This window comes from Quercus robur, chromosome 1 (assembly GCF_932294415.1).
Source record: "Quercus robur chromosome 1, dhQueRobu3.1, whole genome shotgun sequence".
NCBI classification, from domain to species: Eukaryota; Viridiplantae; Streptophyta; class Magnoliopsida; order Fagales; family Fagaceae; genus Quercus; species Quercus robur.
The window spans coordinates 41,359,194-41,431,282 of NC_065534.1; the positions used below are offsets into that span (position 1 = coordinate 41,359,194).

General features: G+C 38.7%; 2 protein-coding genes across 4 annotated transcripts; one reads left to right on the top strand and one right to left on the bottom strand.

Moving 5' to 3' along the window:
* The first annotated feature begins 26,636 nt into the window (after positions 1–26,636).
* Positions 26,637–29,816, top strand: LOC126689963 (protein FLX-like 3). Of its 3 annotated transcripts, none has more exons than XM_050385117.1 (5): positions 26,647–26,790; positions 28,179–28,274; positions 28,364–28,900; positions 29,094–29,239; positions 29,367–29,816. In XM_050385117.1, the coding sequence occupies exons 3-5, from the start codon at positions 28,374–28,376 to the stop codon at positions 29,486–29,488; spliced, it is 795 nt and encodes a 264-aa protein (XP_050241074.1). In that variant the 5' UTR covers positions 26,647–26,790; positions 28,179–28,274; positions 28,364–28,373; the 3' UTR covers positions 29,489–29,816. The 3 variants fall into 3 exon arrangements, with proteins under 3 accessions (XP_050241070.1, XP_050241074.1, XP_050241079.1); XM_050385122.1 differs by having other exon boundaries at positions 26,665–26,790; positions 28,156–28,274; XM_050385113.1 differs by lacking the exon at positions 28,179–28,274 and having other exon boundaries at positions 26,637–26,790.
* A 28,735-nt stretch (positions 29,817–58,551) lies between these two features.
* On the bottom strand, positions 58,552–68,182 carry LOC126689977 (homocysteine S-methyltransferase 1). Its single transcript, XM_050385129.1, has 7 exons — positions 67,836–68,182; positions 67,673–67,729; positions 66,705–66,910; positions 60,477–60,606; positions 59,372–59,575; positions 59,209–59,280; positions 58,552–59,018 (listed from the first exon to the last, which is right to left on the bottom strand). Exons 1-7 carry the CDS (start codon positions 67,998–68,000, stop codon positions 58,875–58,877), a joined length of 978 nt encoding a protein of 325 aa, XP_050241086.1. The 5' UTR covers positions 68,001–68,182; the 3' UTR covers positions 58,552–58,874.
* Positions 68,183–72,089: the final 3,907 nt, after the last annotated feature.

The following is a 72,089-nucleotide window of genomic DNA, read 5'->3' on the forward strand; positions in this document are numbered from 1 at the left end:
TTTTGGCGACTCGTTTCAGTCGCGAAAATCGCATGCTTTAGACATAAAGGGGCAGTTTTTAAACTTTTTGTTTTTCCCTCGATCTTTTTGTGACTGTTCATTGTCTTTCTCATCTGCTCTTACCCATTCACACCGTGCCTCCATTTTCGATCTTCATTATTTGCCTCTTTTCAGCTCAAAATCGTCGACTAACAGATATGGTTTTTCTGTCTTGAACTCTATTTTACTTGTTGTTATGGTTTTCCCTCTGGATTATTCACATTTGATTGTGATTTTGTGATGGGTTTTTAGCTCAACTATTACTCTTTGTCCATGCTTAGCTTATGGAAGATTGTGTTTCTGTTTTTGAGCTAGTTTATTTTGGTGGTTGTGTTCTTCATCATGTGCTTAGCTAAGGTTAGCTATTTTTGTCTGATCTGCTGTTGATGTCGTGTTTCACTATGATCCTGTGTGGTATCCTGTTGATGTGTTGTTGAATGTGGGTCCTTTTTCAGCTGATTATGTGGTTCTATTTGGACTCCCTCTACTGTGTAGTTCAATTTGGGCCATTTGTGTCCCTCATTGCTATTTTCTGACCATTTTCATCTAGCTACTAGGGTTTCTTCATTGTCCCTAAATTTCCACTAACCCACTGCTAATATAGTCTGTTGGATTGTGTACTATCATTTCCCTTGTTCATAATGCAAACTGGTCATGTCACCATTCAAGAAAGCTGCTGTGAAAGGAGGTAGTTCCAAAGGGAAGGAACCAGTAATTGATGTTGATGATTACCCACCTCAACCAAAAGGGACTCGCTCTTCATCAAAGAGATTCGATCCCAACAAGTTCAGATCATATGCAGCCTATCAGTCTTATGAGAATTTCTTTCTACATGCCAAACCATTACTAGAAAGAACTTTGGATCAGTCCTCACTTCATGACACTGACATTCTGAAATGGTTTGCTCACAAGGATTGGAATTACCTTCTATCTGATCCGGATGACGCGTATGAAGAGTTGGTAAAAGAATTTTATGCTAACGCAATTGTGGAAGGAGATGAACTTAAGTGCTGGGTTCGGAAAAAGAGCTTTTCTGTCTCTCCTACATATCTGGCAGAAATTCTTCACATCAACAGATCCATTTTCTGACATTCACCGGTTTATGATGATCTCTGTCCTGATGAGGAGCTTCTCAAAGAAAGTCTTGGTCAAGACTTGGAGTTCTCACCCAATGGCAAATCCATCAGTGTTTCCTCTCTTTCTCCAAAACTGAGAGTGCTTACAATTGTGATGTTTCACAATTTGTACCCTTTATCAAGCACTGGGTATATGAACCTCGGACGTGCTTTGTTTCTTCATGATCTAATCTCTGATGTGGAAATAGACATCTGTGCTCATATCTTTCATGTTCTGCGCAAAACGGTTCTTCGAACTGAGTCTCGGATATGCGTTCCTTTCTGCAGTCTCATTTCACGGATCTTGAAGCTCAAGGGAATTTATCCAACGGCTGATGAATCTCCTATCTCCAAACCAAGTCCAATCAACATGCGTACATTCAATGCAAGCATTGGACATAGTCGGAGGAGAGCCAAACCAGAAACTTCTGCATCTCACAGTGACTCTCAGTTTAGCACTCTCTCCCTAGATGAAAAACTTGATCGCATTGTATCCTCTGTCCACGAGTTGAATACAAAGATGTCTGGGATATGAGATTCATTAGGAACGTGGCCCAATCAAAGAGGAGGAAAAACTAAAAGGGTACAAGGAAAGCGGGAACCCTAATACACGCTATAGAGAAAGAGGCTTAGAGAGAGTGAGAGAGAGAAAGAGAGAACCACTCTAAAGGGGGCTAGGCCCCCCTAATTTACTAAACATTTCCCTTTGTCAGCTTGCATCTTCTTGCTTGCATCTTAGCCCTTTTTGCTTGCGTCTAGGAGGTCGCACCCTTGCTAAAAGTCTCCATGCTTCATGTTGAAAGTTCAAAAACGTGTACAAAACACCTTTGAACGTTTAGACCCCCAAATTACAATTTAACCAATACAAGCAATATGTCAAACAACTAGTGTGCGGAAACTTAACACATGCTATACTACGAAATTGGTTAAAGACTATCTAAGCCATAACAAAATAAAACCACAGCAGATAATAAAAAGGCAAAGATAGAGAGGAAGGAAGATGCAAACACAAAGACAACACGCGATGTGTTATCGAAGAGGAAACCGAAGTCCTCGGCGAAAAACCTCTCCGCCGCCCTCCAAGCGGTAAACAATCCACTAGAAAATACAGTTGGGATACAAGGACAGCAATAGACCCTCCAAGCCTAATCTACCCAGTGCACCTAAGCCCTCCAAGCTTCTTGCTCCAACGAGGTTGCGCCGAACCTTTTTCTTTTCTAGCTTCCCGGATTCCGCTACTAGACCGTAGCATCAACCAATGAAGATTGGTTCCTTCCTAACTGCTTCCCAGAAATCCAAACAACTGACTCACAGTGATGATATGGTGAGAACCAGGTTTGGTATAATGCCTCTCAAGGATTTGACAATGGAGAGGAAGAGAGTAAGGGAATTTCAAGAGACTCTAAGGTATAGATTGTGGGTGAAACAATCTTGTTTTTCTTTAGGGTTTCTCCCTCAAAATCCTCTCTGGAAGCTCTCTTTCAATCGTGGGTAAAAGGGGTATTTATACTGGAGTGGGAGAGGAATGTGAAACGTCAGGTTTTACAAAACAGGGGTGGCTCGCGGCTTGACCTCGCGGCTTGACTAAGTCGCGAGATCCAGTCGCGAGTTAACCGTATGGCCAGTTGTCATGTTTTGTCCTGTAGTGCTCCAGCTAGCATGACTGTTCATCTTCCAGCATGCTTGGCACGTGTGCTGCTTCTGGCGGCTTGCAGCCGCGAGTCACCCGCGAGTCCCAGCCGCGAGTCTCTGTTTTCTTGCACACTCTTAAGCAATCTTCACTCTATCTCACTCACTACCCTTACAACAAACCCACCTAAATACAGGGTTACTAAATGCTGAATTACAAACAAATTTGGCACGGAATAAAGCCAATTAGATGGTTGAATAAATTCAACCTTACACTCTCCATTGTCAAAACCTTGAGAGGCATTATACCAAACCTGGTTCTCACCATCATCATCACTGTGAGACAGTTGTTTGGATTTCTGGGAAGCAGTTAGGAAGGAACCAATCTTCATTGGTTGATGCTACGGTCTAGTAGCGGAATCCGGGAAGCTAGAAAAGAAAAAGGTTCGGCGCAACCTCGTTGGAGCAAGAAGCTTGGAGGGCTTAGGTGCACTGGGTAGATTAGGCTTGGAGGGTCTATTGCTGTCCTTGTATCCCAACTGTATTTTCTAGTGGATTGTTTACCGCTTGGAGGGCGGCGGAGAGGTTTTTCGCCGAGGACTTCGGTTTCCTCTTCGATAACACATCGCGTGTTGTCTTTGTGTTTGCATCTTCCTTCCTCTCTATCTTTGCCTTTTTATTATCTGCTGTGGTTTTATTTTGTTATGGCTTAGATAGTCTTTAACCAATTTCGTAGTATAGCATGTGTTAAGTTTCCGCACACTAGTTGTTTGACATATTGCTTGTATTGGTTAAATTGTAATTTGGGGGTCTAAACGTTCAAAGGTGTTTTGTACACGTTTTTGAACTTTCAACATGGAGCATGGAGACTTTTAGCAAGGGTACGACCTCCTAGACGCAAGCAAAAAGGGCTAAGATGCAAGCAAGAAGATGCAAGCTGACAAAGGGAAATGTTTAGTAAATTAGGGGGGCCTAGCCCCCTTTAGAGTGGTTCTCTCTTTCTCTCTCTCACTCTCTCTAAGCCTCTTTCTCTATAGCGTGTATTAGGGTTCCCCCTTTCCTTGTACCCTTTTAGTTTTTCCTCCTCTTTGATTGGGCCACGCTCCCTAGGTATGGTAATGTCTTTTTTACATTTCCTGTACCTTGTTGGGCCATACCCTTGGAACATTGGCAATGTCTGTTTTACTTTTTTACTCTATGTGGTTGCATTGTGCATGACATATGTGTATCTATATCTATCTGTATATGGTGATTGTGCACTTTGTATGATGGACTCTCGTGACTAAGTGACCAACCCTCTCTAGTCATGGGAGCTCCTAACCTTGTAATGTGGGTATATGCTCAATGCAATTTCCGTAAGTGCATATTCATGATATATTGTGTGCACGATCATTGTGGTATGATTGTCCCGATCCATGTCACCTAGTGACATTGGTTTCCCCGTGTATGCGACACGCATCAACACCCTTGATACTTTGAAGGGCTTTAGCTTGTCTCACAACGAGCATGTTGATATGTGCCATACACACAAACGTGAAACCCTGCGGATGCACCATAGTGCACTAAACGCGAAACTTTGCTGGATTTTTGCCATGAAAATAGGGCATCCCCATTGCTATATTCTCACATCAAAAGCTTGGTGAAAATAGCATTTTGTGTGCTGTAATGCACCTAAGGCGAAGCATTGCAGGATTTCTGCCACGAAAGTAAGGCGAAATGCTACCGAATTTTCACTGTGGGAATTTGGCACCAATTCCAAAGGCACTGAGAAAGCATCGATTGGGACCATGCCCATTCCAAAATTAAACCTCAAAGCCCAACATGTTTAAAGCCCCATAAGCTAATGCCAATAGCTTGTTTTCAATTGCTAATGTCTGAAAATTATGATTTTACCAAAACGAAGGACTTGGACAGGCGCTGTAGGGGTGCCTAACACCTTCCCCATACATAACCAGAATTTCGAATTCAAGAATCAAGATTTTTTTACCCATCCACATTAGATTAGGAAAAATGACCTTTTTCTTAGCCTAGGATTAGTAATAAAATCAAATAGATTCAAGTGACCAATCACACACCTAAGGTATGACACACCTCCATATTTTCTCACCCCGAGACTAAGAAAGGCGTACGAGCGTTGCCACGATGGGTGGTCAAGTAGCCGCAAGGCATCGACAGACTCGCGACTTCATTGGGGACATTTAGAGAGTTTAGCCTTTAAAGCTTTTGATAAAACCATAATCTTTGGAAATTGGCTTTCATAATTTGTTGTGCGTAGAAAGTTTCCCTTTTCATTTCAAAATACATGATGCCACCCCTCAAGTCAAGGGGAGAGTGTCCTGTTTCCGTTTGCAAGTTTGCCCTTTTTGCTTACATCAAAGAGACATACTCTACTCTAGGTTTTGTTGACGCCTCGTGGTTGCTCAACCACCTATCGCGGCAATACTCGCACACCTATCCATCCCTTGGTCTCAAGAGTTGTTATGGAGGTGGAGGTGTATTGTACCTCAAGTGTATGACTAGAATCTGAGTCGATTTAAAGGAAATTTACCAAGGTATGTGAAGTTGCCATTAATTCTAAGGTGTGATTGGTCACTTGACTCTATTTAATTTTATTACCAATCCTAGGTTAAGAAAAAAGATCGTTTTTCCTAATCTAATACAGATGGTTAAAAAATCTTGATTCTTGAGTTTAGAAGTCTAGTTATGTGTGGGAAAGGTGTTAGGCACCCCACAACGCCTGTCCATCGACAGTCCTTTGTTTTGGTAAAACCATAATTTAAGGACATTGGCAATCGAAAACAATCTATTGACATTAGCTTTTGGGGCTTTAAACATATTGGGCTTTGAGGTTTGACTTTCGAATGGGTGTGGTCTTGATCGGTGCTTTCCAAGTATGTTTGGAATTGTTGCCAAATTTCCACGGCAAATATTTGGCAGCATTTCGCTTTATTTTTATGGCGGAAATCCGATAACGCTTCGGCTCAAATGCGTCATAGCGCACAAAACACTATTCTCACCATGCTTTTGTTGAGAGAATATGGCAATGGGGATGCCCCATTTTCACGGTGAAAATCCGGCATGGTTTGCTTAAAAGAAAAATATGCAAAGAAAAATAAAAAGCAAAAAGAATCAAAATGCTTTATATATGATTGCAAACATGTATTCTAGGAGATGCGGTAGTTATAGGATGTACCTCGAAGGTGATAGTCTCCATCAAACAATTATGATTGTGTGTGAGTTAAAGTAATTTTCTCATATCTCAAATCGTCATAACATTTAGACATTTATGCAATCTTGTGATGTTTTTCAAACACAACGTGCAATATTCTCTGCTACTTTTGATACATGTGCAAGTATAATGTGATTTGGCCATCACAAGGAATACTTGTGTTAATGTATGCTCACTAAACTGTCTTAACTTGTTTTTGAAATATAAAATTGGTTCGACTTGTTTGGTGTGTGTGTGTGTGTTTTGGGATCTTTGCGCTTAACATTTTTTGTGTTGAGAGATGTTTTTGAGAGCTTAAAATGTTGTTTGGATTTTTGGTTGGGTAGCATGCTTAATTGCATTCATATCTGTGTTTTTCTCTCTCTTGAAAAATGGTTTTTAAGCAATCTCGATAGCTCTCAACAGATAAGCTATCTATCGAGACCTTTCAGCTTCTTTTTATCGCATTCTCAATAGCCCTCGATAGCTAATTCGATCAATCGAGAAACTTTCTATCTCCTCGATAGTTGCTTGATAGCTACCTTGATCCATTGAGCTTCTTTGTTGAGAAAACCTCTCTTTTGATCCTCGTTAGCTCTTTGATTGCTAAAAGGCACGTTTTAAACCTCGATAGCTCTCGATCGATCGAGGTTTATTATTTTCCTATAAATAGGATTCTCGCGATTTCTATCTCAATTCTCTTCGATCTTTCTTGATAGAAAAACTTCTCTCCTTCTCTCAATCACCCAAAACTCAAGCTTTTCATCTTCCTCCATTTTCGGTCTCAAGATCATTGTTCCTCATCTGGAATGATCTTTTCTTCATCTTTATCATGCATTTTCATGATCTTTGACCTAGCATTTTCACTATCTCCTCAATAGTTGCTATCCTCTCTTTTGAGTTTGTGTTAAAATTTTGGGATGAGTTTTTGTTAAAATGATCTTTAAACTTCATGCATTGCATCATATGTACATTATAACAATGTTTCATGCATTTTAGATGTGTGTTTACTTTGTTGCTATGTTGTGTGCTGGTAGGTTTAGATTTGGCTAAGCCCATGACGAATTTATATTTGCATGTCACATATTCATGCATTCTCATGCATACATACCTTTAATTCTATATATTTTGATATATTTGTTGTTTAGTACTTTTTTTATTGTCTCCCTCTCTTTCTCTCTTTCTCTCCCTCTTACGTTAGTTGCCTCATGGCACCTAAACATAAATTCATTCCGTCCTGGAACCCTCTTCGTTTTAGGGTATCTTCTTCTTCTTCTCTTTCTGACCCCACTCCCTCTCATGTCTGGTTCCGTGATGAGAAGGCCAAATCGGACTTCTTGGAGAACTTTTCACGACATGGCATTCATTCGAAACACTAAGTCATTCTGTTAGACTTCTCTGACACTTACCTACCCATTGTCATCCATAGTAGGGGTTGGGAGTCATTTTGTGGCGCCCCTGTCACGTGCCTTTCCATGATCATACAGGAGTTCTACTTCAATATGCACAGATTTGATTACTCTATACCTCAATTTTCTACTCGCGTTCGAGTTATACACATGGTAGTTACTTCGGATATTGTATCCAAGGTACTACACGTCCCTAAGGTAGCGCATCCTGACTACCCTGGTTGTCACCGTCTAAGGACAGTGTCCAAAGATGAACTCTCGTCTCTATTTTGTGAGACACCTTCTTCATGGCGTGACCATCAAAACACCTCATACTCAGCCTTTGCTAAAGGTCTGAGAATCCTAAACATGGTGATGACATTTGTTCTTCATCCATTGTCTCACTATAACACTATCACAGAGCCTTGTGCTCGGTTCTTGTTATCCCTCATTGAGGATCTCTCTATTGACTTCCCTTCACACTTTATACACTCCCTTATAAATGTCTATAAGGACATGACAACTCATGATGAGCTCATTTTTCCTTCTGCTATCACGAGACTCCTTCACCACTTTTTTGTCTCCTATCCTGAGTCTCCCTACTTTTCGTATATGTGTGTCATTGACGCCGCTATCGTTAAGCGCAATTTTGCACAGCTTTGCTCGTGGCAGCCCCGGATAGAGACAGCAACTCCTCCAACTTCTATCGCTTCATCCACCTCCGCTACTTCTTCTTCAGCAGGTGGAGTGACACTTGAGGCCATCATGGCATAAATTTTGCACATGAATGCTCACCTTGACACTTTCAGCGATGAGTTGTGTCAGGTAAACACCTATGTCGATCGTATCATGCGATGACAGGCTCTGATGGGTTGTTACACAGTGGCTTCCACTCCCGAGGCATCTAAGGATGAGAGTGACGATGGCTCCGGTAGTGCTGATGATGGTGAGAATGATGATGATGGCTCGCTTAGTGATGATGAGATGTCTACTTGATTTACTTGCCCTTTGTCACTCATGACAAAAAGGGGGAGTAGTTTTAAGATGAGAGTAGTCATACTCATAGGGAGAGGGTTAGTTTAGGAGATAGGGAGAGTGATTTTGAGGGATGTAGTGAGGATTTTTGTATCTTTTCTTTTCTTTCTATTTTAGATACATTATCTCTTATACATGGGTCTTATGACCATTTTGACATACATTGTACTTATATTTGATTTTTATATATATTGAAAGTTCAAATATGTGTATAAACACCCTTGAACGTTTAGACCCTCAAATTACAACTTAACCAATTCAAGCATTATGTCAAACAACTAGTGTGCGGAAACTTAACATAAGCTATCATATGGAATTAAAAAAAAAAAAAAAAACTATCTAAGCCAAATTAAAAACACAACCCACAGCAGTTAATAAAAGACAAAGATAAAAGGGAAGGAAGATGCAAACACAAAGACAACACGCGATGTGTTATCGAAGAGGAAACCGAAACTCTGGGTGAAAAACCTCTCCGCCACCCTCCAAGCGGTAAACAATCCACTAGAAAATATAGTTGGGATACATGGACAGCAATATGTGCATAAACACCCTTGAACGTTTAGACCCCCAAATTACAACTTAACCAATTCAAGCATTATGTCAAACAACTAGTGTGCAGAAACTTAACATAAGCTATCATATGGAATTGAAAAAAAAAAACTATCTAAGCCAAATTAAAAACACAACCCACAGCAGTTAATAAAAGGCAAAGATAAAAGGGAAGGAAGATGCAAACACAAAGACAACACGCGATGTATTATCGAAGAGGAAACCGAAGCCCTAGGCGAAAAACCTCTCCGCCGCCCTCCAAGCGGTAAACAATCCACTAGAAAATATAGTTGGGATACATGGACAGCAAAAGACCCTCCAAGCCTAATCTACCCAATGCACCTAAGCCCTCCAAGTTTCTTGTTCCAACGAAGTTGCGCCGAACCTTTTTCTTTTCTAGCTTCCCGGATTCCGCTACTAGACCGTAGCATCAACCAATGAAGATTGATTCCTTCCTAACTGCTTCCCAAAAATCCAAACAGCTCTCTCACAGTGATGAATATGGTGAGAACAAGGTTTGGTAAAATGCCTCTCAAGGTTTTGACAATGGAAAGGAAGAGAGTTGAGGAATTTGAAGAGACTCTAATGTATAGATTGTGGGTGAATCAATCTTGTTTTTCTTTAGGGTTTCTCTCTCAAAATTCTCTCTGGAAGCTCTCTTACATTTGTGGGTAAAAGGGGTATTTATACTGGAGTGAGAGAGGAATGTGAAACGTCAGGTTTTACAAAATAGAGGTGGCTCGCGGCTTGACTAAGTCGCGAGATCCAGTCGCGAGATAACCGTATGGCCAGTTGTCCTGTTTTGTCCTGTAGTGCTCCAGCTAGCATGACTGTTCAGCTTCCGGCATGCTTGGCACGTGTGCTGTGTCTGGCGGCTTGCAGACGCGAGTCACCCGCGAGGCCAAGCCGCGAGTCTCTGTTTTCTTGCATACTCTTGAGCAAACTTCACTCTATCTCACTCACTACCCTTACAACAAGCCCACCTAAATATAGGGTTACTAAATGCTGAAATACAAGCAAATTTGGCACGGAATAAAGCCAATTAGATGGTTGAATAAATTCAACCTTACAATCTCCCCCTTTAGCTATTTCGTGACAAAACCCTAAAACAGACTCTAGACTTAACATGTGAGTTGGGAACAGTTGAGCAAAACTCACTCACACCTAACTCTAGAAGCTGTGAAGCACTTGAATCATATGAACATAAGACTCCTGAAACACAACAATACACCATGATCATTGTAAGTAGAAAATCGTGAAATGCATATGAAACAGGCAATATGTGATCAAGCAAAGATGGAGTTAAGAAACAAACCATGGCTTGATCAACCAAGTAATCACTACAAGGTAGTGACCACAATGCTCATTCACACTTGGAATGAACACAAGGACATACAAGCTAACAAGCACAAGGCAAGATACTTATATGCTCAACACTCAACCAATGCATAATACACAAAGTATATGCATCTAAGAACAATCCTACAAGGGCATAAGAGTGACAGTACATAAATCAAAATGCAAGACATTTAGATAGAAGTACTGATTTCAACATAGCATAAAAGGCTGCATTAAGCAAGGTACAAACCATAAAGCTTATAGAATATGCATAAAACATTAACCCTAAAAGCTTACATAAGCACATAGGTACAAAAATAATATAACAGTTTACAAAACACAAAATATCAATTTAAACTGAAGAAGAATGCAAAGACACTCCCCCTTAGGTAATATCCTCCCCCTCTGATCAGGCCTATCACTCCCCCTTTTTGTCATGGAATAGGCTATGCATCCTCTTCCAGCTTTCTCTGAATTTGATCCAATTGAGTTTGAAGTGAGGTAAACTTCATATCCCATCGAGGGCTGTGATGATGTAGAGTAGATGTGAGTCCGGACATCTTTGTATTCAACTCGTGTACAGAGGATACAATGTGATCAAGTTTTTCATCAAGGGAGAGAGTGCTGAAATGAGAGCCACTGTGAGATGTAGAAGTTTCTGGTTTGGCTCTCTTCCAACTATGTCCAATGCTTGCATTGAATGTACGCATGTTGATTGGACTCGGTTTCGAGAGAGGAGATTCATCTGCCGTTGGATAAATTCCCTTGAGCTTCAAGATTCTTGAAATGAGACAGCAGAAAGGAATGCATGTTCGAGACTCAGTTCGTAGAACCGTTTTACGCAGAACATGAAAGATATGAGCACAGATGTCGATTTCTACATCAGAGATTAGATCATGAAGAAACAAAGCACGTCCGAGGTTCATATACCCAGTGCTTGATAAAGGGTACAATTTGTGAAACATCACAATTGTAAGCACTCTCAGTTTTGGAGGAAGAGAGGAACCATTGATGGATTTTCCATTGGGTGAGAACTCTAAGTCTTGTCCAAGACTTTCTTTGAGAAGCTCCTCATCAGGACAAAGATCATCATAAACCGGTGAGTGTCGGAATATTGGTCTATTGATGTGAAGGATTTCTGCCAGATATGCAGGAGAGATTGAAAAGCTCTTTTTCCTAACCCAGCACTTAAGTTCATCTTCTTCCACAATCGCGTTGGCATAAAATTCCTTTACCAAATCTTCATACGCGTCATCCAGATCAGAGAGAAGGTAATTCCAGTCCTTGTGAGCAAACCATTTCGGAATGTCAGTGTCATGAAGTGATGATTGATCCACAGTTCTTTCTAGTAATGGTGTAGCATTTTGAAAATAATTCTCATAAGATTGATAGGCTGCATAGGATCTGAACTTGTTGGGATCGAATCTCTTTGATGAAGAACGAGTCTCTTTTGTTTGAGGTGGGTAATCATCAACATCAATGACGGGTTCCTTCCCTTTGGAACTGCCTCCTTTCACAGCTGCTTTCTTGAATGGTGACATGTCTAGTCTGAATCATGAATAGAGGAAATGACAGAACACAATCCAACAGACATTATTAGCAGTGGGTTAGTGGTAAATTAGGGGTAATGAAGAAACCCTAATAGCTAGATGAAAATGACCATAAAATAGCAATGAGGGACAAAAATGGCCCAAATGTAGCTACACAGTCGAAAGGGTCAAATTACAACCACACAATCAGCTTAGAAAAACACACAGTCAACATAGGAACATTTTGAATCAACACATCAACAACGGATTAGGTAAGATGAGAAACCAACAAATAGCAAACCCTAGCTAAGCACATGATGAAGAACAAAACCAACAATTTAATAAGGCTCAAAACTGAAACAAAAGCTTCCATAGGCTAAGCATGGACAAAGAGTAATAGCCGAGCTAAAAACCCATCTCAAAATCACAAACAAATACGAATAATCTAGAGGGAAAAACACAAAAACAGGTAAAATAGAGTTCAAAACAGAAAACCCATACCTGTTACTTGAGGATTTTGAGCTGAAAAGAAGCAACAATGGAGATCGAAAATAGAGGCACGGTGTGAATGGGTAAGAGCAGTTGAGAGAGACAATGAACAGTCCCAAAAAGATCGAGGGAAAACAAAAAAAATTTAAAAACTGCCCCTATTTTTGCCAAACATGCATTTTTCGCGACTGAAGTGAGTCGCCACAAAGTCGCCAGTTCAAGCCGCCAAAACACTCAAAGACAAAAGTTTGAAAAAAATTTCTAAGTGTTTTTCGTGACTGGAAGGTCTACCCGCGAGTGAGTCGCGAGCTGAGCCGCGAAAATCTCTGAGTAACCCTCACGACTGGACCTTTCACTCGTGAACAAGTCGCCAAAAATGACCCGCGAAAATGCGACTGAGGCTCGCGACTTGACTTACCCACGACTGAGCCGCCAAAACAGGGCAAAACTGGATTTTTGAAATATTCAGATTTTTTAAACAAAATACTTTCCAAAAACACTCAAAAATCTTTTTGTGTTTGAATTAACAAAGATTGAGCATGTGAAAACACATTTCATCAAGTACAATCACACAAATGAATATGGCATTTATTGAACATAAACTTGTGTGTTGTGTGTGGATATCAACAATGAGATAGTCCTTAGTCTAATGGGAAGCTTCAATGATCAATTCAACCAAGGCATACACAATTAGCACTAGATCAAGTGATCCATCTCAATTATAGAAATATGTATATATGACCTCCCACAAAACTTGATAACATATCTTGGAGCTTTACATTTGACTCCACTTTCAAACATAACATTTGATCATTTTGATCTTTTGAGACAATCACCTCTCATTGTGAGAGTGATATTTGATATTTCACTTTAAAGAACAAGCCTTTGGCTTTTTGAATAAACATTCACTTTAATATAAGGTCGCTTACCCTTTTTCCTAGTCGAATACTAAAATGTGTGAGAGGCTTTTGCAGTTCAAAATCTCTTTTCATTTGGAGATTTACATTTGGTGAGCTCTTCTTAGCAAAAACAAAAATAAAGAGTGGGAAGATATATAGACACAAGTCTATGCAAGTCTCAAGATCATCATAACCATTCACTAATCATTCATGACAAGATTGAAGATCTATTTACAACAATCACATAGAATTCAAGATTTCTCCCACAGTGATATGAGTGCAAAGAAACAAGCAATGCTCGAAAATGCACAAAGCCATTAGCACAAAGGTACAAGGCAAAACAAGTTTTGAGACAAAAGCTCAACAATGTCAATCAAAACTTTTTGATTTTCTAATTTTTATGTGAATTTTGGATTTTTGACATAAAAGAAGAAAAAAAAATTGAACAAACATAGAAGGAGCAACAGTATTCACAAATAGACAAACAAACAATAATCATGCTGCACAAAGAATTAACAAAGTAGTGTGTGCCCTAACACAAACAAGCTTATCATATTATAAATATGTGAAGCACACATCACACAAGAGAGTCAAGGAATTGTACCAACACCAATGGTCTTACGGAGTGATTCAAACTGTGGACCATCGAGAGGCTTGGTGAAGATGTCCGCCTTTTGATTGTCGGTGTGTATGAACTCAAGACACACAACTCTTTCCTCTACCAGATCCCGAATGAAATGGTAACGTATCTCTATGTGTTTAGATTTTGAATGCTGGACAGGATTCTTGGAAAGATTGATGGCACTGGTGTTGTCACAAAAGACACACATCGTCTTTTGAGGAATTCCATAGTCATGAAGTAATTTCTTCATCCAAAGAAGCTGAGTGCAACAACTTCCAGCGGCGATGTATTCTGCTTCAGCAGTAGATAGAGACACGGAATTTTGTTTCTTGCTCATCCACGAGACAAGATTGTTACCAAGGTAGAAACAGCCGCCTGAAGTACTTTTCCGATCGTCTACACTGCTAGCCCAGTCAGCATCTGAATACCCAGCAAGACAAGCATTTGAGTCTTTTTAATACCACAAAACGTAGTTTGAAGTACCATTCACATATCGAATGATTCACTTAGCAGCAGTCAGGTGAGATTCCTTCGGATTAGCTTGGTATCTGGCACAAACGCCAACACTGAATGCAATGTCCGGTCTACTGGCTGTAAGATAGAGTAAACTCCCAATGATGCTCCTATATAAGGTAGGACTTACTTCTACTCCAGAAGAATCAACATTCAGTTTAGTGGATGAGCTCATGGGAGTGGAGGCATGTTTTTTGGAGTCTAGTCCAAACTTCTTGACAATGTTTCTAGCATACTTCTCTTGTGATACAAATATACCCTTCTTCTGTTGTTTGACTTGAAGACCCAAGAAAAATGTGAGTTCCCCCACCATACTCATCTCAAATTCCTTCTTCATCTCCTCAGAAAATTCAATAGCACGATCTTCAATGGTTGCCCCAAACACTAGGTCATCAACATAAACTTGTGCCACAAGGAGATAATCTTCATCATTTTTGACAAACAGAGTTCGATCGGCATACCCCCTTTTGAATCCTCTATCTAGAAGATAACCGATCATACCAGGCTCTAGGCGCTTGTTTTAAGCCATAAAGCGCTTTCTTCAATCTCAATACATGATCTGGAAAGTGAGGATCCTCAAATCCTTTTGGTTGCTCAACAAATACTTCTTCATTTAGATATCCATTCAGAAATGCACACTTTACATCCATTTGATAGAGTTTGAAATTCAAAGTGCATGCAATGGACTTGAGAATTCGAATGGATTCGAGTCTTGCCACAGGAGCGAAAGATTCATCAAAATCTACTCCTTCTACTTGAGTGTATCCTTGAGCTACTAACCGAGATTTGTTTCGAATTATCTCTCCATCTTCATCAATTTTGTTTTTGAAAATCCATTTTGTGCCTATAACATGAACGTTTTCAGGCCTTGGAGCAAGTTCCCACACATCATTCCTCACAAACTAATTTAGCTCTTCATGCATTGACTCAACCCAATTCTCATCTTGAAGGGCCTCTTCAACCCTTTTTGGTTCAAACTGTGCAAGATAGCAGTGATATGTTACATGATTAGCTAACAGGATGTTTCCTTTTCTGAGGCGAAGGCCTTCATCTAGAGACCCTATGATGTTGCTTTCCGGATGGTTCTTAATTACTCTTGAAGATGGCTTCTTTGATGTGGAGACTTCATCACTTCGAGAGATAGGAGGATGAACTTCCGGAGGAGTAAGAGGACTTGATGTTCTAGACATCGATCTCGTTTCCATTCTTGGGTTGATGGGAGTCGATTCTTCTTCTGGTGTAGGTTCTTCACCTTCTATATCAAGAGCTTCGACCTCAACATCGGGCTCTTTGGTGCTCGGCCCTTCTCCATCATCAATCATCTCCACCTTAGATAAGGCATCATCAATCTTGACATTTATGGACTCTATCACTGTCTTAGTTCTCTTGTTAAAAACTCTATACGCTCGACTCGTAGTAGAGTACCCAAGAAAAATACCCTCATCACTTCTCGCATCAAACTTCCCAAGATTCTCCCGATCATTTAGGATATAGCATTTACTTCCAAACACCCGGAAATACTTCACTCTAGGCTTCTTTCCATTCCAAATCTCATAGGCAGTCTTCTTTATTCCTACTCGGAAAAATATTCTATTGCCAATGTGACACGAGGTGTAGCAATCATCCACAATGACCATAATGTATCTTTTTCCCCCTAAGCTTTCAGTTCTGGTAGGCCCCATTAGATCAACATGAAGTAACTCCAAACACCGAGAAGTAGCAATCACATTCACCTTGTGATGACTTGCCTTTGTTTGCTTCCCCATTTGGCATGCACCACAAACAGTCTTCTTCACCTTTCCAAACTTAGGAAGTCCCTCAACTGCTTCAAGTTTGGACACTTTTGCTACTTGTTTGAAGTTGGCATGCCCAAATCTGTGATGCCACAGCTCCAACATATCCACACGAGCACTTCTACACGATATGGGTGCCTTGGGAACTATTCCATAACAGTTGTCCGTAGTCCGATTTCCTTCCAAAACTTGAATCCCATCTTCATTGATGATCAAGCATCCCTTCTTAGAGAATTGTACTAGGAAATTATCATCACAAATTTGAGTGATGCTCAGCAGATTTGCCTTCAGCCCTTTTATGTATAACACATCTTTCAACAGCGATAATCCAGGTATCTCAATGGTTCCTTTGCCTAGGACTTGAGCATGACTTCCATCACCAAAGGTCACATAGTCACCAACCTTTTCTTTTGAGTGTCTTAAACAATGACTTATCCCCTGTCATATGGCGAGAACACCCACTGTCAAGATACCACAAACATGCATTAAACACCTTCAATGAGGTATGCACAAATAAGCTCACATGAGACAAACATTCTTGACCTTCAAACAAACACTCATTATCAGTTTTCATGCTTCTTTCAGATTGACATTTCATTTTCAGGCTCTCAATCATCTCACACAACATTCTATTCTTTCTTTTATATTTCTTAATCAATGATTTAGATTCAGATATGCTACTGTGTAAGACATGATTCTGATTTTCAAAATATTCCAGCATGTGAACAAATATTCTAGCATGTTTCTTAGTTTTTAACAACTCTACAAAATCATTAGTAAAACACCCTTCAGACATATGCATAGAGTCATTTTCACAAACACTTAAGCTACAATTCAGCATGGTATTTTCCATAACAGCTACCACAACACAGGGGTCTAGGATCACACTTAGGTAATAAAACCACAACAAGTGTACCCGCTCTGATACCAAATGAAAGTTCAAATATGTGTATAAACACCCTTGAACGTTTAGACCCCCAAATTACAACTTAACCAATTCAAGCATTATGTCAAACAACTAGTGTGCGGAAACTTAACATAAGCTATCATATGGAATTGAAAAAAAAAACTATCTAAGCCAAATTAAAAACACAACCCACAGCAGTTAATAAAAGGCAAAGATAAAAGGGAAGGAAGATGCAAACACAAAGACAACACGCGATGTGTTATCGAAGAGGAAACCGAAACCCTCGGCGAAAAACCTCTCCGCCGCCCTCCAAGCGGTAAACAATCCACTAGAAAATATAGTTGGGATACATGGACAGCAAAAGACCCTCCAAGCCTAATCTACCCAGTGCACCTAGGCCCTCCAAGCTTCTTGCTCCAACGAGGTTGCGCCGAACCTTTTTCTTTTCTAGCTTCCCGGATTCCGCTACTAGACCGTAGCATCAACCAATGAAGATTAGTTCCTTCCTAACTACTTCCCAGAAATCCAAACAGCTCTCTCACAATGATGAATATGGTGAGAACAAGGTTTGGTAAAATGCCTCTCAAGGTTTTGACAATGGAGAGGAAGAGAGTTGAGGAATTTGAAGAGACTCTAATGTATAGATTGTGGGTGAATCAATCTTGTTTTTCTTTAGGGTTTCTCTCTCAAAATTCTCTCTGGAAGCTCTCTTACATTTGTGGGTAAAAGGGGTATTTATACTGGAGTGAGAGAGGAATGTGAAACGTCAAGTTTTACAAAACAGGGGTGGCTCACGGCTTGACCTCGCGACTTGACTAAGTCGCGAGATCCAGTCGCGAGATAACCGTATGGCCAGTTGTCCTGTTTTGTCCTATAGTGCTCTAGCTAGCATGACTGTTCACTTTCCGGCATGCTTGGCACGTGTGCTGCGTCTGGCGGCTTGCAGCCGCAAGTCACCCGCGAGGCCAAGCCGCGAGTCTCTGTTTTCTTGCACACTCTTGAGCAAACTTCACTCTATCTCACTCACTACCCTTACAACAAGCCCACCTAAATACAGGGTTACTAAATGCTGAAATACAAGCAAATTTGGCATGGAATAAAGCCAATTAGATGGTTGAATAAATTCAACCTTACATATATTGATGTATGTTATTCACCTATCTCCCCATGTGTTGTTTCTTTTCTTTCTTTATACACATGTTTCTTATTTATTGTATGCAATCTATTATTTCTATTTCACACTAAGATGCTGTGATGACTTTTGTTTAAAGTCTTTTAGAAATATTGGTTGTCAAAGTGTACTTGCCATGAAGTCTCTTCTTGCAAAATTTTTCAAGAGTTTGTGTTAGGATAGATTTTATTGTATTCAACAATTGAATATAAGTTGAGTGATTTATGACTTCTCTCATATCTCATTTGTTTGTTATGGTTTTGTCACGGATTGCTAAAGGGGGAGATTGTTAGGACATATGTGATTCAATGTTAGGAAGATATGTCAACATTTTATGTAATTGGCTAATTCTTTGACAAAACGCACTTTACTTGTAATTGGGTAGAGTTATGATGTGTTTAATGCTTCAAGAAATAAGATTTCAAGTTCAAGTGTTAAAGCCATGCAAGTCTGTCCAAGAATCAAGGAATGAAGTGCTAGATTTTAAAACTCAACAGCTAGCTCGATAGCTAGCATCTATCAAGATTTAAAAGTTATTGAAGCCCATGGCTCGACAGTTAGCTTGATAGATGGCTATCTATCGAGGTTTATGAAACTCAATTTTTCAGAGCTGTTTTTCATCCAATCCGTGGGTATATATTTGGGCTTTCTCCTGTCACAACCCTAAACATATATAAGGTTACACAAGTTGCACTAGAGCACAATTCCATAAATGTGAAGAAAAGTGTGACCGGAAACCTAGTTTGCCCTAGTTCATCTTTCTCTTAAAGAAGCTGCTGTGTTTGTACACCATAGGGTTTTGTAACCAAGGAGCTTCTTGATCTTCATCGTGTGATGAATTGAAGAACTTTACAACCAACATTCTTCTCAAGTTGGTGATTAAGTCACGTACTGGAATTCGTGCATTTATTGGTTAGTCACGTACTGGGAGCCGTGCATTGAAAGGAGGGATTGTCACTACAGAAGAAGTTCAATTGGGTATTGGGATAATGTGAATTTGTTCAAGAGAGAATTAGAGAGTGTTCAACACTCACATACACCATTTCATGTAAGTTGTTCATTTTAAAATTCTGTATGTTTCTCTCCTTATAACTGATTATCTAATTGGGCTCTAGTATGTGACTTGGAGTGGGACCAAAAGGGACAATAAGACACTAGCTCTAATGGGCCTTGGACTTTTCTGTTAACTCTAGACAAGTCCAAAGTTACCATTAACTATATTTAATACCACTATATAAATATAGTTGCACTCTAGGCCTTATCTATAAATTATATCCCAAAACTTTATTGTACATACAACCCCTTCATAAAATATTTGTAGTAATATAAAGTCATAAATGTAGACTGTCACTTTGTAGATTATTACATCTTAATCCTTAAGTACCCGGTTTAATTCTTTTAAGTTATTCACCATATATTTATGAAATCCAATTTCATAAATATATACTTTAGTAATTTCTTACTAAAGTGGTTAGGCCTAACTCTTTGAATAACTGAACTCATTAAACTTATCTCAAAGGAATATTTTATATCTCCGTTAAGAGACTATGAATTCTATCTTGAGAATATATGTTCCATCAACACTAAATGTGGCTGCCTAACATACTGAGGTTTTGACCATTACTTTAGATCTCACTCTTGATATATCAAAGCAACCTACATTCCATGATCATGTCCATTATTCTCTCAGGATTAAGAGTTTATGTTAATATAAGTCGTGAGATTTATTATTCAATTAACAGTCGTTACGAGAATAATAAATCTCACAGTGGTCCAGTTTAATATGTCTTAACTCTTAAAACATATCAACTAGAAGTCACCACTTCCATGATCAAGACAAATCATCTTAGTTGATATGTTATAGTCTTCCCAGATGAAACGTCCAATTTCATCACCGACTACGAACTATATTCTAAGTTTACAAAGAGCTTGTGATTTATATCTTCTATGACTTTTCACATAAACCACATACTATGCATCTCATGGACTATATGATAAGGTCCGAATATTCATGTTATCATTATTTCAAATAATAATAAAACAGCTTTATTAATTACAATATTAAGTCATACATAATATTACATATAGCATCAAACAATAGGATTTAAAGGGCACTAATCCTAACATTCTCAAGTATCCCAAAAGTATGAGTTTATTAGGTAATTTGATAATCCTCCCACTACAATATGGTACCATTGTACTAGCTATCTATAGAGTAGTGTCTTATGGTGTATCTAATACAATCATCTCATTTTATATGTATTTTATAGTTGTCCTACAACAGGTTCTGACATTTTTCTTCTAGAACAGTTCTACCCTTAAAAGAGACCTATTCCTCCTTCAAGGATGCACTGACTTAAAGAAGTCATTGGAACTATATTCCTTTACAATAAAGGAGCCCTAGGTCATATTATCCTCTAAATAAAATTCATAGACTAGGGATAAAACAAAAGTAATGTTTCTAAAAGCCCATCTTTCACCAGTCTTGAATATCATTTAGATTAATAAGACCTAGACTAAGTGACAAAACATACAATATTAAAGGATGGAAGCTTTCTCTTTAAAAATAAAACATGTAAATTTCCATTCAGATTACAATCATGGACAATGCTTAACTTTAATATAATGAAACACTTTCTTTTAGGTCATGCTTTTGAGTCTAATTTCCTTTTGGCAACTCCTAGGGCAACTACCTTGCCCAACTATTTGGTATTATCATTCTTCTTCTTACCCTTACCTTTCGGTTAAGGCTTAGAATTTGAATTAAGTCATATTGATCCTAGCCTTAGCTTTTAGGATGTCTTCCATTACGTAGAACTCATTTATCAACTCAAATAAAATAAAAAGAATTTATTTATTTTCAAAACAATCTGAATTATTCAAATGATTCTAACAAGGACTTGTAGATCATATCCATACGAGATTTATAATTAATCTCTACATCCAAGAATTCCAATTCATTTAAAATGAAAATATTTTCATAAAATGACATAGAATTGAAACTCCTTAAACCTTTCTTAGTACTCAATATGATTCATACCAAACATCTCATTTAGACTTAATATAAAGTCTAAACCTATTGCTAACTTTTGCATCTCATGCTGTAGCACATTGAGATAGAAGCCAATGTAACATTTTAGCATCTCAATAAGACTATCAGCACATCATAAGCTATCTTCCAAAAATGCAACATGTATAGGAAAATTATGATAATGTTGAATCGAAAATTTATGTAGCTAGAGGAAAAAAAAAAAAATTATGACAACTTTAACTTGAGACTATGACCATAATTACAAGTACATTATAATTTTGCATCCACAACCATATAATATGGAACCCATAAAAACATATTATATTAGGTGCAACGACAACCCAATCCCGCAATTAATATTCCTCGGTAGCGAGGTCATACCAATCACTATGATCAAGCGTGAACTATTCTCATTATTAATGCTATCATGGTAACTCTTACCAAACAAAAATAATTTGCTGCTCTTCCCTTAGCCTCTAAGTTATAATGACATATCTCCATTGGGAGGTTAACATCATACTTAGTCTAGTGTACACCATTGCCTAGACTCTATGTGAGTCACCAAGTTACTCCACAGTAGCGTGGTTGTTCTCAATGTAAAAACACACTCCATCCATCGTTAAGAAGTTTAACCTATAGTACCATGAATTAAACACCCTCCATAGTGTAACAAGTGGATTGTCTTAAAATCATTGTGATCTTATCACAATTTTAACCCTAAATATCAAATGTGTTTAATTGTTTAAATTCAATGTGATTTGACTAAGTCATGTCACAATAGCGTAACAAACATTCGCGTAATCACAAAAAAGTTTAATCATGTAATCCATGAAGTAAACACCCTCCACATAGAATGCAAAGCTCAAGGCCAAGACAAGGTACCTACTCACATCACAATAAACTTAACAAAAGGGTCATTTTGAATTAAATACTCCCACCTGTTATTTGGGTTTTCTTTAGATTATTGTGATCTCATCAAAATTTATAACCTTGCACTTGTTAAAGACTCTAATTTCATTAGAATCACTAACTAAAATGGAAGTCCTAAACTATTTAGGATTCCTTATAATCTAATTGATCAAAAATTAGTTATAAAGAATTCTATCCTTAACTTACTTGTGTAGACACTCGATTTTGCACCCATAATTTAATCAAAGAAGATGGCTAGAGTGACCATTCATATACCCGACATTTAGAGTTGCATTACATGCATTAATTCATTCATCGCATATCATAAAAATGATCTTAAGGTTCTAATGATCACAACGGTGTGTCTGATTTCCAAATCAGACTGTCGAATTAAAAGATATCGCATTATCAAGTTTGTACAGTCTGAATGTATTTTGTTTGGGTGGAAATGACCACGCATGATTAATTTAAATTAATTTTGATTGGCTAAACAATTAAAATCAATTAAAAATAGACTTGCTTGCATGGGAATAAAGTGGATAATCATATAACAAAGAAGTTGTGGATAATCAAGACTTTTTGGAATAATTATCTACAAGATAATTATCACTTTAAAGACCTGAATATCTGGAAAAGGGATTACTTTTTAGAATACAGATTAAAAATGCATCTAAGTACAATTCCCGGCTCAAAAATCCACAAAAATAGGAGTCCAAATTGGATCAAAACTCAAACGTAGACTCGGCACCCAAGAGGGCCATTCAGCACTCTTAGAGTGCCGATTGGCCCAAATTGTTGGCACGGCTATGGACTCCCTGATTGAGATAAGGCCTATCTTTTATGATTTTTTAGAGATAAGGACGCGTTCCAATTCGTATCTAATCTCATTTTTTTAGCATCCCAACCTTTATAAATCGAGGAAACAAATCAGAATTAGGGGCTTTTCTCTTCTGACTTTTCAATTCCCCTTACGTTAAAGACGTTTTGGAGGTTTTTGCTTTAGGAACTTCTTTTTTGTAAGTAAAGTATTTTAGGCTTCAAAGAGGTGAACAAATTTCTTTGAATCCTAAAATATTCTTTCATTGAAAGAGCACGCTCATGCAAGAGGTATTCTGTTTTTCTTCTTTCATTAATTTTGGTTATTGTTTAATGCATGAATATGTTTAGCATATTTTTACTGTCTTGTTCTTGATATGGTTAGCATGCTTAAATACATTGCTAGAATTTTCTTTAACATGTGCTTAGGTGATTGTTTATTGTAGCTCTTTTTCTTAAGTTTCAAAATCTGCAATGGCTAACAAAATTCTTTTATGAAAACTAAAAAATTGGCCTATTCAGATATGATTTTCTTTAAACATAAAAACTGATCTGTATTTTCAGATCTGATTTTCTCTAAACACAAAAACTGATTTGTATTTTTCAGATTTGATTTTCTCTAAACACAAAAACTAATCTTTACTTTTCAAATCTGTTTTTTTTAAAAAGACTTAAAAATTGATCTGTATTTTTCAGATCTAATTTTGTTTAGTGCAAAAGCTGATCTGTATTTTCATTAAATACAGATCTGATTTTTTTAGACAAAGTTTTCTTTGTTACAAAATTGCAGAGTTTGAAGTTTAAAAGAAGGAATTGAAAGTTAGGTTGAGGTCTTGTCTTTTTTTATTTTATTTATTTTTTTTTTTTAATATATGATGCATGTATAATAAATTTATCTCATGAATGAGGATCCTCTTTCAAAAAGTCTTTTTTTTTTTTTTTTTCTTTTACATAAAAACAGATATGATTTTCCTTACAAATCCAATTTTTTTTATTCACAAAATAGATCTGATACTTTTTTACAAAAATCTTATTCTTTCTTTTACATAAAAACATATCTGATTTTTTTACAAATCCAATTTTTTTATTCACAAAACAGATCTAAATTTTCTTTAAAAAGATGACACATCCATAAGGCAAATTTATTTAAATTAATTTTGTCAACTGTGTGTCATGTGTGTTCAACATATCATTCAAATTCATGTAAAAATGGTAAATTGGTCATTAGAGTCTAGAAGACCAGACTCTGTCTGGGTGAAATGGGTGCCTAATACCTTCCCATTCTGTAACCTAGCCCCAAAGCTTAGGATTTTTGGATAGTGACAGGCCAAAAACGTATTAAACCCTTGTGATTAAATTAATTGATTAATTAGCCAAGTTTATTAATTAATCAAAATAACATGCAAAACTCGTGGTAGCACAAACAAATCACCAATTAAACTAAGTGCAACGGAAATTAAATTGATATGGTGATTTGTTTACAAATGGGGAAAACCAACACGGCAAAAACCCCACTGGGTGATTTTAAGGTCACCACTTCCGAAATTCCACTATTATCACAACAAGCGGTTACAAGTAAAGGAATCCCAGTATCTTATACCAACCTACAGTTGAACCCTTACCCCAATACCCAATTGGACTTGTTCTGTAGTGACAATTTCTCCTTTTGATGCATGACTCCCAAGTACGTGATTAACTAGTTGCGCGGATCCCAGTACGCGACTTCAATCACCAACTAGAGAAGGTTGTTGGCTGCAAAGTTCTTCAGTTCATCCATACGATGAAGATCAAGAAGATGCTTGGTCACAAAACCCTACGGTGCACAAACACAACAACTTTTTCAAAAGAGATGAACTAGGGCAAAACTTTGTCTCCGGTCACAATTTGCTTGAATAGACTTTTCTCAAAGCTTGAATAGACTTTGTCCCCACTTCTATGATCAAGATAAACCATCTTAGTTGATATGTTATAGTCTTCGGAGATGAAACACCTAATTTCATCACCGACTACAAAATACATTTTGACTTTAGAAGGAACATGTGATTTATATATTTTGTAACTAAATCACATACAATGCATCTCAAGGACTATGATAATGTCCAATTAGTTCATTTACAAATAATCTCATATAATTAAAAATTTTAATTATTAATAACATGCCAATAAATTCGATTTTAGGGCACAAACCCTAACAATTAATTGAAAATATAATTATTTTTTATTTTTGTCATTATTGTTGTAAGTCTAATAAGCTAGAATGCCAAGAAAAAAAATATTATTAAAATAAAAGAACAATGAGAGATAGTAAATGCTGATGACGATGAAGAAATAAATTTTCAAAATGATGAATATAATGATAACATTGACTTAGATAAAATTGATTAGACAAGATGATGAATGTGATGAAAATAAATTTTTTTTTTTAGGGTCATTTTTCATATATTATTGTTTTAATTTTAATAAATTTGAATGTGTATGTTGTAATTACATGTTAATTTGATTTATTTAGTTAGTTTGTTAATTATTATTACATAATTAATGATTAAATTAGTTATTAGTAAATATATTCCAAATTTGTAATATATATACCCTTATATATGTATATTTATATATTTTTTAAAAATAGATTTTATTAAGTGTTCTTACAATACACTATATAGAAAAATTAAAAATAAAAAATCGATTCACAATATAATTCATTTTTAGAAAATTATGCCTACCACTATGTATAGTTAACCATAAAAATTGAAAATAAATTCTAATGGATTTGGACCTACCCCGCTTAAACATTTTGTCCTTAATAAATGCTTTGAGATGTCCAACTCAACTTAAATACTATAAAAACCTTTCCCAACACCATCCTCAAAGATATCAACATTGAGTATTTCAGAATGAGTAATACTATTGTCATAATAAAATTTTAATTGACAAGTTGTTATTGACTGTTATGAATGGACAAAAAAGTAATTTAAGTTTTAGATTCAAATTAGAACCAATAATAACTTATTACTTATAATTTGTCGTAAAAATGTTGTAAGCATAACACTTCTCTTTCGGAATAACATAATTAAATATTTCCCCAACTTTTTTTTTTAGAGAATTTCAACTTGTGGCGTTCACTCCTAATGATACTCTTTATCGTCAAACCAAGACACCAATCGATTTTCGGTGTAGGCATGGATTAAATCTCAGATCTCTTATTCAACCATCAAAAAGCAATCTAAAATTAAAAGCAATCATTTTAAATTTTAGAAAGGAAAAAATCACTACCTAAAGTTTAGGGAACAATTCTCAATTTGGCCATGTAATAAATCAAAGGTTATGTGCAGGTCAATTTGATTATAAATGACAAGGTGTTACTGATTATTATTATTAATGGACAAACAAGTAATTTCAGTGATGGGCTTAAATTAAAAAAGATGTGCTACTTTTACAATATTTCACAACAAATCATAAGTGGTAAGTTGTTATTGGTTCAAATTTACAACTAGTAAGTAGTAATTAGTAACAACTTGCTACCTAAAATTTGTTAGAAAATTTTCCTAAAAAATAAAATAAAATTGTTATGAAATTGTTATGAAATTTTCCTAAAAAATTTGTTATGAAATTGTCGTGAACTCAGCATTAATACTTGCAATATATTCATATAAAATAAAATAAAATAAAATAAAAATGAGAGAGAAAAATGAAAATACGAAAGGAGTAAATTGGTGATTGTGGAAATCGGCGATTAGGGTGTAGGGCGAAGTGAAACACAGACACAGACACTTCTCCCGTCCAAGAACTCTCAACTCTGATTCCTCCTTCCTTGTAAGTTCTATTCCTTCAATCAAACTCAAAACACACAAACACCATAAAACAGAGTCGTTCGTTCCTCGCTGTTTTCAAGAATTCCTTTGTTGTAATAAACCCATCTATCTTTTTTATTTTTATCAATTTTTAGCTTCATTTTTGTTCTCCTTTCAACTCTTATACTATCCTTAAAAAAAATATATATATATATATATATATAGGTCTTCCTCAATTAAATAAGTTTGTACTTTATGCCCTCCTTTATAAAAAAAAAATTTGCATTTTTTTTTTTAATTATTGTTAATTGAATCTATATGAAGGGGTATGATTTGTTATTGTTATTATTATTATTATGCAAGTTTTATAATGTCTTTTTATAACGCATTGGCTATGTTCTTGGGAAACAAATTAGAGGAAGGAAGCTCTTCAAAAAAAAATTAGAGGAAGGAAGCGCGAAATGTGGGTTGGAATCATGCTATAATTGTGATAAGCTTAGGGAATGAAATTGATTCGATAATTGTGTGATCAATTTGTAAATTGGAAATTTATAGATATGAATGTTGATGGATTTGAGGAGAGATGAACGTGTTCATGGAAATGCAATTCATGTTGGTCATATTGAAATTGTTGAGACAAGGGTTAGCAATTTGTTGTTTCACTTAAATTTGAGGCGTGTGAAGAGCTAAGATCATTGCTTAGAGTTGTATAGAAATAAAGCTCATTTTGTTCATTTGCCGAAGAGTCTAATCAGGTTGCTAGGTTTAGATATGTGCATATACCCAGTACCAGTTGAACGGGATGTATTCCATAATAATTGCTCTTTATCATTTGGCCAATATGCCAATTCTTTTTTTATGAAGGTGGGATTTGAACTCAGGCCCCTTATTCAACAATAAGAGACTACCTGTTTAGCTAACTAGGACTGTTTCAATGGTTCCCAAGCAAGAGTAGTTTGTAATTTCCCTTTTTGTTCTTGCCTTTTATTGTACACCATGACCATTTGGTGGAATTTACAGACCTTTCTTTTTATGTAAGTTGACGCAGGTTTGTTTGAATTGTTGTATCATCCTTGGTTACTATAAAGTATGTATCATCTTTAGTGAGGTGTTGAATGATAAATTAATCCTTTAGGTACTCAGTGGTGGAACATGCAAAATGATGAAAGATTGTATTTCTTCTATGTTAGTTGAAAGGTTAATTATCCTCTTTTATTTCTTCTATGTTAGTTGGAAGGTTAATTATCCTCTTTTGTGGACCTTATATTTGAATAGACTACAGATTTATGTTTTCTTTGGGGATAAAACGATAGTGATCCATTAATGTGATAATCTTATGAATCTGATGTTCTATGAAAATCGGAAGTCATTCTTATGTTTGCTGAAGATTGAATTACATTATGGGCATAGTCAAGTAAGCATGGAATAAAGTGACAAGAAAGGATGTGCTGAAACCTTCTATGTAGAATTGTATTTGAACAGCTTTGTTCCTGTGCATGGGACCAGGTTTCATCTTTTTGCTTTATTTGAAAATAGCTTGGACCTTGTGGAAAATATTCCTTGCCCTGTAGATGATGCTTATGTCATTTCTGCAGGAACTTGAGTATGTCAGGGAGAAACCGTATGCCTCGTCATCCTGAAAATTTCCGTGGTTTACGTGATGTCCCTCGGTCTGTTATGAACCACGGACCAGGACCGCTGCCAATTCACCCTGCTGCTTTGGAAGATGAACTTGAAATGCAACATAGGGAAATGCAGAGGATAATTGCAGAGAACCGGCTTGTTATTGATGACAATACACATCTTCAAAGGGAATTAACAGCTGCAAAAGATGAGATTCACAGATTGGGGCAGGTCATTCCCAAACTCCGGGTTGAGAAAGAGGTACAAGCCAGGGAGTTAATCGAGAGAGGATTAAAGCTAGAAGCTGATCTCCGTGCTTCTGAGCCTCTGAGATCAGAGGTTATGCAGTTAAGAGCTGAAGTTCAGAACTTGAATGCATTAAGACAGGATTTGTCTACCCAAGTCCAAAGACTCACACAAGATGTTAATCGTGCACAAGCTGAGAATCAGCAACTAATTGCCATGTCAGCTGATATGGATGGGATGCGCAAGGACCTTATTGAGGCCAGGTTTGAAATAGAATTTCTGATATTAATACTTTTCCTGTCTAGTCCATACCCTCTGTTTCAGCTCCCTTGTTATTCATTCTTATGAAGGGGACTGATAACAGATGCTAGGACCATTAAAAGATAAATTATCATATACAATGCCAAATGCTTTGCTTTTCAACATGGTTGAATTTATCATGCAACATATTTTTAGGAGGGCTTATGAGTATGAGAAAAAAGCCAAAGAAGAACAACTTGAAATGAAGCAATCAATGGAAAAAAACCTCATTTCCATGGCTCGTGAAATAGAGAAGCTAAAAATAGAGCAGCTAAATACAGAGAGAAGAGCACGAGAACTAGGTGAACTCTCTCTCTCTCTCTCTCTCTCTCTCTCTCTCTCTCTTATATTATCATTAGCTTGTGAGAGTATTTAGTGTGCTAAACTCTAGAAAGAAAGTTGGTTTTAAGCTCTCATAATTTTATATAGGTGGCGGGGGCTATGGAATGTTGAATGGAAGCCCTGAAATGAGATACCAAAGTGATGCGTTTGGCTATGGCTATGGCAGTGGTTGGGGACATTACGATAAGCGTGACCCTCCTCGTCGTTGATTTTTCCCAAAGACAACTTGAGATGCTTATTTTGGGTTTGCATGTAATGGTCTTAGCTTCTTGGTGATTGGACATTTAGAGGTCTTCTACGTGAGAGGAAGAAAACAATATTAGGTTCAAGTAGAATGATATCTTTCCACTCACTAGTTTAGATGGTCACTGCAGCCTTTTCGGTTTCAAGCAACATTTTTCTTTACTCCACTGGAATTGAGTTAACATGATACTTATTATTATGATTGCAGATTTGTACACAAATTTATTTTTAGAGATTGGTCCAAAAAAAAAAAACTTAAATTCGGATTATATAGACTGGATGAATATTTTGTTATCTTATACCTCTAACATCAATTTTCTTCCAAAAATGAGAAAGGTGAAAGTCATTTTTTAGAAGCATGTTAATTTTTTTTTGTAGTTAGTGGCAGATGTATACCTTATTCTGTGTAAATCGATTTAGGTTTATGTGAATGTCCAAAACACATCCATGGGTTTTAGCCATGTATTTGTTGGATTTATCACTACATGTCTTGTTCATTCCTGCCCTTTTTGCCCCTTGTTAAAGTTACCACCTTGTGGCATTACTGCCTGGTCTTCTAACATCTGTGCTGCTCAACAATTTGTAGAGGGTAAAAATAAAATAAAATAAATAGAGTTGCATGGGTGGTTAAAGTCCGGGAGTTAGCCTCTCCCAAAAAAAAGCGGGGGAGGGCGGGTAAGATTGTCTACCACAACCTCTCCCAAATCTCATGAAAGTGGGAACTTTATGCTCTAACTATAAGAAATGATTTTCAAGGCCATAATGAATGAGCAGTTTGTTCTACTTTTCGTTTCAGTTTGTCATAATCATTAGAAAGGTGGCACGTGGCCATTCCAGCTTCAATGTGCCAATTGAGGTCAGAGGTTTTCCACATGATAACAGTTGCTACAAATGTTGTGACCCGCTGGCACAGCCAGTTATCGAAGGAGTTTATATGAAGAATAAGTAGAAAATTTCTCCTATTACATTCCCATTGTAAGAGAGTCAATAAGGTCTAAACTCTAGCGGCTGGGATTTTAGGCTTAAATGTGTGGATCATATCCCTGTATAACCAGGGAAAATGGGCTTTTACCCTTATTTTTTAAAATATGTAGCACAATATCTCTATTTTGAAACTATTATGTATTGTGTCTCTGTTTTGAAACCCGATTTTCTAAAAATTGAGTTCTAAATAAGTTTCAATTATCTGACGGGTGCTCTTCCAGCGTGGCAAAAACTTACCTAGAACTTGATAATTATAAAATCAAGTTCTATGCGAAACTCGATTTTTTAAAAATCGAGTTTCAAAACAGGGACATGATACTTAATAGTTTCAAAGCAGGTGCAATTTACTAAATATTTCAAAAAATAAGGGCAAAAGCCCATTTTTCCTTTTTTAAAATATCTAGCACAATTAGAAGGGGAATTGAGATGGAATTTGTAGAATAACACATATTTTGGTGGAACTTGTAGACGGAAATTTTTGTTGTACAAATTCCTTCTAAGAAATCTAAAGAATTTTGGATTTCCACTCTCTGTCATTACCAAATTCAGAATTTACTCCGAATAGAATTTTACCTTTGACGCAAATCCTAGCTAGAAATTCCCCGTCCAAACAAACGATTAGAGCATTTGACATAATACACTGATAAAGTATTTTTAAGTCTTTACTTCTGTTTGCTTTCCAAAAAACAAGAAGTCTTTACTTCCGTTTAGTTTCAAATTGATAAAAGATTGTAGATAAAAGAAATGACCAAAGAGAACATAGGAAAAGTTATTTGTATATGCATGAAAAATAAGCATTAATACGTTTATCAATTCGTTATATATATATAAAAGATAAAGCATAGTATTTATTGTTATTATGTTCCTGTTAAGCCACATCAGCGGTCAGGTCATTGGTCCCACTAGCTTTTTTTCTCCCCTATCTTTTGCAATTAACATTTTCTCATTTATTACTCCATCACATAATATATATATATATATATATATATATATATATATATATATATGTGGTGGGCCTCTTTTGCGTCTTGGGCTAGATTACTCCCGCTGTACCATGGCCCTGTGATTCTGGGATAGGAGAGTCAGGACTGGCCTAACTGAGGCACATCTTAGGCTAGCTTGTGCGCAAGTTTGGGCCCTTCTTGTGTTGACGCATCCTGACAGGAATCTTGAGCATATTCACGTGCTCACGGTAGGAAAAACAGTTACAAGTGTTATAGCAGAAAAACACAATATGGCAAGATAACAAAAACACTTTAACTAAAATATTTTCTGCTAACAACTATAATACATTAACAGTTCCACAACGGAAAAAGTATCACAACATGATTACGGCAGGAATAGATTAATGACAAGAAGTCATGTTAGTCCTTAATCAACCAAGACAAAAAGAAAAGAAGATTAGTCTGCTAGAGGAATGAGCTTGGCTCTCTGGTAGATTCAAGTCAAAAAAAAGGAACCAATCTCCAATGTGGGTAACCTTAGAGGGGAATTCTGCTGTAGAAGTTACTCATTTTGGAAAATTGACCTAGATGACTTAATCTCAAACTCTTGACTTGTTAGAGAGTGGGCTGTTGAGAGGGAGAGAAGTGGGTAGCCTATTGATGCATGCTTTTACTCCTAGCACTCATATTTTCCTTCATCACTCTTGGTTTTCTGTTTTTCTTTCTTTCTCTTACTTGTTTTTCTCTGTTTTCTTCCTTTTCCTTCTCCTTCCCCCCCACCCCTTTTTCTGTGCATGTCTATGGCCTTTTATATTGCCTGCCATGACAGGATTTGCCATTTTTACCCCTTAACCATCTTTGGCCTGTTGTAGGTGTCCTTCTATGGACTACCTAATAGTCTGCCATCTGCCCAGCCATGACCACTACATTGTGTTGGCCGTGCCACGCCTCATTCCTAGAAAAAAGTGGTTTTGTTTTGTTTTTCACTCCCCTTGACACTCCCATCTGGATAAGGGCTAAACTTATCCCTTACCAACTTCTATAGCATGCACCTAGTGATTTTAGCTCATGTTTACCTATTTTGGGTGATATGTCATCCCAACAGGACATTTCCCCCAAAAGAGCTTGAGTGGGAACCCCAAAATAGGCTCTCCCTTCTCCCCACCGCCAGACTACACCTCTAACCCATGGCCTACCTCCCCTGTATTGGCTGGGTACAATTAAGTGGTGCCTGAGCCTTATGTGTAAGCTCCACTTCCATATGAGTCCATTGCTTTTCTAGCTCTCATGCATTTGCCATTGCCTACAGGTTTTTCTGACTCTGCTACATGCTTTAGTGCTTGTTTAACTCTTACGGTGTGAATGAGTTCTTGGGTCTTCATTCTCTACATCTCATTTCTTTTTTGGGCTGGGCATTGCTTGGGTGTGGGCTTTCCTTCCTTTAATTCGGCCCATGTCCCATTTTCATCCTTTGTCCGTGGGCTAACTGGCACTCCTGCCACACCACTGCATTGTTCCTGCTATGATATCATTCACCCTTGTTTGTCTTGTTGTTACTTCTGGGCTTGCGGGCTGAAGCGTCTGCCATGCCAATTTCTCATATTATTCCTTCTTTTAGTCTTTACTGCCTTGAATTCCTGCTAGGCCAGTCCATTCAACACCTCGGGCTTCCTCGGCCCTTTTCATTCTCTGGGCCTCCTCGGCCCGTTTCATTCTTTGGGCATCCTTGGCCTATTTCATTCTTTCCTACCTCTTTCATTCCTATGGGCTTTTGCTAAATCCTTTGGGCTTCCATGACCCAATTACCACATCCTTTGCCTTTGGATTTATTTCCCTGCGAACCAATCCCATTTACCAATTCCTTTCTTTGGGCTCCTTCAGCCCATTTTTGCTTTCTTTCTATTTCTTACGATTCCCATAGGCTTATTACTTCATTCTTTGGAGCTTCCTCGGCTTGTTTGCTTTCTTTGGAGCCATTTATTATTTTGTGGGTCTATGAACCATTATTTCTGTCATTCTGGCCTAATGGTCTTTACTTTGCTGGTTTCTTTCTCCACCTTTTTCATATTGTTGGGCTTCTTCTGCCATTGGGCCCTTTTGTCAAAAAAAGGGCATCAACAATATATATATATATATATATATATATATATATATATATTACTCTCTCTCTCTCTCTCTCTCTCTAATCAAATAGTTATGAAAACTATTCAATTGCCACCCCATCATAATTTTTTTAAATCTACTTATTTGTTGCCTATGCAATTGTTCTACCCCACTTCTGCAAATTTGGAAAGTCCTTCTTAAGTGAGTTCTTTTTTTTTTTTTTCTTTTTTTTTCTTTTTTTTTTTTTATCCCCTATATTCTTTAGATTTTCCAGGCTAATTTTATTGGTGATGTGCCATCAGAGATTTCAGGTAGCAACAACATTGGTTCCCATTAACCAACATAAATACTCTCAATGCAATGGTGAAGAATACAATAAAAGAATTGTAATGGGATCTGGCTACTATAGTTTATTTAAGTCTCACTCTTTTAGAGCTCATGATTGGTGTTAATGCCCATTTTTGGCAAAGGGCCCAACAACAGAAGAAGCCCAACAATAGAGAAGGTAAGGAAGGGAAAATGGTAAAATGAATAAGGAAACAAGCTCAGTAGGCTGAAATGACAGAATTGATGGCCAGCAGGCCCACAAGAATAAAAAGATGTAAGGAAGAAGTAAATGGGCCAAGAAAGCCCAAGAAATAAAGTAATAAGCACATGGGAATAATAAAAGGTAAAGAGGAAGTAAATGGGTCAGGGAAGCCTGGGAAATGAATTAGTAAACTCAATAGGCTGGCTTGAAAGACAATAAGCTCGAAAAGTAATAAGAGGTAGAGATGTAGTTATTGGGCCGAGGAAGCCCAAAGAATTTAGCAAAAAGCCTATAGGAGTAAAAGAGGTAAAGAAGAAGAAAATGGGCTGTGGAAGCCCTAGGAATAAGGTAGTGAAATGGGCTGGCACAACAAGAATGCTGCCCAACAAAGCCCAAAAGAGGTAAAGATATGGAAAGTGGGCCAAGGAAGCCCTAAGTTAAAGATTGATGAAGAAGTGGACTGACACAGCAGGAGCATCAGTCCACAAGCCCACGGGGTAACAAGAAATGAAAAAAAGAGGTAAAGCTATAGCAGGCATGATGTAGTGATATGGCAGGATCAATAGCCAAAAGGGTCATGAACACAAAAAAGGAAAACACGGGCTCGACAGGAAAATGAGGGCTTTTTGCCCAAGTAACGCCTAGTCCAAGAAGGGGTGAAAGGTAAAGAATATAAGCCCAAAAGCCGACATATTCTTCACGCCACAAAAGATAAACACCAACTAGCATGGAGGCAGTAGAAATGGTGTGAAGGCTAGAAAGAAACAAATTCAGACGTAGTGGAGCATGCATAAGGAGCCAGGGCACCACTTACTTGTACCCAGCCAATACATGGGAGGTAGGCCATTGGTCAAGGCTTTCAGAGGGTGTGGTTTGGCGGTGGGGAGAGAAAAAGGGTCTATTCTGGGGTTCCCTCTTAAGCTTTTTTGGGAGAAATGTCCTTTTGGGATGGCATCTCACCCAAAAGAGTTAAGTATGGGCTAGGACCACTTCATGCATGCCATATAGGTAGCTAATAAAGAGGCTTAATCCTTATCTGGATGAGGGAAGTGAAAAATAGAGAGAGGTAAGAAACAATGGGGGCTTGCAGAGCATGGTCACTCCATCTACAAAGCTTACAAAGCATGGTCACTCCATGGCCCTTCCACACCTGGGGGCTTGACTTGGTAGGACCAGTCAATCCACCTTCCAATAGGTACATATGGATCCTTATTGCTACAAAGTATTTCACCAAATGAGCAGAGGCCATACCACTCTGCAAAGCCACCGGAGGAGCTGTGGCAAATTTCATCAAAGAAAACATAATTTTCCAATTTGGGATACCTCACAAAATCATAAGCGACAATGGTACACCCTTTGTGAACAAAGAAGTGAAGAAGATGCTAGAATTCTACCAAGTAAAGCACCACCGGTCATTGCCTTATCGGCAAGGGAATGAGCTGGCAGAAGCAACCAACATGACCCTCATTAAGATAATCAGCAAAATGAGTCAGGAATACAGCGGAGGCTGGGTGACACATCTGCCAGACACACTATGGGCTTATCAAAGCTTGCCCAAGTCTGCCACAAGATTCTTTCCCTTCTCCTTAGTATATGGGATAGAAGTGGTAAGCCTAGCAGAACTAATGATACCATCTTTGAGGGTTATGCAAATGTGAAAGAAAGAAAAGGAGAAAGAAGTCTTTATGGTAGAAGGGTGCAAGGATGTTAAAGGGTTGGATGAGAAGAGAGAGGAAGCCTAAAAGCGTAGCCATAAATACTGGCAAAGGATGACCGAAACTTATGGCAGGACAATTAAAGAAAGAATGTTTACGGAAGGACAACTTGTGTTGAGGACAGCAGACCATGTCAAGCGAGGTATGGCAGGCCCATCTAAATTCTCACCAAAGTGGGAGAGACCCTTCGTGGTAAGAGAAGCACATGCAAGTGGGTACTATCGCTTAGCCCAGATGGATGGAAAAGATTTAATGGACCCCATTAATGGTAAGTGGTTAAAACACTATTATGCATAGGGAAACATTATGTAATCACTCCTTTCCTTGTTGTTTTTTTTTTTCCTCCAAGTGACCACCCTTACAAGAGATAGCATCACAAGAAAGTATTGTAGTTGTTTTAGTTGTAACTTATGTTTAAAAACAAAAGCAGAAAGTAATAAAGATCATGCATGAAGTATTAGCAAAAATACATTGTATCATAAAGCATAATAGCTGCTGTAACAGATGTAGCATAATAGATTACAAACCCAAAATGTATAAGTCGTATCAGACTAAGTCATAAGTGCTGAAGAAATAAAGTGTATTGTGGAGAAAGACGGGGGAAAGAAATAAACACAAGGAAATAAAGCTACATCATCATAGGGGATAAATGTCTAAGTAATTAAAGTCTTGAAATAAGGGTCTGGCCCTCGAAACGATTAGAGCCAGTAATGCCAGAAAGAAGACACTCATAATGCGCCTCTAAGTTTGCCACCTCTTTCTTCAAACTCTCGATGCGAGTGTTAATGGCGTTACAGCAAGCTGGACCTTCTTCATGAAGAGGGCTCAGGCAATCTTTAGCAAATGGTCCAGCAGAAACTCCACAGCAAATCCAACTCAGATCGACTCTTGAACTGTAGCCCTTCGCTACAAGATCCTCTCAACAAAAATCGTGTCGATAAAGTTATGCTCAATGTCGTTCATCACACACCTTAACAACTTGAGGAAGTGCTCCCTCACAAAACGATAAAAAGGAATCCTTGCATGAAATCTTCGTGGCTGCTGTAGACCACCTCCAAACGGGTGACACACTCCTTAAGTACCTAGAAGCCATGAAAATTGACATAAGGAGACCCGGCACCCCAAAAGTCTGAGGGGTCAAGGTCATTAGTCTCGGCTTGGTCAAAATGGGTGAAGAAGGGAGCAGCCTTGCTTGCAGGATCGGGAACGTTGGCAAAACTGCTACTAATCTCAAATCGAGAGGTCGAAGCCACCTTGGTAGGAGACAAACCTAAAAGAGAACATAAGGCACAACATAAGTCCATAAGGAGCAGACGAAGGAAAGAGATAAGTGCAATGACAAGAATTCTAATTGAAGATGGTATAAGGGTAAGGAAATTACTAGGACCAGCAGGAGTGGGGGTTGCAGGTACTGCAGAAATAGGTGCTGTAGGCATCGTGGGATCTACTGTAGCCTTGGGCTCCTCAGGCATGTTCGTGACTACACGGCAAGAACAACATATAGATTAAATGAAGGGATATGCCGAGAAATGACAGGAAGAGAAGAAAAAGAAAACTCAATAGAAGTGAGGAACACATACCCATAGCCTTAGCCTCTTACTCATCACCATCACTATCCTCATCAGAATCAGAAACCCGTGTCTTCATGATGGGTTCATCCTCGAAGTTCTCAAAGACCTCCTCTAACCCCTCATCGGAAAACAAGTCAACATCAGGTCCTCAAGTGGCAGAACTAGAGATAGAAGACGGGGTGACCACCAAGGAAAAGCCATCTTTCACCACCTGAGAGAGGGCGATGAAAGGACTGGTGGCAAATATGACAAAGGATGTAGTAAGAGAAGTGTTCTCAATCTAGGACACCATTGCAGGGGTAACTCCCTTTTGAGGAGTGGGGATCTTGGTAAGAATAGGAGCAGATTCCCTAGTGACAACCCTCTCAGCCTAGGTACTCTCTTCAGCGAAAATAGGCTTAAATGTAGGGATTGGAGCTTCGGCAGAAGCTCCCTATGTAGCAACGGTAGAAGCATAAGCCATGGCCTCAACCACAGCATCCACCCCCGTCAAAGAAGCCCTTCGTAGGTGTGCCAGCAGTAGCAGGAGTCTCCTCACTCGTAGGGTGATAAATAGAGATAGGCTTGAGATCAACATAAGGAAAGGGTGTTAAAGCAGGAAATGAGATAAACAAGCATGCAAAAAAGGAAAGAGTGAAGGTATATAATAACATGCTACAATGACAAAGAATGAAGATGCATTCACAAATAAGGAAAAGGAAAGGAGTGTACCTCAAATTTGGGCTCATTAAGCAATATACGGCAAGTGGCTGAAGTATCCTTCTTGTATGTAGATTGCCAATGGAGGAGGAAAAAAAAATACGTGTACAAAGTTAGCCGTAGGAAAGCCCGGTAGACAACTAAAATAAAGAAAGAATAAAGTTTAGAGATAACATACTCTCCTCTTGGTAGTGGCAGATGGGGCTGGTGGAGATGTCTTCTTCTTACTGCCACGAGTCCTGTTGGATAGAGGAGCATCTGTGGATGGCTTTGGTGCAGAAGGCTTAAGCTTGCCTACAGTAGAATGCCTACTAGAACGAGTACGAGCAGAAGGATGAGGAGAGCTCTCAAGAACTATGCTATCGATAGGGGGAAGGCCTCCCTTATATGGGACAAGGTTAGAGCAAGACTCGAAAGAGTCATCACCTCTCTTGGCAGACTTATTGGTGCTCTGAGACACCGAGCCCTTCTTCTTAGGCGTAGGAAGGTTCACCACCTTCATCTTCCTGAAGGGAACTCACCAGTATACAAGTACCACCACCTCTCCTTCTCCTACCACTCAAATATAGTAGACCTACTCTACTTCCTAGCATACGCCACCACGGACTTGGTGGGAAGTAATAACCGCAGGTTCATGAAAATGATGGCATGCAGGCCCTCGGGTGGGACAAGAGAAAACCCTCAACCACCTAACAACTCTTGGCTAAAAGAGATCTTCACGGCATGCTAGTACCTGCGCATCTTAATAGTTTAAAGGCTTTCTCTCTGGGTACTCAAAATAGTGACTACTATGAAGTGCTTGCTCCAAAACTCAAAGGCACTAGAGTGCAAGAAAGGGCAGACCGAAGTAGTAGACTCCAAAATAGAAGCAAAGTCATCCGATATGTCCTGATCAAGCCCAAATTGCCTCCTTACTCAGTTGGCAGAATAGTGAATATAGCGGACACCCTCAACAACCAGATAAGGTAGCCACCCAGCATTGGTGGTTGCTAAGTATGTAATCCCCCTCTCAGCAAAAGCAGTCAACGGGGTGGTGGTCCCAGCAATAGCCATGAAAGGACCCATAACTGAATTAACACAAGTAAATCCACTGCCCAAATCCCTATAAGCTTTCCATGAAAAGCCAACTCCCCTATTAAAGAACTCCACAGCAAGATGCCTAAATGGCTTCAACCCAACCCAACGATAAGCTAATAGAAAATCAGAGACAAAACAACCACAGAAATCGGTAATCACCCTCGAACAAGACTGGTACTTCTCTTTAGCCTAACAAATTGACTTGCACTTAGCCAAATGCTTGGCATAACGCTCCCACAGCAGGTGCTGCAATATGGTACTATGGGCAAAAGTATTAACTATATGGCAAGAACCTACCTGCCTCTCATCACTCTACAAACCAACTATACATACAGATGACCCAGAAACATAGGGGCCAATGGCAGACTCACCCCAGTAAAAATCTTTATGGCTAACCGAAAATAAAGGGGTTTTACAACCTAATGAGGATGTGAACCGAAGATGAACTTACAAAGCTAGAATGCAATGAAGGCATCACGGCGGACGACAGTGAAAGCCTTGGAGAAAGCCCCAACCTAGTGAGACAACTTCGTATTCTTGCTCATCCCTTTCTTCAACTCGGCCTCCACGACCTCTTCCTTGGCAAAAAGCTCAATGTCATTTGGGTCCATATTGCCGAGAATGGGTAGAAATAGTTGATTGGCCACATCCTATAAGGTCATGGTGATCTTACCACAAGAAAGGAAGAAGGTATGGGTGGCACTACACCACCGACGGATTAGGTGGTGGAGATTGAATAAATCCCGATAGTTAGACAACCATCGGAAAGAAACAATGACCTTCAACACACTGGCCCACTGTAACACCGCCATAAAACCCACATTAGACAGCTCCATGTCCACCCACTCTTGCCAACCCAAAGATGTAACCTAACCAAATTCGAAGAGAATGGGCATGGGTAGTGAAGTCTCTTGGTGGATGTCGAGGTCGAGAATAGAGGAAGCCAAGGGAGCCCAAGAGACTTCGGAGTCATGACGGCAAATGGAAAACCACACTCAGCCTGATGGGGGAGGCAAGTAGTCACCAAGCACCAGGGGGAAGTGAATATGGGTATCATACCACGGGTCAATGAAAGGAGGGCACTCACTACCTGGATCACGACCCCCTTCTTCCTCCTCAGAATGGTTCGATTCGAAATGGGGAGCTTCTCCACCCACGATTTCAGCAGGCGGATCATCGGTGGCAACCTCTTTCCCTTTACAATGGGAAGAACTATCACCTTTTGCCAGTGACATTGTAGACTGATTAAAAGGAAAAATTAAAGGGTAAGGAAGTTTTAGGAAGACGAGAAAGTGAAGGGAAAGAAAGAGTAAAGGTTATGAGAGAATGATAAGGAAAAGAAAAATAAAAAGGCTGAGGCAAATAAAAGTGACGTGAAGGAAGGCAATGGGTCAGCCGTTAAAAGAAACATCACATTAATGAAGTGGAGGTTATGTTTCAAAATAACTGCCAAACTGGGAAATTTGAAGAGACAAGCATGTTCATGGTAGAAAAGGAAACAAGGCGGGGTCCACTATTTAAAAAACCTACGAAAATAAAAATTACATCAGCATTCGCATATGAATTGCAGAGGCAATCCATATGCTCAGGGGATGAATGTTGATACCCATTTTTGCAAAGGGCCCAACAACAGAAGAAGCCCAACAATAAAGAAGGTAAGGAAAGGAAAACGGTAAAAGGAATAAGGAAACAAGCTCAGTAGGTTGAAATGGCAAGATTGATGGCCAGCAGGCCCACAAGAATAAAAAGAGGTAAGGAAGAAGTAAATGGATTGAGGAAGCCCAAGGAATGAAGTAGTGAGCCTATGGGAATAATAAGAGGTAAAGAGGAAGTAAATGGGTTGGGGAAGCTCGATAAATGAATTAATAAACTCAATGGGTTGGCTTGATGGCCAATAAGCCTGAAAAGTAATAAAAGGTAAAGATGCAGTAATTGAGCCGAGGAAGCCCCAGGAATTTAGCAAAAAGCCCATGGGAGTAAAAGAGGTAAAGAAGTAGTAAATGAGCTGAAGGAGCCCAAGGAATGAGGTAGTGAAATGGGCTGGCACAGCAAGAATGTTGGCCAACAAAGCCAAAAAGAGGTAAAAATATGGAAAGTAGGCAAAGGAAGCCCTGAGTAAAGATTGATGAAGAAGTGGGTTCACACGACTGGAGCAACAGTTCATAAGCCCACGAGGTAACAAGAAATGAAAAAGAGAAGTAAAGTTATAGCAGGCACGATGAAATCATATGGTAGGATTGATAGCTAAAAGGCTCACGAACATAGAAAAGGAAAACATGGGCTCGGTTGGAAGATGAGGGCTTTTTGCCCAAGTAACGCCCAGTCCAAGAAGGGGTGAAAAGTTGAGAATATGAGCCCAAAAGCCCACACATCCTTCATGCCACAAAAGATAAACACCAACCAGCACAGAGGCAGCAAAAATGGTGTGAAGGCTAGAAAGAAACAAATTCTGACGGAGTGGAGCATGCACAAAGGGCCAGGGCACCACCTACTTGTACACAGCCAATAAATGGGAGGTCGGCCATGGGTCAAGGCTTTTATAGGGTGTAGTTTGGCGGTGGAGAGAAAAAATGAGTCTATTCAGGGGTTCCCGCTCAATCTTCTTTGGGAGAGATGTCCTACTAGGATGACATCTTACCCAAAAGAGATAAGTATGGGTTGTGACCACTTGATGCATGCCATAGAGGTAGCTAATAAAGAGGCTTAATCATTATCCAGATGAGGGAAGTGAAAAAAAGAGAGAGGTAAGAAACATGACAAGTAATTTTATCTAGGAATGGAGAGTGGTGCAACTCACACATTCAGAGCAATGGTAGTGGCTAAGCAACTAGAAGGTCAATGGGCAATCCTAGGACACCCAAAAAGAGCCAAAAGCAGTTGAGGGGTAAAAATGGTAAATCCTACCATGGCTAATAGTACAAAAAAAAGGTAGTTGTGAATAGTTAGGAAAAGGAGGGAGGAGGAGGAAAAAAAGAGAAAAAGAAGGAGAAAACGAAAGGAAGGAAAGGTAGAAAGAAAGAGAAGAAAGAATAGAGAAAATGAAAGAACATACAGAAAACCAGAGGGATATAAGTGGTAGGAATAGAGGTATGCATCAATAGACCACCTTTTTCTCTCCTTCTTTACAAACCCACTCTCTGAGGGATTGAGAGTTGAAGCTCAAACCATTTAGGTCATTTTTCCAAAGTGCGTGACTTCTATGGCAGAAGCCTTCCTTGAGGTTACTCACGTTGGAAATTGGCTCCCTTCTTGGACTCGCTTCTGCTGAAGAGCTAAGCCTACTTTTCTGGCAGACAAGTTTACTTTTTTGCTATTTGTGCTTATTGGGTGACTAGTTTACCATTCAGTTATTATGTTGTTTGCCATAGTGTTATTTCCATTTGTTATATTTTTCTGCTGTAACTTTATTAGCTACGTTCCTTATTGGCGCCAGTCTTACTCACTCCGTTTAGTATTCTAGTTATTCAATGGTACTGTATTCCTGCTATAACATCTGTAATAGTTATTCCTGCCATGCCCGTACCATATGCCGACCCCATGGTGCTCCTGCCAGAATGCGTCTATATTGGGGTGGCCCAACTTGCACACAAGCTGGCCTAAAGTGTAGTCCCATTTAGGCCAGTCTCAGCACTCTTACTTCAGATCTATGGGCCGTAGTGTAGCAATAAGGGTCTCAAGTTCCATAGATGCTGATAGGTTGTCTAGCCTTAGGGATAGGTATCTCTATTTCCCGATGATGTATGCACTTGTCTTGCTGCTCTAGATGAGTGGTGTTATTCCCCAAGGTCTCCTAGCATAGACATATATGAATCATATCTTTTAGTTGGGCTTAGATTTCCTTGTAATGCCTTTACCGGAGAGCTCTTCCATAGACTGGGCATTGTCCCTAGCCAACTTAATCCTAGTGGTTGAAGGATTATTGTTGTAATGCAACTCCTATGAAGGGAGTTTAGTGAAGGGAATTGTCTACTGACTGTGGACGAATTTCTCTTCTATTACATGCCTGTTCAAATCTCCATGTCGCTTGGTGTCTTCCAATTTTCTCCTGGTGTAGAACTTTTTAAGCTTATCACGTCACTGTCCTTACCTGATAATGAGTGGAAGTCAGAGTTTTTCTTTATATATGGTTTTTGGATTGGCGATCCCATTGAGGTAGGAAGAGACGCATTCCCTTCTCTGGATGATGTGTGGGGTCATCCTTATCCTACGGGTATGCATTTCTTCTTTTCATGTATATGTATACATATTATATTCTCGTCTGACATGTTGTTCTGTTCCTTTCTGGCTTTAGTTCGTCTTGTCTTAGACGACTTCTTTGAGGCTAGAGTTCATAGGGCATCCATTTTCATGAAAATATATTTTCATTCTTTGGTGACCCTTCATCGTCTAGCTCATTGGGGCTTAGGACCTGAACCCAGTGAAGTTGCACTTGGTTACAAAGTTACCATTCAAAGGAATAAGTACTTCATAATTTCTTCCAACTTTGCTTCGTCTTGTTCTCTTGTTCATCTAATATGTTATTTAACTAGTCAGGGATGTCAATCATGAATAGAAAAAAGAAGTTACTGAGTAGTGACGATGTCATCCAGCCTGAGGAGGTTACTCAAATTGAGGCTCGTCCTACCGTCCAGAAGACATTGAAGCTTGTCCCCCCTATCGTTCCGGGGAATAGGAAGGTTGTGAGCAAGATAGTTGACACGAGGAATCTTCCCAGTGGTCGAGGCTTCAAGAAGTAAAAGGTTGATTCATTGGCCCCAAACTTGTCTACGCGGTTCCAAGTGATTTTACTATCCTTGTTGATCCTCCAATCGTTGAGCCCAAGGCTTCTAAGACTTGTACTACTTCTCGAGCCCGGTTCACGTCTTTTGGGCCCATGTCTACTTGTCAATTCGACGAGGCTAGTGTTGTTAAACCTCCCTCTTTACTATCAGATTCTGATTTGGCTTGGCAAAAGGCCAAGGAGGTGGTTGACGACTCTAATATTAAGAATTCCTTTCAGCTATCTGTTAAGGAATTTGAGAGATCTACCATCCATGACTTGTTCAAGGTAGCTTTTCATAAGTTTTCTCACAACTTGTTGTGTAACTTGTGATAGAGAAGCGGAAAATAATCCATCTCCAGCTCGTCCAAATGGTTCGTCCAGAGCCTATAGCCCAGGTTGATCCAAGAGTCAACCCAGAAGAAGGAGAAACGTCCATTAAACAATAGCGCCACTCTATAAGTTAAGTCTCCCATGGATGACATGATCGTCCATGAAGGTCGTCCATGAGCAGCCATCAGATATCCTTGGACGACCAAACAGTCCTACACCGGATGGACGAAAGCGCAACACTTGAATAAGTTAACTCCCACTGGCGGTTATAGTTTTTATATCCGTTGAGGCAGTTAACTCCGGCGTTGTTGGATTCCACTAAACCTGGGGAGGTTATTGGACAAATAACCGCCCTAGGCTCCCTATATAAGGGACCGGTCTGAACCCGACAGAGGTAAGATTTTCTCTCAGACAAATTTCCAAAACACTTGGAACTTCTTTCTCAACGAGTCTAACTTCTCCATCGGAGGGGGTTCGACCGGTCATCTCCGGTCTCCTCTTTGATCGCGTTTTCTTCCTTGCAGGCCATTCCACCTTACTGATTCGGAGCACTATCAGTTGGCAGCGTCTGTGGGAAGCGAAGGTTGTTTTGCGACTTTCTTTTCCGCGACAAAAGGATTAGGATGGTTAGGACCAGGTCGAGGGCTACTAGCCCTGGCCGTCAGGGAAGCAGAGGCGCTTCAAGTGATCCTCAGCGTGATCGCCAATCTGCACCAGTCATGCAGATGTCATCCGTGCAGAATATGCAATCCATGGCTGCTGCAATGGCGGAATTGACTCGCCAAAACCAGGAGTTAAGGATGGAGATCACTCAGAGGAGACAGACACGTGAGGAACATGCAGGGCAAACGCAAGGCCATGGTGACACACAGAATACTGAGATTGGAAGTCAGTTTAGAGGCACTACTTCACGGACAGTGCCACACTTGAAAGAGGAGATGGACCAAATGAAGAAAGTCATGGAGGAGATGAAGGAGAACATGAGGAGAACGAATCCTATAGAGGATTTGGTCCACAGGACTGACTCTCCTTTTACGGCTGCCATCAATGGCCACCCTCTACCATCAAAGTTCAAACTACCTTCCCTGGACTCGTATGATGGGATGCGTGACCCCTTCGATCACATTGCAACATTCAAAACAACAATGCACCTTCAAGGGGTCCCTGATGAAATCATGTGTCGAGCCTTCCCTACTACCCTTAAAGGCCCGGCACGAGTTTGGTTCAGTAAAATCCCCCCAAGTTCCGTAAGTTCTTTCGAAGAGTTAAGTAAATTGTTTGTTAACAATTTCATCGGGGGACAGAGGCACAAGCGCTCTTCGTCCAGCTTACTGACCATAGAACAAGGGGAGAACGAAAGCCTGCGGTCATTCATCACTCGCTTCAACAGAGAAGCCCTTAGTGTGGACGAGGTGGACGACAAGCTTCTATTGGCAGCCTTCCACAATGGGATTAATTCAGATTTGTTTATCCACAAGCTATATGAGAAGGAGCCCCAAACCATGGCCGAGCTCGTCCATTCGGCTCAGAACTTCATGAATGCAGAGGATGCGATCATAGCCAAGAAGAGGAAAAGAGCTGAGAGGATGGAAGCGCACCCAGCTCGACACTCAGAACAAGCCCCTCGTCCAAAGAAGGGACGGACGGAAGATAGGAAGGAACGAGATAACAGGAAGACAGGTCCCTTGGGAAGAAGCCAGAACTATACGCCCCTAAATACTCCACTTAATCAGGTGCTCATGCAAATCAAAGACGATCCTTCTTTGAAATGGCCAGAGAAGATGAAAGGGGATCCTAACAAGCGCAATAAGAACAAATATTGTCGCTTTCATAGGGACCATGGGCATGACACGGATGAGTGTTATGACCTAAAACAGCAAATTGAGAACCTAATCAGACAAGGAAAGTTGAAGCACTTCGTTGGAAGGGATCGTACAGATGAGAAGCTGAAAGGCAAAATGGAAGAATCATCCCGGCCCCCACTAGGAGAGATAAGGATTATCGTTGGAGGGAACTCGATGAGGCAATCTTCCAAGTCGAAGAAGACGTATCTTAAAGCGGTACAAAACGTCCAGCTCTCTGGATGATCACCAAGGACGAGATCAATGGACGAGCCAACCATTTCCTTCACCAACGAAGATGCTGAGAGGATCCATCACCCGCATGATGATGCGATCGTCATTACACTGCTCATTGCAGATTATACAACCAGGAGAGTGTTAGTTGACAATGGAAGTTCAGCAGACATATTATACTACCCCGCCTTCCAACAAATGAGGCTTGGACGAGATCAACTTCGTCCAGTATGCTCGCCACTGATAGGATTTGGAGGAATGAAGGTGCAGCCCGTGGGTACCATTACATTACCAGTTGTGGTAGGGTCATACCCGCAACAGGTAACCAAGGAAGTCAATTTCCTTGTGGTAGATTGTGCATCTTCATACAACGCCATTATTGGAAGACCCACTCTTAATAGTTGGAAGGCGATAACTTCGACTTACCATCTATCAGTCAAATTCCCTATGGAGTACGGGATAGGACAAGCACAAGGAGATCAGTTGGCAGCTAGAGAATGCTACTTAGCCATGATGGCTTTGGACGAACAGGTGCAGACAATGAGCATCGAGGAAAGAAGAGTTATTGCAGAGCCCACGGAAGTGTTGGAAGATGTTCTTTTGCAAGAAGATGATCCTGAGAAATTTACCAGAATTGGAACATGTATGAAGGAGAAGGCAAAGGAAGACCTCATCCAGTTCCTGAGAAAAAGTATCGACGTTTTTGCATGGAGTCATGACGACATGCCAGGAATCGACCCAAGTGTGATCACTCATCGGTTGAATGTATACCCCTTTTTTAAGCCCATCCGTCAGAAGAAGAGGGTATTCGCTCCCGAGAGGGACAAGGCAATCAAGGAAGAGGTTCAAAAACTGACCACGGCAAAGTTCATTAAGGAAGTCTATTACCCCGATTGGTTAGCCAATGTGGTGATGGTGAAGAAAGCTAATGGCAAGTGGAGAATGTGCGTAGACTTCACTGACTTGAACAAAGCATGTCCCAAGGATAGTTATCCTCTGCCACGCATTGATCAATTGGTGGACTCTACTGCTGGCCATCAGTTGCTGAGCTTCATGGATGCCTTCTCAGGATATAATCAGATCAAGATGGATGAAGCTGATCAGGAAAAGACTTCCTTCATTACCAGCCAAGGCTTGTTTTGCTACAAAGTGATGCCCTTCGGCTTGAAGAACGCAGAGGCAACTTATCAAAGGTTGGTGAATCACATGTTTCATCCACAAATAGGACGGAATGTGGAGGTTTATGTCGACGACATGCTTGTGAAGAGCATAGACGAGGGAAGCCATCTAGACGACCTACAGGAAACCTTTGAAACACTTCGGCGATATAAGATGAAGTTGAACCCAAGCAAGTGTGCATTCGGAGTATCGTCAGGAAAGTTTCTGGGGTTCATGGTCTCGCAAAGAGGAATTGAGGCAAATCCGGACAAGATCCAGGCTATATTGAACATGGAGCCACCGAAGAGTATCAAGGAAGTCCAATCCCTCACAGGACGAGTTGCCGCTTTGAACAGGTTTGTTTCGAAAGCCACAGATAAGTGTTTACCTTTCTTTAAAGTCCTCAGGAAGGCATTTGAGTGGACGGACGAATGCCAAAAGGCCTTCCAAGACCTGAAGAACTACCTCACAACTGCCCCATTATTAAGTCCATCCGTGCAAGGAGAAGAACTGTACCTATACTTAGCGGTGTCCCCACACGCCGTAAGTTCAGCTTTAATCAGAGAAGAGGGGAAAATACAAAAACCGGTGTACTACACTAGCCGGGCACTCAGAGGAGCGGAGGGAAGATATCCGCTCATGGAGAAATTGGCTTTTGCACTGATAACAGCCTCTAGGAAGTTAAGACATTACTTCCAAGTTCATATCATCAATGTCATGACGGACCACCCGCTTAAGAAGGCAATGAACAAGCTGGAAGCCGCAGGACGACTGATTCAGTGGGCAGTTGAACTTAGTGAATTCGACATTCGGTACCAACCGAGAAATGCAATAAAGGCTCAAGCTCTAGCAGATTTCATCGCAGAGTTCACCCCAAGTTACGAAGACCTGGGGGAAGGAGAGTACAAATGGGTCATCCATGTAGATGGATCGTCTACATTATACGCTGGAGGAATAGGAGTTGTCTTGCAGTCGCCAGAAGGGGACAAATTGAAATACAAGGCCCGTCTGCAATACCAGACTACTAACAATGAAGCGGAGTATGAAGCCCTTTTGAAAGGGTTGGAACTGGCTAAATCCGTAGAAGCAGACTCAATACTTGTCCTGGGAGACTCTCAATTGATCATAGGCCAAGTCAATGGCACATGTGAAGCCAAGGAAGACAGAATGAAGAAATATTTAAAGAAGGTAGTACGCCTTGTGAAGAAATTCAAAAAAGCAGATTTTGTTCAAATCCCAAGGGAAGAGAATGTGGAAGCAGATACTCTGGCGAAAGAAGCATCTGCGAATGAGGCGATGGACGAAATGGATGATGTACACTACATGCCAAGTATAGACCTTCCAGAATTGATGCAGATAGGGGGAGAAGGAAATTGGATGACCCCAATAGTATCATACTTAAAGGATGGAAGTCTTCCAGAAGAGAAGGACGAAGCTAGGAAGCTCAGGGTCAAGTCAGCCAGGTATGTGCTTATGGACGAAGTGTTGTATAAGAGAGGTTTTTCCCAGCCTCTCCTAAGGTGTTTGGCTCCGGACGAGGCAAATTACATGTTGAGGGAGGTTCACGAAGGAGCATGCGGGAACCATTCGGGAGCCAGATCACTCGTTCATAAAGTCATCCGTAGCGGATTCTATTGGCCAACCATCCAAGCTGATGCTAAAGCATATGTCAAAGTATGTGATCAATGTCAACGCTTTAGCAACATTCCCAGACAGCCAGCAGAATATCTCACGCCAATGATGGCCCCTTGGCCTTTCGCACAATGGGGACTAGATATTTTGGGGCCCTTTCCGACTGGAACTCGGCAAATGAAGTTTCTGGTGGTGGGAATAGATTACTTCACAAAATGGGTGGAAGCCGAACCCTTAGCCAAAATTACGCAGCAGAATGTCAAGAACTTCGTCTGGAAGAACATTGTATGCAGATTCGGAGTACCTAGAGTACTAGTGTCTGACAATGGACGACAGTTTGACAACACACCCTTCAGGGAATTTTGTGAACAACTTGGAATGAAGAACCATTACTCCTCGCCCTCCCACCCACAGGCCAATGGCCAGGCAGAAGTAGCGAACCGATCCTTGCTGAAGATCATCAAGACTCGGCTCGAAGGGGCAAAGGGGATATGGCCGGATGAATTACCAGGTGTTTTATGGGCTTATAGAACGACAGCGAGAACTCCAACAGGAGAAACTCCTTTTAAACTAGCCTACGGAAGCGAGGCAGTTATACCAGCAGAAGTACATATGACAAGCCACAGGGTGAGGAAGTATCAGACTGAGGAAAACGAGGAACAGCTCCGTCTTAACCTTGACCTTATGGACGAGGTCAGGATGGATGCAGAACAAAGGACAGCAAGGTACAAAAATCTCATGGCAAGACAATATGATGCTATGGTGAAGCCTAGGCGTTTCAACATCGGAGATCTCGTCTTGAAGAGGGTTACCCTGGCAACAAGAAACCCGGCCTACGGGAAACTTGGCCCAAATTGGGAAGGACCTTATAGGATTATCAACTGCAAAAGGCAAGGATCCTACTATTTGGAAGCTTTGGATGGGCGGAGGCTGGAATACCCTTGGAATGTTGAGCACCTCAGGAAGTACCATCAATAAGTGCTGACTCTTCACTAGTGTCCTTGGACGAGATGTATGGACGAGAAGAAGTGTACTACTGTCAAGTGTTTTTAAAGTATTTTAATAATCCCCTAGAAAGTGCATTAGTGTTTTCACTCTTGTGCTATTCATGGATGAGTTGGTTTGTATTTTTAATTCAATAAGGCACTAGCTAATGAGCATGTGCCATGCCTGTGGACGAATGTTTACATAAGTTTGGATTTTCAAATATATATATATTGTTTTCAAATATATTACTGGAATCCTTATATGTTCATTCAGATTGATCCACAAAAAGAAAGTAATCATGGACGAATAAAATCCTTGGACGCAAGGATATATCGTCCACAAGTCTCCAAAGGAGAAATGAAAAGGTACGTCCGTCCAGAATATGGGACGAGGTGAAACCCAAGCTAAAAATAAAGCTAAGGTCCATCCGTCCAGAACATAGGACGAGATGAAACCAAAGCTAAAAATAAAGCTAAGGTCCATCCGTCCAGAACATAGGACGAGATGAAACCAAAGCTAAAGATAAAGCAAAGGTTCATCCGTCCAGAACATAGGACGAGATGATAACTAAGTTAAGGGCATACTCGTCTAGACCTCAAGACTAGATGAATTCCCAGAAGTGTTCGTTCGAGACATGGACGAGCAAAGACTTCAAAACTAGCTTAACAATCCATTACATTGGACGAGAAATCGCTAAAAAGTCTAATCGTCAAGGACGACAAAAATGATCGTCCATAATTTTGGAATGACAAAAAATCTAACCAAAAGGAATCAATTTACTTTATCTTGGTGATGTAATAAAATTCACCCCCATGCCCAAGACGAGGTGAACTGAATTCCTAGATGGACGAACCACACTTCTGATATGAAAATAAAAATTCATACATAAAGCTAAAAACGTATATATTCAAACACAATGGAAGTAAAAATAGAAGTATTCATTTCTTTCATGAAATTCAAAGGGTGGACGACCAACGTCCAAAAACCCCTTTAGTTTTGAATGTATATAAAACTCGTCCATAATCCTGGACGAGATGATTGTACTTGCATGAGCTTTAAAAAAAAAAAAAAAGAAGTAAAAAGCCCAAAACAACGGGCACTTCCATGAAAAGACAAATGAAAGTAAATTTTCAAAAAAATAGATTTCACTTGGGCAAGCTCGCCTTGGGGTCGTCCTGAGTAACTTCAGTGTTAGCATCGTCCATGATATTGACGTCCTCGGAACTCGTCTGCAACATGGAACTCTCTGTAGCAAGAGGAAGCTTGAAGGAGTTGAAGTCCAAATCAGGATATGCGTCTTTGGCATCAGCACGGAAATCTTCATAACCAGCTGCATAATGACTGTCTAGACGATTCTTATACTCGTCAGACTTCTTAAAAGCAGCAATTGCTTCTTCACGTGCCTTCTCCAAGGACGAGGTAAGCTCTGCAACTTGTCCTTCTAGATGGACGATGCGGGTATCCTTCTCTAAGTTGTCAGCTTTGAGCTCCTCAACATCGTTCTTCAGCTTCGTCTCGCTTCCTAGCAGACGATTAAAGTCCTCGGTCAACCTAATGACCTCCCCCTTCTTGGCTAAGACCTCATGGCTTAGCTCCTTAGCCTTATCCTTGGCTGTCTTGGCCTCTGTAGCAAGCTCCTTGGCCTGGCAAGTTGCTGTATAAAACTTTGACATGGCCTGCATTTGGACGAAAAGGAGTTAGACATTTCATTCAAAATTAAATGTTTACACACAAGGACGAGGAAGAAACTTACCTTGAAAAGGTCATGGATGCCAGAACGCTCAAACTCCTACTGACATGTTGTAACATTCGTTAACTTCATGTTCAGTGACGATCCCTTTGAACGTCCTCCATGCATAACCCTCGTCCAAAACCAAATTAGAGGGACGATCAGAGGACTCAGACGAGCCAGGCTTGTGAGAAATTTTGGGAGCAGGGGGAGGATCAGACTGGACAGGATGAACTATTTGGACGGGCTCCACGTCCACAGGTTCGTCCAAGTTCACTGTTGATGGTACGAACTTAGGAACCTTGGGAAGGGAAGTCTTACTTGGCTTTTGCTTCTTGTGGCCACGACGACTGGGAAGGTCGTCCAGGTCCACATTGCTTGAGATTGGCTTGGACTTCCTCTTCCCAGCCTGGACGGAAGCCACTTTGGGAGTTGGGGCAGCAACATCCTCGTCCCCGCTAGCCACTGTTTTCTCTTTGTTTTCCCTCATCGTACTTATCCCTATGACGAGAAAAATTACTCAGAAAGATTAAAAAATAAAAAGAAAGGAAACTGAAATAATAGAATGTAATGGACGACACTTACTTCGACGAGTGACCTCCTCGTGACTTAGGTTCTCAGCAGTAGGAACTGGACCAAGTCCCTAAGTTGCTAGACGACTGAGGGTAACTAAGTCATGGAAAGTCCTTCCTGAAAAGGTGCGTACCGCTTCTATACGATCCAAGGAGAACTTATCCAAGTGTGGACGAACAACAGCTGTATCACCAATAGAAAGGGTTAGAAGAGTGACAGATAACATTTAAAAAAAAAAAAAAAAAAAAGACAAACAGAATAAAATAGAAAGAAAAACATACCCTCAGGACGAAGGCGACCTAGAGGGCTGGTAAAAGGTGGGAAGAGGGGATTACCCACATCAACTGGGTCCCCAGCCCAATTTCCAGAAATAATAAAATATTCTTTTTTCCAAAACCGGTCAGACGAACTACTGCCCTTTATTAAACTGTAATATGAACCCCTGGACGAGAACTGGTAAAAGCCAGCAGATTTTTTGATTTCTGAGGGCTTATAACAGTAAAGGAACTCGTCCACTGTAATTGGACGGTCCCCTTCCAATGCCTCACGCCATAATACTTGCATGGCTACAATCGTCCTCCAACCATTGGGATTGAGCTGGTTAGGCCCAATACCCAACCTTTGGAAGAGTTCTCTGCAGAAAGAGTTTAGGGGAAACCTAAGGCCAGCTAAAAGATAAGAAGCATATACCCCTAAGCCAGAGGAAGGGGTACAACACCACTCTCCAACCTTGGGTAGACGAGGGTTAAGCTCTTTAGGGATTTGATATCTATCTACAAGAGTTTTTAACTTAGCACCGTCTAAGGTGGATGCTACCTCTGGGGCACAACTATAGATTACATCTTCTTTGTCCTCTTCCTCGTCTTGAGGAGGACTAGATGGCTGTCTGGACGAACTAGCCTTAGATCCAGAAGCTGCCCTACGTCGTTGTTCCTGAAACTCCTCTAAAGGAATGCCAGGAACCCCAGACGAGTAATGCTCGTCTGAGGAATCACTACAGGACGAACTACTTACACTACCCTCACTCTCAGAGCCGTCCAGGTAGTCGTCTATCTCTCTCTCTAAACTAGAAGATGAGGACATGTTTGGAATGTAGAAGACTTAAAATGAGAGCCTAAAAAAAAAAAAGAGAAGAAAAAAAAAAAGAAAAGAGGAAATACCTGATGAAACTAGGACGAGAGCTAGACGAGAATCTTGGACGAATTGGCAGAAGAGAGAATGAGGAAAAAAGTGAGGGGCATGAAAGAGAATGTACTATTTATAGGCCCCAGCAACAGGGTCAACGAAACGACGTTCGCCACTCAGAGATAGACACGTGGCGATTCTTTTGGGAAACGAGATCGACACGACTGGCCAACCAACAGTTTCGCGACACGTGGCGTACGAAAAAGTGAAAATTTGGCCAAAATCACAACGATGCCCTAGACGACCCTTTGAACAAAGGGGCAACTGATAGAGAAGCGGAAAATAATCCATCTCCAACTCGTCCAAATGGTTCGTCCAGAGCCTATAGCGCAGGTTGATCCAAGAGTCAACCCAGAAGAAGGAGAAACGTCCATTAAACAATAGCGCCACTCTATAAGTTAAGTCTCCCATGGATGACATGATCGTCCATGAAGGTCGTCCATGAGCAGCCATCAGATATCCTTGGACGACCAAACAGTCCTACACCGGATGGACGAAAGCGCAACACTTGAATAAGTTAACTCCCACTGGCGGTTATAGTTTTTATATCCGTTGAGGCAGTTAACTCCGGCGTTGTTGGATTCCACAAAACCTGGGGAGGTTATTGGACAAATAACCGCCCCAGGCTCCCTATATAAGGGACCGGTCTGAACCCGACAGAGATAAGATTTTCTCTCAGACAAATTTCCAAAACACTTGGAACTTCTTTCTCAACGAGTCTAACTTCTCCATCGGAGGGGGTTCGACCGGTCATCTCCGGTCTCCTCTTTGATCGCGTTTTCTTCCTTGCAGGCCATCAACCATTTGAACAGCCCACCGAAGCCAGGCCATTCCACCTTACTGATTCGGAGCACTATCAACTTGTTTATAAAACTTCTTGATCTCGTTCTTTCGTCTATAGGCCTTGGTTAAGTTCAAGGTAGTAGCTCATCAAGGACAAGAATTGAGCAAAGAGAATGAGAGGCCATGTAAGGAGAACAAGAGTTTGGCCCACAAGCTTAAAAATCAAGTAGAGAGGAATGTGACTATGGTCAACGACGTGAGGAACTTTAAGGGCCAGATGAATGAAGACTGATATTGTTAGAAAGGAGTCTCGTCTAGATCATCTCTAGAGGACGAATGATTAGTTCTCTAATTCTTTAAGAGGCAAAGGATGCTTCTGTAGACGAATTTATGTCGTCTAAGGACTTCAAGGATGTTTTGGATCGGCATTACATTGTAGGTTTTGAAGATTTTCGTCAGGAGGCAATGGAGACTTTTCCAAATATGGATTTCTCCAAGATCAAGCTCTTTAAGGCTAATGATGGTTCCTTGCTCACTAAGAGTTCAGATGGAGCTAATGAGGAAGACGATAACTTTGATTTGCCTCTGGACAAGATTTTGGGCCAGCCCCAGGATGATTCCTCAAAGTGACTACTTTTTATTCTCATTTGCAAATGATAGACCAAGAATATATTGACCCCTTGTGACAAATTAACCAATTAATTAGCCAAGTGTATTAATTAAATTAATTTACATGCAATACGCGTGGTAGCACAAACAAATCACCAACTAAGTTCATATGCAGTAGAAAATAAAGTTGACACGGTGATTTTTTATGAATGGGGAAAACTTTCAAGGCAAAAACCCCACTGAGTGATTTTAAGGTCACCATTCCTGAAAATCCACTATTATTACAACAAACGAACGGTCTCCTTGGATGAACATCCTCCCTAGACGAGCGAGGCTTTTATCTCTAGTGTCAAGTCATCGCTCATTAGACAAATAAGAATGATCGTCAATGGGTCATTCCCTATATGTATAAGCAAATGAAAAGTCCCCTCTGGAAGAGTCTCATCTAGAAGAGCTAACATTTGTTAGATAAGGTCATTTGGGAAAGTTTCCCTTTTCAAATGGAAGGTTCCACGGTCGTCCATGCAGTGGGACGACTTACTTGGGTTAATGGTGATGGAAGGCTGGCTTAGTAGACATTTTGGATGAGTTTATTGTAGAGTGGCAGGTAGTTCACTTAAAGGGTAAAAATATTATCCTTATCAATTTCCCCCAATTCCATGAGCATCTGGTGTACCTTGTTTGGATGGTCGTTGGAATTAAAAGCTATTTTTGTTGCCCTTTGGTTTCTGACAAAGTTGTTGATGAACAACTTGCTTAACTTCTAGAATGAAGTTATAGTATTTGGTGGCAACTTGCCAAGCCATACCCTTACTAGGCCCTTCAAAGTTGTAGGAAAGGCCTTGCATATGATTTCATTTGGAATGCCTTGGAGATGCATCGTCGACTTGAATGTAGTAATGTGATCGCAAGGATCTCGCGTTCCATCATACGAGTCTAGAGTAGGCATCTTGAACTTTGAGGGTATGAGATGATTTGTGGTTGATGCAGTGAAAGGATAGTCAGTCCTGTGGATGAGGTCGTCTATGCGTGTTCTTCCTCCCATAGAGCCCTTCATTTTTCTTATGGCTATCTTCACCTAGTCCACTTCTCTCTCCAAGTGTGGTACTTCGTGGGTGGTGGTTCCCCTTTACCGATCTTCTTCTGTAATGCCACTTTTTGCCCTCCTTTCCTCTAGGTTTAGTCCAGACTCTTCTCAGTTTGCATGTCGGCGTTGACAATGCCTCTTCTTGTGGACTTTTTTGGTTTTGTGATGCTAACTTCATGACTGTAGCCGCCATAGACTGCAACTGTTGCTGGACAAAATCTGGTGGAGGGTCAAGGGCGTGATTTGGATGATTGGTAGCATCTCCATCATTTGGATGTTCTGAACTAGTGGCTACTGATCTAGTTCAACCGTACAACCTTTTGTCTTCAGGAGCAAAGTGGCAGTAACTCACTTTTCTCACAAACGACGCCAACTGATGATGCTCGAAAATCAGTAGGCTGAATGCTTCGAACTCCAACGACAGTTGAATGACCTAGAAAATAAGAAAGGGACTATCGAAGGTGACCGGAGTGAACCGATTAAAGACCCTTCGACGGTTAAGTCAGTTTTCTCTTTAGGACTCAAGTATAATAAGTGGATGAATAGTAGAACATACCCTAGGTTAGTGAGATTGAGTCTTTTTTATAGAGAGTTTGGAGTGGGTCTACTTGTTAGGTACTACTAACATCATGAGAGATGTGTGGACTTAGTAGGGAGCGTGGAGCGAATTTCGGGGGATTCATCTCATGTTCCGAGATGAAGGATTGTGGTCTAACCATTTGTGATCAGTGGAGAACACTTAAAATTTCACTAAGTGTTTGTTGATCATCCATACCTTGTGGTATGGATGACCTATTTATCTATAGACGACTGATGTTGGTGTATATGACTAATGTTGGTGTAGACGATCTATCTTTCTTTAGAATACATTTCTCCTTGGTGTTACCTTTTTCCCTCATCCTTCTAGACCATCATCTTAGACGAACTCTGTTTTTGTGTATGACTCATATGGACAATAAACACTTTATAATTACCCATCAAATACTATATGGGAAATAATATTTTTATGCTTCACCTTCTAGGTTCTTGATTAAGATTGTTTTGTTTTTCATTCTTTCTTGCAACTTTACTTTAAGTTGATGAATCATTGTATTTCTTACAACTCTATTTTGGTTTAATACTTTTTGGTGTTGTGCTTTTTGAGTTCCCTATCACAAGCCCCTCCCCCCCCCCCCCTTTTCTCTCTCTCTCTCTCTCTCTCTCTCTCACATTTATAGCGTTAGTTTAATTATTGTTTAAGTTAGTACTTAGTCATTTTGGAAGCAAGAATTTGAATATATATCAAAACACAATCTTGGCTATGTATTTGAAAGTGCCTATCAATTATTTGAGTGATATCATAACGCACTTTAACACAATCTATGTATATAATAATAGGTGAAGCTGAGAGAAACTAAAATTAGAATTCCAAATTAGAGTTCTAATTTTACGCCATGTGTCTTAAATTATTTATTCTTAAAAAGTTTTATTTTTTAATTTTAGAATTAAATATAGAACCACATCATAAATATTCATCCAAGTAGGTTATTAAGTACAAAAACCAAACAGTCTAGAATAAATGAATCATAAAAAAAAATAAAGTGTTTCACAATAATTTTAAAAAAATGGACAATTTACATTTTATACCTAATAATATCCTTACAAAATTTTTTAAAGAATTAACAAAATATGAAAATGAATATCAATAATATTTAAATTATATATATAGGAATTATATTATACATTTTATTGTATATTTTTAAGTATATCTATACATATACATGGGGTTACAAACTAGTTTAGAATAATATGGACACTTAAAAAAATGAATAATATCAATCAAACACACCAAAAATAATAGAATGATAAATTTGCAGAGATAGAGAGATGAAAAATAATTTTAGAAATTGTTTAACTTTTTCGAAGAATAAATTATCTTCAACAAATTTAGAAAAACAAATTATACATTATATAAAAATTACAAAATAATTATCTATTCTCATGCATCGCATGAGATTACAACTAGTTCTATTAGAAGTAGAAACATTGCATTAGTTTCTCTAATAAAAAAAGAAGCTTTGCATTAAAAAGTGTGTTAAAACTCCTTTTTTTCCTGGTTTATTTTATGCTCCATAAATTGTATCTCTGTTGTTGTTGTTGTTTTTTTTTTTTTTTTTTTTTTTTTTTTTTTTTAAACTATAATTTTTTTTTTTTCATTTTTTTTTTTCGAGTGAAGAACGATAGATGACAAATTATAATTAGTAGAGTACAAAGTAAAACACAAAAAGTGCACAAATAATTTGTATTTTCCTTTTTAAAATATATAAAGTATAAACACTAGTTATTCTTGATCAATCTTTGTTATGACCTTACTCAATTGTTATAACCCCTTCAGGACTCTTCCTCAAGTTCTGAGATTAATGAAACAGTAATTCGCGTGAACCTGTTTTTTAAATAATGGAATTATTTTGCCGTTTTAAATGTGCACCAGAAAATTGTAGTCACGGTAATGGATGAGATCTTATATTACGATGAAGCCCAGTAAGTATTTAATATTGATTACACTAAATGACCACACTAGTTTTTCATCGTCATTTAAGTACAAAATTTGCTCTAGAAACGAAATGTATTTTCCTTTGTAGTTCATTTCGCAAATAGTAATGGGATGCATAGTCTCTAAGATTAAAAACTGATGATATTCTTGATCTTCTCTCTCTTTCTCCATTCTTTTAATGAGTAAAAATATGAGGTAAAACAAATTCAATGGAAACAACTCAGAAAAGTAAAGCCACTTGGTGCAAGTTGAAAGAATGAAATCAACTGCCTAGCTATCTCCTTTGCTTAGGAACTTTCTTTCAAAACCTTTGAAATGGCTAGAATGGTGGAAGGTGTTGTCCGACAACAGCCTCCAACGAGTCTAGCTCCTGAGTTGCGCCATCTTGTTGCAAAAACTTCAAATTTGTCATAACCAAAACATTTTGATGGCTGTCAACCAAACCACAGAAATAAATTAATTAATAGAAGCAACTTCAGAATGCGTACGTGTATGTTTGTGTGTGAGAGAGAGGGGAAGATATCCAGTGAATCAAGCATATGTCACATCCCCATGTGAGAGTGGTGCTACTTATGCCCAATACATATGATACTTATTTGTATTCAAACAACCCTTACTCACCAGCCATCTCTTAGCTCTGCCATCCCATTCCTCACCACTATTAGGGTATACAATTATTGCCTTCTTGGTTAACTGGAGAGAAAATTGTCATTCAATTACTGATAGTATAAAATCAAATTCTTTCTGTTTCGGCAAATCAATTGGCATAAATTGTAGGAATTACCTCCTTAAATTTGTGGATAAGGGTTTCAATAAAATGGGGAGGTGCACAGTTTATTCCAACTGCATGCACCTTGTTGCTCTTATTTATTATATCCAGGCACTCCTTAAAACTCTCTCCTGATGGGGCATTCTCACCATCTACAGAGCTAAAACAGATCCAAGATGGAACTTCAATGTTCTCTTCTTCAAGCAACTCAACACAGGCCTGCAAATTGTATTTCAATAATGCAGAAGCTGTCAAGTGAAAACACAAAGGTAAAAAAAAAAATGCAGAAAAATAAAAAAGAAAGTTCCAATTCTCATGGGTTTACAAAATAAGTAGGAATCAACATAGAAGTTTCAGTGTGACGTCACCTTTAAGTGATACTAAAAAAGTACATGTAGAATTTCATTTCCAGATATAAATAAACGACATAGTTGGTCAGTACACAACAACAAATTCAAGCTGGAATGAATGTTCACTTGAAGCATTTAACATAAAATTTTTATATTGGTTTCCTGCCCTAGGCTCTGTAGCTTTGAAATTATGAAAATATTAGTGCTGGTCAAATGATAAGGTACAAACTGAAAAGGTAATTGGTATTTGAAATTTCTGACTACTGAGATAGGATCAATAACGATTTATCAACATCCTTACACAGCCCATAATCTGTCTATCATTTGTTTTTAAGAACATAAAATTGTCAATCATTATGTAAAATCATGCTACAATGATTTTAGTGAATCACATTGAAATATTAGATAAATCATACAAATACATCTTCAGTTTTTAACCTGTAGGCCCAATAAGCGAAGGCAACAAGTGAATCACATATTCTCACCAGTAAAAAGAATACATCAAGAAATTAAATGCCTGAGATTAGGCCTGAATAATTCATTCAAATAAAAGTTTCTGGCTTACGAAATTTGTCAGGATCACTTGCAATTCACAAAGCAAAGTCATAGTTATTTTCTTGTGATTAATGTACAGAGAGAACTAACACCATTACAGTCAGATTTTGATATTGCTCAAAGGCAATTCAAATGTCCTTCTTGTTCCATGGAATTATTAGCTCAACTAAAAGCAACTATCATTCCACAAAAGCATATTTGGGTAAGGAACAGACCTGAGCTTCAATTTTATTGGGAATAGTCTCAAAGGCAAGTAAATCCGGACCTGCTTCCACTAATACTTGCAATCTGCGCCGGTGGAAATCCTTCAGCTTATCCAAATTCACATCCAGGCCATAACACCCACTGGAAGCAAATGACATTAACACATAAGAATATGATAATACTTACTATATAGAATATGTTAGGTTCTAAGACTTTAGGAAATAAATGTATTAGAACTTCAATGTGTATTGTGTTAACAAACCATGATCAAAACTTAGAGTCTAGATTTAGGCTACTCAAAGTGTGTTTATGTGTAAAGTTGGAATTAAGTGATTGCAGAATTTACTAGACTAAATCTGCAAGGCTCGATCGATCGAAAATTAGACTTGATCAATCAAACATCGAACAGATTGTTTTTTCTGCAGAATTTCCAACTCAGCCTAAGCTCATATGATGTGTAGGATTTTATGTTTTGCTTCAAGTATAAAAAGAAAAACCCTAGCCATGTTTTAGAGGTTGATTGATATGCTCTGTATGTGAATCTTCTGTGAGATCTAGAGGTGTTTATCTTCATACACACTTAAGATTATCAAGATCAAAATTGATGTCAAGAACTTAGTTATCTCTTCAGTTGCTGTTTCAAGAGCTTAAAGAAAAACACAAGTAGGAGAACTTGTGGTTGCTATGAATCAAAGATAGAAGTAGTCTATTGATTCAGAACTGTCACGTGGTCGTGGTAGTAAGTTTTCTACTCAAGGTAACAATAGGATGTTAGTGGTCTAAGTCTTATTATATAAACTTCAATTCTTTCATAGTGAATCTATTTTACCTTAAGAATAGCTAGGTTAAATCCTTCCCAGGTTTTTTACTGGTTTAGTTTTCCTGGGTTATCATATCGTGTGTTCTTTATATTTCCACACTATTTACTTGATATGATTTGAATGTGTTTAACCTAGATCTTATTAATGAACTTGTTAATTAACTTGGCTTAATATTAGGTTAAACAACTTGTGTTTAAGGGGTCTAAAAATGTACAAGTGGTATCAGAGCTGGTTAGCTCTAATATTTAGATCCTTTGATCTAAGAGTTGATCCTTGACTCCTGTTGTCATGGATTCTTTGAAGTTCTTATTGCTAAAAGTCCAACTTGTCTACTTTTGGTTTGCGCCTCTTGTTGCTTTTGTTAAGACTTTCCTTGAGTATCTTGGAAAAAATTACATGTAATGATAGTTATGTGTGTTATACTGTTTTAACCGTCTTAAAGGCATGTGATTCTTATCTTTGGTATTTGGATAGTGGTTATTCCAGGCATATGACAAGAAATAAACCTTTATTCAAAACACTTTTTGAAGGAAAGATTGGGACAGTCACATTTGGAGATGGAAGCAAATCTATAATCAGAGGCATTGGAACAGTGGACATTCTAGGTTTGTCAATTTTTGAAGATGTTTGGTATGTTGATGGACTGAAGGCTAACTTACTCAACATCAGTCAGATTTGTGACAATGGACTGAATGTTCTCTTTACCAAGTATGAATGTGAGATACTTGATGGAGGAGGTGACTGCATGTGTATTGGTGTTAGGACAGTTGACAACTGTTATGATATAACACCAAGTATAAGCAACAAGTGTTTCAGTGCAAAGATCAAGTAGACTTATGGCATCAATGGTTGGGACACACAAGTCACAAGCAATTAGAGAAGATTTTCAAGTGTGATGCAGCTATTGGTTTGCCCAAGTTTGAAAAAATAGAAAAGTGCATATGTGGACCATGTCAGATGGGTAAACAAGTGAAGTCCAAGCATCCGTTGTAACTGTAATTCAAACTTCAAGACCTCTAGAGTTGTTGCACATTGATCTCATGGGTCCTGCCAGAGTTCAGAGCTTAGGTGGAAAGAAGTATATTCTAGTTGTTGTGGATGATTTCACTAGATATATTTAGGTTGTGCTTTTGAGAGATAAAGTTGAGGCTCTTGAAAAGATGATGCACTTGTGCAAGAAATTGCAAGTTGAGAAAGGTACTCTAATAGCCAGAATTAGAGTGATCATGGAAGAGAATTTGAAAACACAAAACTGGCTACCTTCTGTAATGATCAAGGCACACATCAAGAGTTCTCATCACCCAAGACACCACAACAGAATGGAATTGTGAAACGGAAGAATAGGGTTGTTCAAGAGATGGCTCATGTCATGCTAAATAACAAAAAGATGCCCAAGTCCTTTTGGGGAGAAGCAGTTAACATTGCTTGCCATACACTCAACCGAGTATATTTCAGACCTGATTCCAAGAAAACTCCTTATGAACTCTGGAGAGGAAAGAAACCTGTTGTCAAATACTTCAGGATATTTGGTAGTGACTGTTATATTCTGTGTAATAGGGAGAACCTAGAAAAGTTTGATGCAAAGAGCAACAAGGAATACTTTCTGCGATACTCTTCCACTAGTAGAGCATACAGAGTATACAATCTGAGAACTAAAACAGTCATGGAGTCTTCAAATATGGTGACCAATGATAAACTATGTTCAGAAACTCATGCAAAAAACACACCTTCAGTTCAAGAAAAGACTATAGAGGTTGATGATTCTATTCCTGATGATTATGTTGGGAAGCATAGTGATGAAGAGCTACTGTTGTTGAATGATGCTGTTTCAGTACCATCAAGTTCAGAACCATCCATACCGGTTTGTGAAACTCAACAAGAACAAAGTGAGCCTAGTTCTTCAACTGAACAAAAAGGTACCTCCACATCTTTGGTCAAAAGTCCATCTTCTAGAGTAAAGTTAAATCACCTTGCCACAAACATATTGGGTAGTTTGAATGATAACATGAGATTAAGATCCAAAGCATTGAATGTAATTACTTACTTATGCTATTTATCCCAATTTGAACTAAAAAATGTGGATGAAGCACTTCAAGATGCTGATTGGGTTAATTCTATGCATGAAGAACTTCAATAATTTGGTCGGAATAATATGTGGGAATTAGTTCCTAGATCAAAGAGAGTAAATGTGATTGGAACTAAGTGGATTTTTAAGAACAAGTCGGATGAACATGGTACAGTCATTAGAAATAAATCAAGATTTTTTGCTCAAGGATACACATAAGTGGAAGTGATTGATTTTGATGAGACTTTTGCACCGATAGCAAGATTGGAATCCATTAGGATACTTTTCGCAATAGCAAGTCATTTGAATTTCAAGCTGTATTGAATGGATGTCAAGAGTACATTCTTGAAAGGAATGTTGCAAGAAAAGGTGTATATTGAACAACCAAAGGGTTTTGTTGATCCTCACAAACCGAATGATGTCTACAAGTTGAAGAGAGCCCTCTATGATTTGAAACAAGCTCCCAGGGCATGGTATGGTAAGTTAACTGCGTATCTCATTGAGCATGGATTCAAAAGAGGATTTGCAAATACTACTCTCTTCATACAAAAGGATAATAATTATTTTGTAATAGTTCAAATTTATGTTGATGATATTGTTTTTGGTACTATTAATGATTCTCTTGCTCAATCTTTTGCAGATGAAATGAAAAAGATGTTTGAAATGAGTATGGTTGTTGAACTAACTTATTTCTTAGGATTGCAGGTGAAGCAAACGAATTCTGAAATTTACATCAACCAAGCAAAGTATGCCAGAAATCTTGTCATGAGATTTGAACTTGAAAAGGCTGCACATGCTAGAATACCAATGGCTGCTAATGCAAAGCTAACCAATGATCCATTAGATAAGTCTGTAGATGTTACATTATATAGAAGCATGATTGATTGTCTTTTGTATTTAACTGCAAGTCGTCCTGATATTGCCTTCAGTTTTGGTATATGTTCTAGATTTCAATCTAATCCTAAAGTTTTACATTTAAATGTTGTTAAAAGAATCATAAAATATGTTGGTAGAACTTGTGATTATGGGTTGTTTTATAGTAAAGAGTCAAATTTGTCTCTTGCTGAATACTTAGATTCAAATTGGGCTGGCAATGCCAATGATAGAAAAAACACCACTAGTGGGTGTTTTTATGTAGAAGTTAATCTTGTTGCGTGAATTAGTAAAAAACAAAATTCTGTCTCTCTGTCTACTGCAAAAGCAGAATATATAGTTGCTGGAAGTTGTTATTCACAGCTTCTTTGAATGAAAAAGCTATTGAGTGATTATGGGATATCACAAGACACCATGGTTGTCTACTGTGATAATTCAAGTGCTATCGATATCTCTAAGAATCCTGTTCAATACTCTAAAACTAAGCACATAGAGATTAGATATCACTTTATTAAGGATCTGGTTGAACGAAAAATTGTGGCTCTTGAATATATCCCTACTAAACATCAAAATGCTGACATCTTCACCAAGCCTTTTGATAGAAGTAAGTTTGAGACACTTCGTCAACTAATTGGTGTGACTCTGTCCCTAATCATCTTTGGCTTTCTTGGTCCTTGTGCTTCATCTCTCTACTCTTTGTGACCATTTTTTTTTTTTTTTTTTTTTTGGGATTTGCATTGCATAACATTCATGCATTTCATGATAGGTTGTTTTTGTTATTCTTTTCAAAATAATAAAATAAAATAAAAAAGGAATGAAAGGAAGGAAAAATGAGTTTTGCATTATTTTTCTTGGACTTATAATCAAGGTTGGTTATATTATCTTTACATAACATGTTTATGTACCTTGAATTTAGTGGACTAAATCTGCAAGGCTCGATTTCGATCGATCGAACCTCGTGCAGATTGTTTTTTCTGCAGAATTTCTAACTTAGCCCAAGCCCATATGACATGTAGGGTTTTATGTTTTGCTTCAAGTATAAAAGGAAAAACTCTAACCACGTTTTAGAGGTTGATTGATATGCTGTGTGTGTGAATCTTCTGTGAGATTCAGAGGTTTTTACCTTCATATACACTTAGGGTTATCAAGATCAAGATTGATGTCAAGAACTTGATGATCTCTTCAGTTGCTATTTCAAGAGCTTAAAGAAAAACACAAGTTGGAGAACTTGTGGTTATTGTGGATCAAAGAGAGAAAATAGTTCGTGGACTCGGAGCTGTCACGTGGTCGTGGTAGTAAGTTTTCTACTCGAGGTAACAATAAGACGTTAGTGGTCTAAGTCTTATTGTACAAATTTCAATTTTTTCATAGTGAATTTGTTTTACCTTGAGGATAGCTAGGTTAAATCCTCCCTAGCTTTTTTACCGGTTTAGTTTTCCTGAGTTATCATATCGTGTGTTCTTTATATTTCCGCACTATTTACATGATGTGAGCATTTGGATTACGTTTTCTCCATTATGTCTCAGCGTTTGCGTTTACTGACCACGGGGACCCATGCTACAGTGCGTAAAAATAAATGCGCAACTCTTCCCAATTGAAACGTAGGATGAAATCAGCTTGAACATACCGTTTCATTAAAAGTTGGGCGTGTTCGTGTATTGCTCTGTGTTCTTCACCATTCTTCGTGTTCTTCACCGATCAAACCCAGAACATGACTATTCATGTTCTTGAAACCCAGCAAACCCATCAAAACAAAAGATCAAAACAGTGAAACCAAAACCATACGAATCAAACCCATGTGAAAAAAAATCAAACCCATCAAACCCAGCAACCGATCAAACGGATCTACCCAGCAAACGCAAATCAGACCCATCACCAATCTCAACCTCACCCAGCACCATCAACTTCCCATATCAAACCCATCAAACCCACTGCCGATCAACCCATCAAACCCACCGCTGATCAACCCATCCACCACCACCGAGGGAACCCGATCTTCACCGGCGTCGGATTGGGTTGTCTTCCTCATGGATTTACATTCTAAGCTCTTCGCCAGCATTGCTGAGACGTAGGTCTTCCTCTCTTCCTTTCTTTGGTGGGCGTGGAACTCTCTAGACACAGGCATTAGCTAGGGTGGGTGAGGAGTTAATAGAAGGGGGGGGGGGGGGAAAGAAGTAAAAACACATTTTTAGCTGAGCTACAGTACTCGGACCCAAAAATAATCAGCACGCGTTTTTCACTTATTTGCTACAATGTTTTCAGTTTTCAATTTTCAGAAAAATCAGCGGTATCCAAATGGACCCGATATGATTTGAATGTGTTTAACCTAGATCTTATTAATGAACTTGTTAATTAACTTGGCTTAATATTAGGTTAAACAACTTATGTTTAAGGGGTTTAAAAACTTACAGAATATAACTATGTGAATACAAAAATGGAGATAACTAGCTGTCAACTTTGTTTATAGTGTTGAAAGGCACCTGTACTCCGAACCATCAGCAAGATAAGCTCCATAGCTTCCAATGGAGGCTGCAACCAAAGCCCTGTTATAGCAATGTCCAGGAGTCCTTCCCAATGAATTCCAAAAACTATCCCGAGCTTCAACAGCCAACTTGACACTCTTCTCTAATAATGACTCCCCTTCTTCGATCGAAAGTCCTCTGGACAGAAATCCGGGCAGGGTGGCCTATGAATATAATGAAGAAGTATGGTAAAAAGGAGTTACAATGACTAAAGAGAATAGGAGATTATAAGGAAATCTAGCATCCAAAAGCACATGCACTCCTGCACAATCTTTGGAGGCAGAAACAATCAAGAGATAATCTTCACTAAAATAAAAAATTAACAGGCTTACTTAGCAAAACATCATTCTAGCCTGATATATCAAAAAATTGGATGGAAATTAGAATATCACTGTTAGTGCCGAATGGTGTCAAAATAAATAGTGGAAAAAGGTACATTTATTTATTTGTTTATTTTTCACTGAAAAGTGATAAGGAGGTTGCATTCTGGTTCTAGATGCCACCAACATCCATGTTCGACTACATATATGCTATAATTGGCACCTAACAGGCTAACAGCTCAACTCTATCACACTGCCCTGTTGTTAAACATGTTATATACACTTACCCAGCACAATACTTTTATTAGCACATCCATTCCAGAATCCATAATCGCTTTGAAAGCCCAAAAGTCCAACTACTAATTGTGATTCACACACAATATCCCTAATTGCTTCAATATTATTAGCCAATACTTAAATGGGACATTGCATACTTCTATACAACATTGATTCAAAATCTTTTTGAAACCACAATCAAATAACTTTATTTTTTATGACACAGGAACAAAATGATAAACAAAGATCAACCAAATAAAACTATCTTCTCAAAAAAAAAAAAAAAACTAAAGGTAGTGCGATGTACGAAGGAAGAAAAGAAACACAAACCTGGTAAGATGAAGTGACCAAAATATCAGCACCAGCCTCCAAGTATTCCAAGTGGACCTATACACATTTCAACAACCACAAACTCGTTAAAGTTTCAATATTTTATTTTTTATTTTTTATTTTTTTTTAACGAAGGATGCCTATTGCATACAGAGAGAGCTACCTGCTTGATAAGATGAGGGTCTTTGATGAGACAGAGGGCACTCCAAAGAGGGTCATTGATGACAGCACCATGCCTCTCAAGCTGTGTAGCGAATCCTCCATCAACCACAGCACAACCTCCTGCCTTCTCTATCAAATCTTCCAATGAAGACTTATCCTTCCCCATCTCTCTCTCACTCTCTCTCTAAAGGTTTTTTTTATTTTTTTATATTTTATTTTTGATGAGGCAGCAGTGCACGTTGAGAGAAGGCTTTAATGGCGCCGGTGACAAAGGGGTTGTTGGGTGTTGGACTTTGGAGGATCTTATGTAAATTTTGTGAATGAATGAGGACAAATTACCGGTCAGGTTCTTTTTAACTCGTTCAAACCTCTTGAGACTCAAAACTCTTTTGGTTTGGTCAGTTTGTTGGTCCTACTGACCTCGGTTGGTAAGAAGTTTAAGTTTTTTTTTTCTTTTTTTTTTTTTAACACTGAAAAAAAAAAAAAAAAAAAAAACCAAGGAAAAAGAGAATGGATTTGAGGAATTTAAAGGGGCCAAAATGGCCTATTAGTATTAATTTTTGAAATATTTAGCAACAGAGCACTGTTTCAGAAATAATTAGGGAAATACCATCTTTTCTGGTACTCGAGCTTGGTGAGCTCGAGTACCATGTTTTTTTAATCCACCGTCGCCCCATATTCAAGGAGCCCTATAGCGGCGTTTTTAAGCCCCCATACCAGGTTAAGGGGCCCTATAGTGACGTTTTCGGGCCCTATAGCGGCATTTTCCTGCAAAATTTTTTTATAAGTCCCCATAACAGGTTCAAGGGGCCCTATAGTGGCGTTTTTAAGCCCTATAGTGACGTTTTTGGGCCCTATAGCGGCGTTTTCCTGCAAAATTTTTTTATAAGTCCCCATAACAGGATTAAGGGGCCCTATAGTGGCGTTTTTAAACCCTATAGTGACGTTTTCGGGCCCTATAGCGGCGTTTTTTTTTTTTTGAGAAGATGTTTGACCAATGAAAAGATGGTACTCGAGCTCACCATGCTCGAGTACCAGAAAAAGTGGTATTTCCCTAATTATTTCCGAAACAATGCTCTGTTGCTAAATATTTCAAAAATTAATACTAATGGGCCATTTTGGCCACTTAAAGGTGTATTCTCGGCCCAAAAGTAAGTTCATGAGCTGGTCCCAACTAACTGAGCCCACCCAAATGACCAAGTGTTCGAGCATTGCGTCAACCAAAATAGAAAAATGTAATTACTTTACACATTTAACCCCCCAAAATCACTCACATAAGCCAAGGTAAAAATATGTAAATTTACAAAATTGCTACAATAACTGTGTAAATTTACACGGATGAAAATAGATAATTTGATGTGAAGTGTTTTGAAAAATAAGTATATGTAAAATAGAAAAAGTAGATTCTTATGCTAAAAATAGATGAAATTTTTTGCATAAATTGATGTGAATGCTCTTAAGAGTTAAGACCCAAAAAAGCAAAAAGAGTCACAACTTAAGATGTACTATTACAAAAAAAAAAAAAAAAAAAAAAAAAAAAAAAAAAAAACAGAAAAAAGGAAAACATAGTTTCATTTACTTTGATAAAACTTTAGGCATTTAAGAAATTGGAATTTTATATTTAAGGTAATTGTTCAAAACTCTTAGAACATTTAGGTTAGTTCTTCCAAACACGATTTTCAAACAAAAATTCTTCAATACACACCAAGTAACTACAAGTACTTTAAATGTTGATTAAGAGACTTTTAAATCTAAGAACTCATGGATCACATTAGATTTAGAAACCACTTGACTAAACCTTTAAGATTAAGAAAATTAATTGTTATTTAAAAAAATGATTGTTATGTGGTGCAATTTGCAATTATAATCATAGTTCTCAGAACCGGACTGGACCAGGAGGTCGGACCGTGAAAACCGGGAATCGGGATGAAAACCGGTTTTTTAAGCATAAAGAACTAGGTATATGTGGCAATTCCGTGAACCCCTAAAACCGGGGTTGGACCGTACGAACCGGTGGCAAGAACCGTGCGGTCCAACCCCTTAGCAATTTTTTTTTTTTTTTTTTATAAAAACAACTTAACACAATTTTGTTCTACTTAATTAAATTATCCATCTCTTACAAGAAATAAAAAAAAAAAATTATAATTAAAATCCTCCAAAGATATTCAACTTTACTTCAAAAATTAATCATAAATTTTAATGTTTTCATGGTTATTATTTTATTTTATTAACTTTCTTATTTAATTATTAAATATATGCTTGAAAATCATTAAATTTCCCTCACATAGATAGATATATTAGTCAATTTGGCTAGTTTTATAAATTTAATATCTATATTTAGGCTTTAATTAATTATTAAATTAATTATGACGTCATCACGGTTCGACCCCGGTTCGATCTCGGTTCGACCTCAAAAACCTTGAACCTCTCCCTTTTACGGTTCAATGAACGGTTCGGGTCTGAAAACCTTGATTATAATATAGTGTTTACCATTTTGAGTTAGTACTTATGGGTGTCCATGGGTTGGGTTGGATCGGGTGTGACCCATACCTGACTTGACTTAATTGAGCAAAGAAAATCTTAACTTGCCACTAATCTGAAAGGATGATCGGATCAAGAGAATTGAGCCTTCAATAGGTGGTGGTCAAATCTATTGGCATCAAGGATTTAGAAAACAATGAAGATCCAATAAGATAATGGTGGAAAATAGAAAAAATTTGACAAGATCTTGCCAGATTTGGTGAAAATCTCACCAAATCTAGTGAAATCTCTTTGAATCTAGCTGAGATTTCATTGAATCTGGCAACTCTTGTTGCAAAATTCTTGACTCATGATCTTGTTTGGCTAGTTTTGGAGGAGAGAACCTACCACTCGACCTATTGGAGTCAGCTATTGACAGCAGAGGCCTACTAGTACTTGTGCAATTAATGTGACATTAAACTTGATGGCATGGGAAGGTGGTAATCAGGCGACAACTATTTTAAAGTTTGCCTCTCTAGCATCATTTAAGTTTATTACAAGGTCGATTTCTCTTGAAGGTTTAAGTCATTAAACAACGTTGTTATTTTTTTTTTTCCTAAAAATAAATTTAATAAGGACATGGTGTAAAAAACCTTATTTATATTACCAATAATATGGTGCCACATCAAAAGATAAACTTTTCATTTAAACTAGTTTTGAAAAATCATTTCCAACCTATTACGTGGCAATTGATAAAACCATCTATTTGTATAATTTAAACAAGTAATATGACTAATTAAATAGGTCATATGACTAAAAGTATATGTGAAGAGTTTATCAAGCACCCACATAGTGGGTTGGAGGAGTTTTCTTCAAACCGGATAAAAGCATTTTGGATAGAATTTGACTCTAATGACTTCTTCTCAACTTTGATGGCATTTCAATTCTCTAGCAGTGTTTTTGATTCTCTGCACATTTAGGTTTTAATATTTTTTTCAATAATTATATTAAGTAATAAAGTTTTAATGAAAATGTGATTGTGTCTATTAACCTTTTTTTTTTTTTTTTTTGGCAAAATTTTAATGTGGAACGATGCTAGTGAATATTGTAAATATAACCCTTTTTTTTCTTTTTTGATTTGAAAAATTTTAATGTCGAACAATGCTAGTGAATATTGTAAATAGAGGTTTTTACACTAAGTCCTTATTGGATTTAATATTTTTTTTTTCTTCTAAATTTTCAACAAATCCATCTTACAAATTTTCCTTAGCTAGTTTACGCAAGTAGGGCTAAACCATGCCCAAAGTCTACCTTGCCCACATTGGCTCAAACCATTATAAAAGTTGTACTCTTTGAGCAAGATGGAAGGAAAAAGAAATAGGATTTTAGAATTGAAGAAACAGCTAGTTGTGAAAAGGAACCTGGGGTCGGGGAGAACTGAGGAGCTTTGACTTCGGTTCTGCCTACTTCGTTGCTCATGTTAGAGATGGCGTTGTCTACCACCGCGCACCCTTGTGTGGTGGTCACTCCACAAATATAAGTGCTTTGTGGGATGTGGGGTGTGGGAGGCAAGGGCCGGGGTTCAAGTCTCTAGGAGGAAGCTTCACACACATATACACTTAGATTAGACTAGAGTAGAATTTCTATATTGTATCAAAAAGGAGATGGCGTTGTCTACTCCACCGAGCTATACAACGTGGCCCCACTTTTATAATGTAACCCTATGCTATATACACTTTTAACTCTCATTTTCCCAACACTTGCTAATTCAATGGGAGAACACAAAATGCAACAA

Excerpts from the sequence above, each read along its gene's own strand:
- LOC126689963 (XM_050385113.1), top strand. The coding sequence starts at position 28,374 with ATGTCAGGGAGAAACCGTATGCCTCGTCATCCTGAAAATTTCCGTGGT. Across the intron at positions 28,901-29,093 it reads AAGGACCTTATTGAGGCCAG|GAGGGCTTATGAGTATGAGA; the intron begins GTTTGAAATAGA and ends ACATATTTTTAG. Across the intron at positions 29,240-29,366 it reads GAGAAGAGCACGAGAACTAG|GTGGCGGGGGCTATGGAATG; the intron begins GTGAACTCTCTC and ends AATTTTATATAG.
- LOC126689977 (XM_050385129.1), bottom strand. The coding sequence starts at position 68,000 with ATGGGGAAGGATAAGTCTTCATTGGAAGATTTGATAGAGAAGGCAGGA. Across the intron at positions 67,730-67,835 it reads ACCCTCATCTTATCAAGCAG|GTCCACTTGGAATACTTGGA; the intron begins GTAGCTCTCTCT and ends AAATGTGTATAG. Across the intron at positions 60,607-66,704 it reads GCTGATGGTTCGGAGTACAG|TGGGTGTTATGGCCTGGATG; the intron begins GTGCCTTTCAAC and ends ATTTGCTTCCAG.